Source organism: Primulina eburnea, chromosome 3 (assembly GCF_022965805.1).
Source record: "Primulina eburnea isolate SZY01 chromosome 3, ASM2296580v1, whole genome shotgun sequence".
In the NCBI taxonomy this organism is placed as follows: Eukaryota; Viridiplantae; Streptophyta; class Magnoliopsida; order Lamiales; family Gesneriaceae; genus Primulina; species Primulina eburnea.
The window spans coordinates 20367827-20439915 of NC_133103.1; the positions used below are offsets into that span (position 1 = coordinate 20367827).

Sequence of the window (72089 nt, forward strand, 5' to 3'; positions counted from 1 at the left end):
TGGCAGCTGCGAATCGATGATTAAGAGGCTAAAGACGGTGTGGAATGGGGATTTTTTCGCTGTTTTGTATGGTTATAATTTCAAATTTTATCGGAAAGATAAGGATAATTAGAAGGGATTGGAATCTTTGTTGTGGGGGGGGCCTCTTCTGAGTCTATGTTCAAACAGTTTTGTGCATGCTGTGGATTGCGGATCGGTAATTTATTTATGAACCTATCTTTTTTTTTTGTCTTTGATCACGTAAGAATCCGTAATGACTTCCTTTCTGTGTGATTGGGTAAATATTCGGACTAAGGCTGAAACGTCTATTATTAAAAATATTGCTAAAATCTTTTTTTTTTTTTAAGGCTGAAACATCTATTACTAAAAATATTGCTAAAATCTAATATCGAAATACACATTTACGTTTCAAAATTATAATTCTATAGACATGCATGCAATATCTACCTTCAATCACATGATTTAAAAATAATAGGTATTCAACTACTGGGAAAAGTATTGCAATTTAAAGGCTCAAATAAACGACATACAAGTCCAGTCAAGCCATACGCATCTAAATAATAAAGTGTAAGAAAATATCTATGACCTCTCCTATCTCATAAACATGATGTGCGGAAAAGTATAGTCCTCGGGTTAGCGTGCGCACGTCCAGCCCCGCCTCCTCAGTCTTCGGCGCCTCCAATCTCCTCATTAATATGTTCACCTACATCATTTACGCCTATTGAGTCTGAAGACTCAACACACCACAAGCGTTATAACAAGTACATATACATAACATGCAACAGTGAAAAGTACTGTACTTAAAATAAATTTCATGATCTTAAAAGCGTGAAAATAAACCTAAACGTGTTCATATCGCATTATATCAACATATACGTGATCAATTTTCTTTAATTGAATTTCGTTCTTTGGTTGTGACTTTCGTATCATCGTATTAGTCGATGGATCTATCTACGTATACAGCGGTATCCGACGGCGGAGACATCACCAACAGTATTATCCATCCACTGAGCATTGGTCTTACATGTCATCGTATCATTGTATTTAGTCACAACCAACTCTCTTCCTTCAAAACAGGTCATCATATTCATCACTTATAAAACCATGCATATACGTAAATTTCTCTTATTCAAGCATGCAACGTAATTTTCATCTTACCATAAAAAGGTCATGTTCATGATAGCATATGCATAAAAACGTTTGATTTTGTGATCAGGGCGCTACCAGGAATGTTAACTCGACACGATCATTTTTCCTCTAGAATCCTTAATTGTTCATTTTACTCTGGACCTCAAAATTTCGGCTCGAGGCCCACAAAACTTCTCAAAGAATATTTATAATCATTTCTTAGACATAAACTCTATCCCATTTCATAACTTATATGATTCGTTTTAAAACTTGGATCGGAGTCGTGGTTTTAACACGAATCAACCCAACACTTAACCAAACTTCTCCAAACTTAAACCACGACTCGAACCTACATATCCAGCCCCTAAACCTCTTGTTCCAGACCCCTTATGACCTACGAACAATGCCTGAATGTTGCTGGAATTTTTATGTGCACCTACCAAGAAACCCTAGTATCACCCTAGCCTCGATTTCTCGACTCTAGCCCAAACCGAAGAGGACCAGACCCGAGCCAATCCTTCCTAGCCCACCTCTGGACTCTCTTGGACCGACATAACCCTAGCCCTCATCCCATGAACTCGGCTAAGTGCGACCACCCGTGATCCATCCGAAACAAGCCCTAACCGACACCATTCCCACCTATCCCTCTCGATCGGCTCTATGACAAGGACCAGCAGCATTCGAGCCATCCTAGGCCACGAATCAGACCTACCAGGGTCTGGTCCAAGGCTTGGAAAAGCCCTTGCACCACTGGCTCACTCAATTCATCTGATCTAAGCACACCCGAACCATCCACCAAGGGAACTAGCGCTCGGCCTTCACAAATCCTTGACTACCTTACGACTCCAGCCCCTTGAATCCATGACTCCCAACGTGTACAACCCTTAGACCCTTAGCCGTGGCAATCCCTTACAAAAAAGCCATGAAAACCGTGAGTTACAAACAAGGGCATGCATATTTCATGACAAACGAATGCATAAACGATACAACAACAAAATTTAGGCATTCCTCATGCAAACAACACGTATCAGCATATATTAGCGTGAATGATGAGAAAAATAAATATTTATGGCGTGCCTTTGCGAATAAACTCTCAAAACTGTGGATATCTACGCGTAGGACGAACACCGAAGAGACAGGGAAGGAACTTTCTTGAAAACCTTGAAGAATTTTCGAGTGGCTGCTGAAGAAACTTTCAAAATGGTGCTGCTAATGTGAGGGAGGGGGCGGCCGAACCAATGGGGAGTAGGGTTAGGGTTTTGAGTGTATGTTTATATAAAATACGTAGTGCATAATAAGCCATAGTTAAAATAATTACGTTTAAAAGGATTTTAGGCCCATTATGCAATAAAATAAATCCATCAAGCCCAACAACACTCCTGAAAAATATTTCATTTAGGTACATTTTTGAAAATATTGTCCGAACCCTCTTAAAGTCCTCCAACTCGCTGTAATTTGCGTATCGGTTAAAGATATGATCCGACGAGTAAAAATACTCCACCAAGACCCATTTTCGAAAATTACACTTAATTATACCATATATTAAATAATTAAATATAATTTTTAATAAAAAAAAATTTCCTAAATATCTCTGGTTTCCGTTCCTCGTTCGAGCGCGAAATACGACTTAAAGCCCTAATACATGAAACTTTAAATTAAACATGAACCAACGCACATATCATGCAATAAACATGCATTAAATACATAAATATAATTAAACACATATTTTAAATAAAAACCCTAGATTGAATACAGTCAGGTTATATAGTTCGAATTTCCTAGACATTACTAAGGCAATATTTTACAAACTATACTAAGCAAATCATGTGGGACAAACTCACTTGAAAAGGTATTGGCAGTGGCGGAGCCAGGAATATAGCTCTACACAGTCTATAATTTTAAACTGCAAACTCTTTTAATATTTTAAATTGATCTACCCGAACTAATATCATAATAATCCAAAATTTATATATAATTTTTTTTAAAAAAATAATTGAGTTACCCGCGCTACCATGTGGCTCCGCCACTGATTGATAAGGAAAATCAAACTCTTAATCATTGTCCAAACACTCATTTATTCCAACAATTCGAACACCTCAGAAACAGAGCTAACATGTTTTGGCTAGGGGGCATATAGGTGTAGTGTGAATCAATCCGAATGTTTCTAATTTTTTATATCTGAATTTAAACTCAATGTTTTAAATATATTATTCAAATCTAAAAAATAACAAGTTTGATTGTGTATGCAATATCAATAATTCCGAATATCAGTATGATTTATTTTACACACCTACCTATCGAAAGTTAAGTCTCTAAAACTTTCGTACCATTGGCTAATATATATTATTGGATTTTTAAACTGTTTCACGGAGAAAATCAATTTTTTTTAGTTTCACCCTTTTTTTTCCCGATCGATATATGGGTAAAAATGACCAATTATTTAGTTAATATTATGATAGTTGTAACGTATGTATTCTAAATTTTCACATAAAAGTAGGTCTCTCGTGAGACGGTCTCACGAATATTTATCTGTGAGACAAGTCAACCCTACCGATATTCACAATAAAAAGTAATGCTCTTAAAATAAAAAGTAATATTTTTTCATTAATGATCCAAACAAAAGATCTGTCTCACAAAATACGACACATGAGACAATCTCATACAAATTTTTACCTTCATATAATTAGATCTGATTATAAAAAATTCTAAGCAACTATGGCAACATAATTGCATAAATCTTTGTTATATGTACGATGGAGGATAAGTTGAACTAGTTGACTCTACGTACGATGAGCAAATCCTTTTCCGATCTCATTTTAAATGTGAAAGGAAATATTAGTCTAAGTCTAAATTTTGACTAGTGAACAAACTGATACATCAACTGTCTAGTTTGGTTAGAATAATCGGATTTTAATGTCCTTGTACATATATAGTAATCATATATATTTTATTTATTCTAATTTATTCAATGATTTATATGATGCAATCTCTACATATATCTCATGCACCAAACATATATTGCTATTTTAATAAGTTTTTTGTGAGACGATCTCACATATCTTTATCCGTGAAACAGGACAACTCTACATATATTTATGATAAGCAATACTGTTAGCACAAAAAATAATATTTTTTCATTGTTGATCCAAATAAGAGATTCGTCTTACAAAAATTTTTGTGTTGCTATATCGGGAGAAGGTGTAAGTAATCTCATCCATTAAATGGGATGAGATTTCCTATTTTCTGGGTGGAAACTCAAATAGGCCGCACTAATAAGCATAAGTTATTGACAAAAACTAGTGTGAGACGGTCTCACATGTCGTATTTTATGAGACGAGTCTCTTATTTGGGTCATCCATGAAAAATTATTACTTTTTATGCTAGGAGTATTACTTTTTATTGTGAATATCAATGGGACAGACCATTCTCACAGATAAAGATTCGTGAGACCGTCTCACAAGAGACCTACTATAAGTTATTTAGTAGTCGTCTTAGGACTCACAAGAGACCTACTCTAAGTTATTTGACGCAGTACAAAGTGCTGCGACACATCTCTTTTATTTTTTTTAATTTTTTTATTTGTTTTTAAATAATTATAAATATTTAATATTTTATTATATATTAATTATATAATTAATATTTTTATTTTTTAAAATTTTAAAATAATTTCCTCTTGAAACTTAAATCTTAATTTAAATTTTTTAAAACTTTTTTTTAAAATTAAATAGATATTAAATTAATTTAATAAACAACCAAATTATATTACTAATATATTAAAATGATACATTTTATAACATAATACGAAATAATTTTAAAAACAACAACAAAATTACGATACAAACAATAAAATTTATTAAATGATATTTAGTAATCTGGTAAACCAGATCCTGATCCTCCAATATCACCAAAATAAGATCCAAAGTTGTCTCGATTTTCAGCTTGTAGTCTCTTTTGCAAAATCTTTTCTTGTTGAGTTCCAGTGTATTCACGCAAATTTGGATCAATGATTTTGCTCAAATCTTTGTATAAAATTCTATCCTCCATTTTTCTTTCCTCTTGTTGAAGTCTCATCCTTTGGTGTTCTTCAATCTCGATTTGCAATCGTGGCAAATCCAGCACGTTCGTGGCGTAAAAACAATTTGCATGATATAATTACAGCATGCATTATCATGCACAACATGATTATTGAAGATGAACGTGATCTCAGTGCACCTATTAAAGATGCAAGGGAAGCACCGCTTGCCGATGTGGAAATGGTGGTCAATGACGAAAGTACAAGATTCGAAGAATTTCTCTCTCGGTATAAGAAAATAAAAAACAGAGATGCTCACTATGAACTACGAAATGCGTTAATTGAGCACTTATGGAAGAATATAGTAATTCTAATATTTAATATTGTGCTTGTATCGTATTTATTTCTTAAAATAAATATTTGTATCATTTTCAATGTTTTTATCTTATATATAATGTTATGCTTGTATTGTATTTCATTCTTGAAATAAATATTTATATCGTTTTCAATGATTATATTGAAATAAAATATTTGTATCATTAAATAATTATTTTATTTATATAAAATAATTAATCGATTTTCTAATAAATAATGAAATAATATAATTAGATTTATTATGTATAATTGTGTAATGGAATTATAAATAGTTATTATTGAATTAAAATTAATATTATAAGAATATTCTGAGAATATTCTTTCTTAGTGTAGAATGTAGTGTAGATAGGTTGGAGATGAATTTAGTGTTACACTATTGTAGTACAGAATGTAGTACAGTGGGTTGGAGATAGTCTTAGTAGTCGTCTTAGGAGAACCACCTAATTTAATATTTAGATTTTTTTTTATTTCTTTTTCAAAAAAGATTCTTGAAATTTTTTCAATTAATTTATATGAGTCTTGTATTTGACTAATGACAAGAGGATTGGGCCACACACACGTAAACATGATAGTGCTTGGCTTGAAAAAACTTGGCTTGGCAAGTAAAATCTCAATCATAGAAGCAATTATTAGATCGATCTTCTCCACAGAATTGAACCACAAAAAGAATCCGTGGTAAGATAAGCGTAAGGAAAAGGGATATTGCAAAGTTCTTGTCTTATGTCACGTTGCTTGCTTGCTGGCTGGCTGACTGTCCTGTCTTCCTAACACTTTTTTTGTCTTCAAGAATATAACAACGACAATTCAAGTGCCTAAGGGGAAAATTAGCAGGAAACCCAAAAGGATTTCCTACCGAGGAATTATCGTACCGTAAACAATATATATGTATGTTGTGCCAATAATAACTTTATAAGAATATATACGTAGATATAGTGCTGAAACTTCTGTATGGTATCGATATATGACGTTGTATATCGAAAAAACACTTTATATATTTTTAAATTTATAACTTTAGTATTTAAAAATATTATGAATTTTTTAATTTATATATATTGTTTCGATATTTCATTGTATATCGAAATTTTTCATTTCGTAACGTTATCATATCGAAAATTTCGAAAATTAAGAATTTTTCGATAAGATAACATCAGTATTAAAAAAAAATTCGATATTTTTCGTGCCTCTAGAAGCTACACCTTTCTCAATGATGTTTGGAGTTAAAAAAAAAAAAAAGACATCATGCGGAAAAATATTTAATTTTTTTAAATAATTCAGATAAAAGATGTGTCGGTACATCCTATGTCGATTTGCTTCTTTTAATTAGCGGCCTCCATTGCCAAACGGAAAATAATTAAAGAAAATATATACGAGGTCCGATGTGCACGTGCAGAAATGCACACGTGTTCACGCATTCACTCGGGGTAGAAAAGTGGGCACAGGGGGTTAGCTAGCTAGCTAGCTACGAGAATTTTCATATGGCTGTCCAGTTTGAAGTTTCCAGCGTGTTTGGTTGAGTGGATTAAATAAGGATAGATTAATAATCAAATATTTATCGTTAAAATTTTAAGTTGTTTTAATAATCATTTTGACCCGATTTAAGATCTAACTTTATGGATAACTATTTGATTAATAAAATTGGATCTTAAACCGGGTCAAAATAATTATTAAAACAACTTAAAATTTTAACGACAAATATTTGACTATTAATCTATCCTTATTTAATCCACTCAACCAAACACATCATTACGTGTATTATCAATCAAAACACTAATTACAAATATTCTAAACATTGAGATCCAACAAAAGAATGTATTTGATTTTAAATCTTATATTAGAGAGATAAGATAATTTAACTCAATGGTTACTACTATAAATTAAATTTAAAAGATAACGTCAGGATCGTTTCTTCTGTTGAACGCGATCATAAAATGACACTTAAGTTGTTATATGCTTAAACTGTTAGATCTTTTCTGACAAATTACTTTATTTTACAGCGGCAACATTGACTTCTTGAAATATTTCTACACCAAGCACAAACACATCTACTTTCAAAAAGAACATTCCCTGAAGATTTCTTATTATTTCATTGATAACACTTATTCTATTTCATGTCATATTTATTTGTAAGTTTATTGGTACAAATACAACATAACTAAACACTTGAAATATTTTACATGGAATATGTTGGTAGCCGACATGCAATAAATGCATGTCGGGTGAAATAATCAAAGTTGGCTAGCTGAGTTTTAAACGTGGGTTGTCATTCAAACATGCAGACGGAAATTTCGTGGAGGGCGGAAGACGTGTTTTATACGCGTCTTCACACGGTCAGAGAGCTCTATAAATAGAGCTCCCCCCTTCATTCTGAAATCATCCCTTCTTCGATTTTTCTATCATCTTATAAGCATTTGAGTGCTTAGTTCTATAATATTTGTGAGGTATTTTGTTCTCCTGTATTAAGAGAGTGTGTGTTCTCTTTGGAAACAAAGTGAGTGAGTTGTACACCACAAAATATTATAGTGAGAATTCTTTTCATCTTGCCCGTGGTTTTTACCCTAATAATTTTTAGGGGTTTTCCACGTAAATCTCGGTGTCCAGTTTATTCTTTATTTTCGGGTTTTACTATCTCAAATTCCGCACATGGAACCAACAAGTGGTATCAGAGCCTTGGTTCAAAATTTCTTAAAATTTTGAGTATGCTATGTGGTTGCAGCCTAGACTGATCTTCCACATCAGAAAAGATTTTTTGAGACTTTTTATTTAAGGCGGGTTTATTTTGTCCGGTCTACTAAAATTGTTGTAGACATAATGGCGGGAAGGTATGAGATAGCAAAGTTCAATGGAAGCAATTTTATGCTGTGGAAAATAAAGATACAAGCAGTTTTAAGAAAAGAAAATTTCTTGGCGGCTATTGGAGGTAGACCGGTGGAGATTATAGATGATGGAAAGTGGAATTAGATGAATGATAACGCTGTTGCCAATTTACACTTGGCTATAGCAGACGAAGTTTTGTCAAGTATCTCTGAGATAAAAACAGCCAAAGTTATCTGGGATACTCTAACAAAGATGTACGAGGTCAAGTCGCTACACAATATGATTTTCCTAAAGAGAAGGCTTTATACTCTTCGGATGGCGGAATCCTCATCGATGACCTACCATATCAATACACGAAATACTCTATTTGCCCAACTCACTTCCATGGGGCATAAAATAAGGGAAAATGAACGTGCAGAGCTTCTACTTCAAAGTCTACCAGATTCATACGATCAACTTATCATCAACATTACCAACAATATTCTGATGGGCTTTCTAAGATTCGACGATGTCTTAACTGCGGTTCTCGGAGAAGAAAGCTGGCGCAAGAATAAGGAAGATAGGTTGGTATCCTCGAAGCAGGCAGAGGCGTTACCGATGATAAGAGGAAGATTTATGGACCGTGACTCCAGTGGGAGCCAAAAGCGAGGTAAATCAAAGTCGAGAAGTAGGAAGAAAAATATTTACTGATTTAAATGTGGCGGTAAAGGGCACTTCAAGAGAGAGTGTACGAGTATCGAGAAGAGTTCTCAAGGAAATGTGGCCAGTACTTCAGGCGGTGGTGAAATATTATTCAGCGAAGTGGCAACTGTTGCAGAAGGCATGCACAAATTTTGTGACACATGGATAATGGATTCAGGAGCGACGTGGCACATGACGTCTCGGAGAGAATGGTTTGATCATTATGAACCAGTCTCAGGAGGATCTGTATTCATGGGAAATGATCATGCCTTGGAAATCGCTGGGGTCGGTACTATCAAAATTAAAATGTTTCATGGCACCATTCGCACCATACATGAGGTACGACATGTGAAAGGACTGACAAAAAAATCTTTTGTCCTTGGGGCAATTGGATGACATCGGGTGCAAAACTCGGATCGAGAACGGGATCATGAAAATTGTGAAGGGCGCACTTGTGGTTATGAAGGCGGAAAAAGTTGCTGCAAATCTGTATGTACTTTTGGGAGAAACACACAAAGAGGCAGAACTAGCTGTTGCATCAATTGGTTCAGGAGAAGAATTAACAGTGTTATGGCATAGAAAGCTCGGGCATATGTCAGAACGAGGGTTGAAAATTCTCTCAGAACAAAAGCTGCTGCCGGGACTTACAAAAGTGTCACTACCCTTTTGTGAGCACTGTGTTACCAGTAAACAACACAGATTAAAGTTTGGCACTTCTACTGCCAGGAGCAAAAGCATATTGGACCTGATTCATTCGGATGTTTGGCAAGCACCGGTTGTATCCCTAGGAGGAGCGAGATACTTTGTCTCGTTCATTGATGATTTCTCTAGGAGATGTTGGGTGTTTTCAATCAAGAAGAAATCAGATGTTTTCCAGATCTTCAAAGATTTCAAAGCGCGGGTTGAACTTGATTCTGAAAAGAAAATCAAGTGTCTGAGGACTGACAATGGAGGAGAATATACCAGTGACGAGTTTGATGCATTTTGTCAACATGAGCGCATCAAAAGACAATTCACGACGGCTTACACACCTCAACAGAATGGAGTGGCGGAGCGGATGAACAGGACCTTGTTGGACAGAACAAGAGCTATGTTGCGGACTGGAGGTCTAGAAAAGTCATTTTGGGCAGAAGCAGTCAAAACCGCTTGTTATATTATCAATCGTTCTCCTTCACTGGCGATTGATCTTAAAACTCCGATGGAGATGTGGACCGGGAAACCGACAGATTATTCTCATTTGCATACATTTGGAAGTCCTGTGTACGTTCTGTACAATGAGCAAGAAAGATCGAAGTTGGATTCGAAATCCAGAAAATGTATTTTTTGGGTTATGCTGATGGAGTAAAGGGGTTTCGCTTGACCGTGTGAAGACGCGTATAAAACGCGTCTTCCGCCCTCCACGAAATTTCCGTCTGAATGGCAACCCACGTTTAAAACTCAGCTAGCCAACTTTGATTATTTCACCCGACATGCATTTATTGCATGTCGGCTACCAACATTTCTCCCACTTGGAGATTTGATTGAGAATCAAACATATCTCCACACATCCTTTCAATCTTGCCATTACCTGCTGCTTACGTCTCTGCTAGGCCACTTGAGAATCTACACCACTCAACCTTATCAGTATTCATTGGCTTGGTCAGAAAATCAGCTTTGTTATCCTTCGTATGGATCTTCTGCATATCCACGCTTCCTTTTTCTACTACTTCTCGCACAAAGTGAAATTGTACTTCAATGTGTTTCGTCCTGGAATGAAAGGCTGGATTCCTTGCGATGTGCAAGGCACTCTGATAAGTGGTGTTTTTACGTGTTTATTGCATTAGTTTTAGTTGTGTTTACATTGTGCATGCATGCATTTCATTTACATTTTGTTCATTTTATAGTAATTATTTGCATTTTATCATGTCTCACTTGTGTGTGATGAATCTGCAGGAAAAATCATCGGAAAACGGAAAATATAGCAAAGTGAATAAACTGAAGAAGTTGGACAGAAACTTGGCGCCCGAGCGGTACATTTCTACCGCCCGGGCGCGAGAAGACGAAGTGCCGAGACAGAGATTTGGCGCTCGGGCGGTGATTTTCTACCGCCCGAGCGCGAATGCCGCACCAGCCGAGCAACATTACAGAAACTTGGCGCTCGAGCGGTACTTCTCTACCGCCCGAGCGCCGCTTATTTTTGGAAAGTTTCATTCGCGATTTCTTACCTTAATTTGGATGGTGGTTGCTATGGAAAGGGGATGGCACGAATTTTGGGCATTGATTCAGACAGATTTTCAGAGCCACAAAGGATTTTGGGAGAGCTTTTGCACTTGGATTGAAGATTCGACGGTTTCCGGGCATCGTTCTTCGCAGATTTCGTCACGCCTAGTATTTCTAGTTTATTTTCCTTTGTTTAAACATTGTTTTGCTTATTTTAATTATGAATTCTAGTAGCTAACTTTCATATTTGTTCGGATTAAAGGGGAACCTATCCCAAACTTTTAGTTGATTAATTTATATTTTGAGTTGTGCTTTATTCTTGATTGTACTAAGATTTTTATTGTGTCGTTTGAGCGTAGCTAACTTTTACGACAATTTTGTATCACGAGTGAGTTCGAGAGAATAACTAGTGATAGGATCGAGTAGTATAATCTGTGGATCTACAATTTGCATAGACATATGAAATTGGATACTTGCCGATAGTCATAGTCCTTAGGGTCGAAAACTAGGGGATTTCATCAATCGAAATGCGGTTCATTCTTGATAAATAATTAAAGACATTTAATTACTTCATTGAGTGAATTAGTTTGGCATAGCTCGAGAGAGTGTGTTCAATTAAATAGGAAATCCTGTCGGAAGCGTAGAACACAATCGAACGAATTAATTAATTAATAAGGGGTAGGTGAACCAGAATTCCCAACAAATTCTTTTATCATTTGAAATTTAATCCATTGATTTAGCATTCATATTTCATCATTTAATCTTTGAGCTTGTTTATTTAAATTTTCTTGAATTTTATTAGTCATAAAACAAACAATCAAATTTCGTCGCTAAAGTTTTAATAACTAAAATAATAATTGTTAAAGACAGTCTCCAGTGGAACGATACTCGTATTCATATACACTATACTATTACTTGACATCGTGCACTTGCGATTACATTTTGAGCATACAAAATCATATTTTCTTGGGGAATTCATAGTGCAAGTTTTGCTCGATCAAGTTTTTGGCGCCGTTGCCGGGGACTGTTAATCTACAATTATATTTTTAGTTATTTCTTTAGTGTATTTTATTTTTATTGAGCTAACACTCCATATTTTATTCCAGGTATCTTGTCTAGTGCATGCCAAATTCACTTGACGTGGAGCTTGAGTTCGACCCTGAAATTGAAATAACTTTTCGCAGGAGAAGACAGCAGCAAAGACTGAAGGAACTGATGGAGAGACACGAGCAAGAGCATGAGGAGGAGCGCCGTGAAGAGAGACATATTGAGATGCCACGCCGCATACCAATGTTAGAGTATGCCCAACCTTCTTTGGATGGTGCACGCCCTAGCATTGTGAGACCTATTGTGCGGGCAAATCACTTTGAAATCAAGCCAGCTATAATCCAGATGATTCAGAACACAGTCCAATTCGGAGGAACTGCTGTGGACGATCCAAACACACACATCGTGGATTTTCTTGAGATTTGCGATACTTTTAAATTTAATGGAGTTTCTGATGATGCTGTTAGACTGCGTTTATTTCCTTTCTCTTTGCGTGATAAGGCTAAAGCTTGGTTGAATTGTTTACCTGTAGGTTCGATCACTACATGGGAGGACATGGCGAAAGCGTTTCTTATCAAATACTTTCCTCCATCGAAGACCATGAAGCTGCGGGCAGACATCACAACATTTGCTCAGTTCGATCAAGAGTCACTATATGAGGCATGGGAGCGTTTCAAAGATCTATTACGAAGATGCCCACATCACGAGTTGCCACTTGGGTTAGTCGTTCAAACCTTCTATTATGGCTTGCTTACTCCTAATCGTACTATGATAGATGCTGCTGTTTGTGGAAATCTATTGAGAAAAACTGCTGAGGAAGGGTATGAGCTACTGGAGGAGATGGCTGCTAGCAGTTATCACCCTCAATCTGACAGGAACAATCAGCGGAAAAGTGCATGGATTCACCAGGTAACTGATTTATCTGCTATTACTGCACAACTTGATGTTTTAAACAGGAAACTGGATGGCTTGAACATGGGTGGCACGGCTATGCGTTTGCAAGAGGTATTCTGTGAGAAATGTGGGGGTGAGCACTATGTGAAAGACTGTCAAGATGACAATCCATTCTATGTGCCCGAAGGAGCACCTGTGCATCAAGTGGGAGTCCAAAACCGCCCAAGGCATGACCCTTATTCGAACACATACAATCCTGGGTGGAGGCAACATCCTAACCTCTCATGGGGCGGTCAAAACAGTCAAACTAGACCGCAAGGAGGACAACAATATGGCAAACAACCAATGTACAGATCCGATCCTCCTAGAGAAGAAAAGTCCAACTTGGAGCAAATGATGTCTAAGTTTATTTCATCCACTGAAACTAAACTTCAAAATCAAGATGCGTCGATTAAGGGGCTCGAAACTCAGATTGGGCAATTGGCCAAGATGATAGCAAATCGAGAGCCGGGCACCTTGCCAAGCAACACCGAAACTAATCCAAAAGAGCAAGTGAAGGCCATTGAGTTGAAGAGTGGAAAGATTTTGGAGCCTAGAGAGAAAGAGAAAAGCCAAGTATCGGATGAGCATGCTGAGGCGTCAAAAGGTAAGTCATCTAACTCTACACCAGCACCCACGGCACATCCTAAGATTGTTATCCCCCCGCCTTTCCCTGCAGCATTGAAAAAGGCAAAACTAGATGCACAATTCGGTAAATTTCTTGAGGTGTTTAAAAAATTGCATATCAATATTCCCTTTGCCGATGCTTTAATGCAAATGCCTAGTTATGCCAAATTCTTGAAGGACATCTTAGCTAACAAGCGAAAATTGGAGGATCACATGACAGTGAACTTGACTGAGAGTTGCTCTGCTTTGGTGCAAAACAAAATCCCACCGAAACTAAAAGACCCAGGGAGTTTTTCTATCCCTTGCATGATTGGTGATGTTGTTTTTCGTAAAGCGTTGTGTGATCTTGGTGCAAGTATTAATCTGATGCCCTTATCTGTTTTCAGGAAACTCGGATTAGGAGAGCCTAAGCCGACGAGGATGTCTTTACAACTGGCTGACAGGTCTGTCAAGTACCCCCGTGGAGTGATTGAGGATGTGCTAGTGAAAGTGGAAAAATTCATTTTCCCTGCGGACTTCGTGGTGCTTGATATGGAGGAGGATGCGGAGATGCCTCTGATTTTGGGTAGACCGTTCCTTGCAACTGGCAAGGCACTGATTGATGTGCAAGATGGGAAGTTGAAACTGAGAGTGGGCGAGGATGAGATTACTTTCGATGTTTTTCATGCACTTAAGCACACACTGCATTCTGATAGTTGTTTTAGAATTGATGCTATGGACTCTCTTGTGTCTCATTATGTGCAGGATACTTTTAGGGACCCGGTGGAGGCCACTATCACCACTGAATTGGGAGAAGAGGAATTCGATGAAGAGAAAGCTGAAATCGTGGCACACTTGAATGCCAACCTTCCATGGAGAAAGTCGATGAGGATGCGACTGGAGGATCTAGGAGAACGAAGAGATTTGACCCCTCAAAGGTCAAGCATCGAGGAGCCACCCACACTTGAGCTAAAGCCGTTGCCTCCACACCTCAAGTACGTTTACTTAGGTGAGAATACCACATTACCTGTCATTATTTCTGCCGCTTTGACAGATGTGATGGAAGCCAAACTAGTGGAGGTTCTAAAAGCGCACAAGGGCGCATTTGCATGGAAGGTGGCGGATATCAAAGGGATCAATCCCTCAGTCTGCATGCACAAGATATTGATGGAAGACAAGTACTCACCTCTTGTGCAACCTCAGCGAAGATTGAATCCTAAGATGCAAGAGGTAATGAAAGCTGAGACGATTAAGCTTCTCGATGCAGGTATTATCTATCCTATATCTGATAGTGCATGGGTAAGTCCTGTTCAATGTGTGCCAAAGAAGGGTGGTATTACTGTGATTACAAATGATAAGAATGAACTAATACCCACCAGGACTGTCACGGGATGGCGTGTATGCATTGACTATAGGAAATTGAATGATGCCACCCGAAAAGACCACTTTCCCTTCCCTTTTATTGATCAAATGCTTGAGAGGTTAGCGGGTCATGAGTTTTATTGTTTTCTAGATGGGTATTCTGGGTATAACCAAATCATGATTGCGCCCGAGGACCAAGAGAAAACCACTTTCACTTGTCCTTATGGCACTTTTGCTTTTAGAAGAATGCCCTTTGGTTTGTGTAATGCACCCGCCACCTTTCAACGTTGCATGACCGCTATATTCCATGATATGATAGAAACTTTTCTTGAAATATTTATGGATGACTTCTCTATTTTCGGACCGTCTTTTGATGACTGTTTGCAGAACTTGCAGGTGGTGTTGATGAGATGCGAGGAAACCAACTTGGTGCTCAATTGGGAAAAGTGCCATTTCATGGTACAAGAGGGCATTGTCCTAGGGCACAAGATTTCGGAGCACGGGATAGAGGTGGACAAGGCGAAAGTGGAAGTCATCAAGAAGTTACCACCTCCGGCGTCCATAAAGGGAGTTAGAAGTTTTCTAGGCCACACCGGTTTTTATCGGCGTTTCATAAAAGATTTTTCAAAAATTGCAAAACCTCTCTCTTCTTTACTTATGAAAGATGTGCCATTTGATTTCACTTCTGACTGTTTACAGGCATATGAGAATCTGAAGGAGCGCTTGGTGACGGCTCCTGTCTTGGTGGCACCGGATTGGGATCTACCTTTCGAGATAATGTGCGACGCCAGCGACACTGCAGTGGGGGCCATGCTTGGCCAGCGACAAAACAAGGTATTTCATACAATCTACTATGCAAGTAAGACCTTAGATGAGGCTCAATTAAATTATGCAACAACTGAGAAGGAATTACTAGCCGTAGTGTTTGCACTTGACAAATTTCATTCATACCCTTTTTTGTCCAAAATAATTGTTTTCACTGATCATTCGGCCCTCAAATATTTACTTGCTAAAAAAGATGCAAAGCCACACTTACTTCGGTGGATATTATTGTTGCAAGAGTTTGATTTAGAGATCAAGGACAAGAAGGGTGTTGAGAATGTGGTAGCAGATCATTTGTCTAGATTAGAATGTATTTGTAATGATTCTGTTGAGCATGCTATCAATGATTGGTTCCCGGATGAGCAACTATTTGAGGTGAGAAATTGTCCATGGTATGCAAATTTCGCTAACTATCTTGTCACAGGCACACCTCCACCAAACCTATCTTTTCACCAACGAAAGAAATTCTTTTCTGACGTGAAATACTATTTTTGGGAGGAACCGTTCTTGTTTAAGATTTGTGCAGATTCCATGATAAGACGGTGTGTTGCGGAGGAAGAGTTTTATAAGATTCTCAACCATTGCCATGATCGTGAGGTAGGTGGTCACTTTGGACCAACGAGGACGGCATCTAAGGTGAACAGCGGTTGCTTCAATTGGACCAGTTGGAGGAATTTCGAAATTTGGCCTATGATCTTGCACTGTCTTACAAGGAGAAAACCAAAAAGGCTCATGACAAGAGAATCATCGAGAGAGAATTTAAAGTGGGTGAAAGTGTTCTGCTCTACAACTCCCGGTTGCGCTTGTTTCCCGGTAAATTGAAGTCGCGATGGTCCGGTCCATTCGTGATCTCGAAAGTTTATCCATCGGGAGCTGTCGAATTGAAAGATGGGAAGGACGGGACATTCACGGTCAATGCCCAGCGCCTCAAGCACTACATGGGTGGCACAGTTGAGCCACAACTTGGAATCACACGGTTCCAAGATAATCCGAACTGAGACGGACCGACAGTCAAGCTCTCGACTATAAGAGAACTATTCTTTTTCTCTTATCTTGCATTTAATTCAATTTTAATTATTTTCATCTTTATTCGTATTTATTGTTCATCTCGTTTCTTGTTCTTCATTTTTGTTTCTAAAAAAAAATGTGATTCTGGACAGAAAGTTGGCGCTCGGGCGGTATTTTGGTACCGCTCGAGCGCAAAACCCAACTCGGCTTACAGAAAGTTGGCGCTCGGGCGGTGATTTCCTACCGCTCGAGCGCGCCCGAATACCTCTGACTTTTAAGACCAGAGTGGTTGGCGCTCGAGCGGTAACTTCTCTACCGCTCGAGCGCGATGCCTTTTAAACGCGAGATCCCCTTTTCTTTCTTCATTCTGCACGAAATCTCCCCCCAAATTTTCTCTCAATCCCTAACCCTCTTCCCTCTCCTCTCATCTTCTTGCAGGGAATCACTCCAACCATCAAGAATCAAGCTTCGTGGGCACGCTCCTCCTTCGGATTTCACGCGTCATCTTCTCCGATTCCCCCACAATCTCTCTCCTCCACTCCTATGGCTCCAAAGAAGAAACAAAGAGGTACTTCCGCTTCTTCAACTTTTGATAGGCATCGCTTTGTTAGTGAGGAAGCTCGGGCTAGGTATGAGCATGCTAAGATAAATAAAAATCCGATAGTGGAGAGGGGATTCCGAAAACAACATGAAGATAGGCACGTAGAAACTCGGATAGAATTGGAACGGCGTGGATGGGAAACTTTTTCCAATCATCCTAAGGCGGCGGTAGTTTCGGTGGTGCGTGAATTTTACGCAAATGCTATGGAGGGGAGAAATGGGACGGTGTTTGTTCGGGGTGTTCATGTCCCGTATGACTCGGCAACTATCAATGCACTTTTGGAAACGGCGGAGGTCGACAATTCTCATTTTGAGGCTTTAGCCGCTGACCCGAACTATGACTTGATCATCACAGCGCTATGCCATCCGGGTGCGGGTGCTATGTGGAAACCATTGGGCGGACCGCCGAGCTGCTTCGACGATAAATTCTTAACCGCTGACATTGCCATGTGGTACTTATTTGTGGCCCGACGGATGATGCCGGTCTCGCATAAGAGCGAGGTCCAAAAGGAACGAGCGGTTCTCCTTTTTGCGTTAACTCACGGCTACGACGTGAATGTAGGCACACTGATCAACTCTCAAATCATGTTGTGTGCTCGCAACAGTCACGTCGGTCTGTTCTTCCCGACGATTATATCCGAGTTGTGTGCCCGTGCGGGAGTTCTATTCCGGGACGACGAGGAATGGATTCAACCCATGAAGCCGATCTGTATCGACGACTGGAAAAGGAAGAATGCCAAGCGCCAAATCGACTTCCCCTCTCCCGAGGAAGATGTAGGTGGTTCTAGCACCGCCGCTGCACGTCCCCGTCCACCACCACCCCGCCGGAGAACTCAAACCGATATGATGGCTGAGAATCTCGCCTTCCAAACGTATCAGGGTCAATTCAACTCATATGTCACCGACCATCTATCGCACATTGACTCCATGATGCCCTCGCTACTTGTGCAAGGAGGCACTGAACCAGGGACCGTGCCGCCATCTCCGCTACCTCCTCCCCCATTCCAGTTCCAGTATGATTATTACCAGCACGGGGGTGCCGCCGGAGTGCAACCGCCGGAACATGACGAGGATGAGCCTTGATCAGGGGAGTTTACTGTTTCCCCTTTCTTTTTATTTTTGCATATTCCATCTTGCATTTGCATTCATGAGTTCTTTTTGTTCTTATTGTGTGTTTCGTTTTGTGCTATGAGGGCATTGCACAACTCAAGTATGAGGGGGTGGGTAGTTTGTTTTGTTTGTCTAGTTAATTGGCTTAGTTTCGTTGCATTTCTTTTGTTTGGTGTCGTTTATGGTGAGAAGACATGTTTATGAGCCAATGATGATGGTGAATTGATAGTTTAAAAAAATATTGATTGGGTCACTTCGTGAAGGATACTCGTGATTGTTAAAGCATGAATTATGGTATAAATTTTGAACTTTTTAAGCACATATGTGTGGGGGCTAGAATTTTGTAGGAATAATGGTGAAATTTGAAAGTTTTGTGTAGTTAACTTGAAAGACATCATTTACAAGTTGATTTAGCATGTAAACCCGTGGAAATAAGTCACTGATTGGGATCGTGAATGAGAGCAATTGATGTGCCTTGAACTTTACATATACCTCCTTCCCGATGCACTGAATTTACATATTATACTCTTGACCAGCTATTATCCAAAAGTTATATATTCTTAGCCTAGGGAGTACATTTGTGAAAATTGTGCATCAACATGTTGAAATAACAAAGTTTCTTGCAAAAAGATCTTTGAAAAAAAAAAAAGGAGATGTAAGGTGAGGGGGAAGCCGAAATAAAGGGAATGAAATTCTATTCCTAGGCTAAAAGTTGGAGATGTAAGGAGACGAGGAAAGTCAGACGAAAAATCTTGACAATTGCACAATGAAAATGATCGGTGTACTCCCAACTTTTAGCCACTTGAGCTTATTTTCCTTCTTTTCGACACCCTTATCTGCACTTAAAAATTTAATAAAGTTCAAATGATGGTTAGTGATGAATGGACACGGGGGTGCATGCTAGTGAGACTTGTATTGAAGTGTTAATTGAGTGACTCGCATGATTTGATGATTGATCTATTTGAAGTACGAATGACTAGACCCATCATGACACACACACACGTTCAAATTAGTGTCAAGATTTATGTGTAGATGAGAATGAGTATTCGTTTGCGATTTGACTTGACTATGATTGGTAGTGGGAAAGTAAACTGAGGCATGATCATAAACGTGTCAACTCACCATCGACATTTAATGGTGTTGGTTAGTTCTTGTTGGAGTCTTTTATTTATTTTTGTTGTGTTTATTTAGAGTCTCGTGCTTTAACATGTTTTGCTTGAGGGCAAGCAAGAGGTTAGTATGAGGGGGTTGATAAGTGGTGTTTTTACGTGTTTATTGCATTAGTTTTAGTTGTGTTTACATTGTGCTTGCATGCATTTCATTTACATTTTGTTCATTTTATAGTAATTATTTGCATTTTATCATGTCTCACTTGTGTGTGATGAATCTGCAGGAAAAATGGTCGGAAAACGGAAAATATAGCAAAGTGAATAAACTGAAGAAGTTGGACAGAAACTTGGCGCCCGAGCGGTACATTTCTACCGCCCGGGCGCGAGAAGTGAAAAAACTGAAAGACATTACAGTAGGTTGGCGCCCGAGCAGTATATTTCTACCGCCCGGGCGCGAGAAGACGAAGTGCCGAGACAGAGATTTGGCGCTCGGGCGGTGATTTTCTACCGCCCGAGCGCGAATGCCGCACCAGCCGAGCAACATTACAGAAACTTGGCGCTCGAGCGGTACTTCTCTACCGCCCGAGCGCCGCTTATTTTTGGAAAGTTTCATTCGCGATTTCTTACCTTAATTTGGATGGAGGTTGCTATGGAAAGGGGATGGCACGAATTTTGGGCATTGATTCAGACAGATTTTCAGAGCCACAAAGGATTTTCGGAGAGCTTTTGCACTTGGATTGAAGATTCGACGGTTTCCGGGCATCGTTCTTCGCAGATTTCGTCACGCCTAGTATTTCTAGTTTATTTTCCTTTGTTTAAACATTGTTTTGCTTATTTTAATTATGAATTCTAGTAGCTAACTTTCATATTTGTTGGGATTAAAGGGGATCCTACCCCAAACTTTTAGTTGATTAATTTATATTTTGAGTTGTGCTTTATTCTTGATTGTACTACGATTTTTATTGTGTCGTTTGAGCATAGCTAACTTTTACGACAATTTTATATCACGAGTGAGTTCGAGAGAATAACTAGTGATAGGATCGAGTAGTATAATCTGTGGATCTACAATTTGCATAGACATATGAAATTAGATACGTGCCGATAGTCATAGTCCTTAGGGTCGAAAACTAGGGGATTTCATCAATCGAAATGCGGTTCATTCTTGATAAATAAGTAAAGACATTTAATTACTTCATTGAGTGAATTAGTTTGGCATAGCTCGAGAGAGTGTGTTCAATTAATAGGAAATCCTGTCGGAAGCGTAGAACACAATCGAACGAATTAATTAATCAATAAGGGGTAGGGGAACCAGAATTCCCAACAAATTCTTTTATCATTTGAAATTTAATCCATTGATTTAGCATTCATATTTCATCATTTAATCTTTGAGCTTGTTTATTTAAATTTTCTTGAATTTTATTAGTCATAAAACAAACAATCAAATTTCGTCGCTAAAGTTTTAATAACTAAAATAATAATTGTTAAAGACAGTCTCCAGTGGAACGATACTGGTATTCATATACACTATACTATTACTTGACATCGTGCACTTGCGATTACATTTTGAGCATACAAAATCATATTTTCTTGGGGAATTCATAGTGCAAGTTTTGCTCGATCACACTCTGACTGTCACAAAACAAAGGAACATTCTCTTGTTTGTGCCCGATCTCCTCCAATAACCTTTTAATCCATATTGCCTCCTTGCACGCTTGAGTAGCTGCCATGTATTCTGCCTCTGTTGTAGATAACGCCACAACTGTCTGCAGTTTTGAAACCCAACTTACTGCTCCTCCAGCAAGCGTAAACACATAACCAGTAGTAGATTTCCTCTTATCAGGATCACCTGCATAATCTTAATCGACATAGCCCCTGAGTGTAAAATCTGATCCTCCATAACATAATGCAGCATTCGAGGTACCCTTAATGTATCTAAGGATCCTCTTAACAGTGCTCCAATGCTCTCGTCCAGGATTCGCCATATACCGACTAACTGCTCCCACTGCTTGAGCAATGTCCGGTCTTGTACAGATCATGGCGAACATCAAACTTCCCACTGCTGATGCATATGGTACTCGAGACATCTCCATCCTCTCTGCTTCACTGCTAGGACACATCTTGGAGGATAATTTGAAGTTAACAGGAAGAGGGGTCGATATTGGCTTACTATCTTGCATGTTGAAGCGTTGCAAGACTTTCTTCAAATAATTTTTCTGGGAAAGCCAAATCTTTCTGTTACTTCTGTCTCGGTGAACTTGCATCCCTAGAATCTTGTTTGCTGGTCCCAAGTCCTTCATATCAAATTCCCTAGCCAACTGTGCCTTCAATTCTTGGACCTGATCTTTGTTGGGCTATGCTACCAACATATCGTCCACATACAACAGCAAAATAATATAATCATCACCAGACCTCTTGAAATACGTACAAGGGTCTGCACTCAATCTGTTGTATCCAAGGCTCATGATATAGGAATCAAATCTCTTGTACCAACACCTCGGCGCCTGTTTGAGACCGTACAGAGATTTCTTCAACCTGCAAACCAAGTTTTCTTTGCCTTTTCCCGCAAAACCTTCTGGATGGAGCATATAGATTTCTTCTTCAAGATCTCCATGAAGAAACGCCGTTTTCACATCTAGCTGTTCTAGATGTAGGTCAAACACCGCACACAATGCCAGCACCACTTTGACTGTTGTAAGCCGAACCACAGGAGAAAATATCTCATTGAAGTCAATGCCTTCTTTCTGAGCATATCCTTTTACCACCAATCTAGCACGATACCACTCCACTTGGTTATTGCCATCACGTTTGATCTTATAGACCCATCTGTTTCCAATGGCTTTCCTTCCTCGTGGTAGTGTAACAAGATCCCAAGTTTTATTTCTGTCTAATGCCTCCAACTCTTCTTGCATTGCTATCATCCACAAGGATACATCCGAGCTTTGAGTAGCCTCGTGGAAACTCAATGGCTCACCATCCTCTGATAATAGACAATATGCAATGTTGCTTTCAGTGACATAATCTGAAAGCCAACCTGGTGGTATTCTGTCTCGAGTTGACTGCCTCACATTGGAAACCTCAGACTCAACATGATCTTGTTCTTCGTGCTCTGGTACGGCTTCACAAGAAACTTGACCTTCGTCCGTCTTATTTTCCACCTGAAATATAGTAGTTTCTGAATTCAATGTGCCTTTGTCTCCCTTTACTTTATCTTCCTCGAAGATAACATCCCTGCTGATGACAAGCTTGTGAACAGTAGGATCCCACAAGGGGGCTCTATAAATAGAGCTCCCCCCTTCATTCTGAAATCATTCCTTCTTCGAGTTTTCTCTCATCTTATAAGCATTTGAGTGCATAGTTCTATAATATTTGTGAGGTATTTTGTTCTCCTGTATTAAGAGAGTGTGTGTTCTCTTTGGAAACACAGTGAGTGAGTTGTACACCACAAAATATTATAGTGGAAATTCTTTTCATCTTGCCCGTGGTTTTTACCCTAATAATTTTTAGGGGTTTTCCACGTAAATCTCGGTGTCCAGTTTATTCTTTATTTTCGGGTTTTACTATCTCAAATTCCGCACATGGGACCAACAGAATATTGATTCAGATTTCAGTCTGTATTCCTTATTTATTACCTTGCTCTGTGAAAAGCCAAAACAAACGTTACCGATATGTTAGGTTAGCCTTTTAGGTGGTTGATCCTAGCAAACTCATTGATTGACCTATAATCGTTAGTGAAGTTGATGTGGGGCATAATAATTGTTCATCTCAATCAATGGTATGTTCTCTTTAGAATAATATCATCGTCGTAGATCTGAACATTTTTTTTTTAATTTTACCATGTAAGAACCATATTTTGGATATAGATCTATTCCTAATAGTAGATTGAACGAAAATAGATTTTCCATTAATATGTTGATATTCCATATATTCATGTTGTTGGATCCAGGGTTTTCTCGTGCCCAAACACAGAGGAAGTTTTCGAAAAAATTTCTTTTAATGTTCAAAATATTGTTTGGATACTCGTATGGTTTCAATAAAATAAACATACAAATTATGTTTAGTAAAATACATTTGGTGAATTAATTCACTCTGCTCCAACTATTCCGGTGTTAGCGGATATAGCTCTTGTTGAATTTCCCTACGAACTTTAATTTCTTCGATCTCCGAATCAGCTCCACGACTGGAATATTTATTCCTTTTCTAAATGGCACTAGAAAAATAAAATATATTTTTCGTAGAGATAGATCACTAAAAACCGGCAGAAATCTCAAACTTGGAGTAACTAAATTTTTCTTGTTTTTGAGAAGAGAATTTTCGAGAGCTTTTTGGAATTAGGGAGAGCCGAAATATTGAAATCTCTCTAAAAGCTTTCAGATGTAGGGGTGTCAAAATTAGACACGACCCACCAACCTGACACGATTCAACCCGAAAAAAATCAGGTTTGGGTTTGGGGTTTTCGGGTTCGGGTCAGATCAGGTTGGACCCGATAACTGACCCGAAAAAAATGATCGGTTTGGGTTAGGTTCGAGCCAACTCGGGTTGACACGAGTTGACCCGAAAATTTTAATTTTTTTTAAAAAATATAATTAGTAAATATTGCCGACATTTTTATATATTATATGTCTGAAAAAATATTTATTGTATATTTATATCATAATTTAATATTTATTTTGAATATTTTTTATTTTTAATACAATTGTTCATTTAATTTAGTAAATATACTTTATTTTATATAATCAAATTTAAATCATATATATGACGGAGATTTTGTTACTATACGTGTTTAAATTAAAATATTATTTTTTAAATTTTATTTTTTAAAAAATTAAACACCGGGTTAATCGGGTTGATTCGGATTTGGGTTTGGGTTCGGGTTGGCTCGGGTTCAGGTTGGGCAATTTTTGAATAGTACTATTGCTCAACCCGACTCAACCCACCCGAATTGACACCCCTATTCGGATGGCAACTAACGTAAATTTGGAATCAAAATCCTCATTTTAATTTTGTAATCCTTAATTTACTTAATTAATCTCATTAATTAAGTTAATTAAAGATTCTAAATATATGTCATATCATAGCCAATCTTGATTTTAATACATATTTTTTTTTCAAGAATATCATGCATTAATCTATTTTTCTTTGTCTGGAAGTTACTAAAATTATGGTATCATAAATATTTTTCCATATTACATAAATCAATACCATATTTTATAAAAACTTAATGGGCTATATTTTAACTCAATTAAGATATAATTTAATTATTAAAGCTCATTTGAACTTTAATAAATTAGCACGATGAGCTTATACTATAAGCTCATTATTTGCTCTCATTACATTAATCTCATCATAATCTCGATTGGTGATAAAATATCATCGATGTGATAATTTCAACTTGTTTGTTATTATGATGAACACTTTAATTTCGAAATCACCAATGTCTAAATAAGGTAAGTGCACTCCCTTTGACTTTTTTAGCATTCATGCTCTCCAAAATTCTATAACATTTTATAAACTTTATTTATAAGCTTATCGATTGATCATATCAAACTTATTTCTTATAAATTCAACTCATTGAATTTATTATCTAAACGAGAACAAGTAAACCAGTGCTTGTATAGCCCTCAATAGTTCAGGGATAAAGCTAGTCGTGGGTTCACAATTCTTTGTGATTCAGAACAAATTTCTTTATTCAGGCTTACTCTAATTTGCCCCATTTTATGTATCAATAATTGATCATGAAAATTTCAGAAATTATATTTTTGATTAAACCCATCGAATCATGGTAATAGCGTCTAGTAGCTCGCCCCATGATTCCCTATGTATCACTGATAGTGCTTGCAAGAATCAGTCGGTTACGATTAACGTACAGTACGATCCCTTCATCTCATATATCCCAATCGAATCTGCAACCATTGGTTCATCGAGGGTTGCATAAAAATTCGATAACTATGTGACACATCTTTGAGAATAGATAGTCGCATCGCATGTACAATTGGAGAACTCCTTCTCTAACTTACATCTCATACTCTGCCCAGAGATTCCATGCACTATTATTTCATTTTTTTAGGCAACCAAGGAACAAGCAGATGGCGCAAATCATTTCTTGTATCAGGAAATTTATGAAGAGAGGCCGCCAAGCATTTCTGGCGAGTAATGTGTCAGTATCTAAGACAGCCGGTCAGAGACTAGAGGATGCCGAGATTGTCCTAGCGTCTTTCCTGAATACGTTTTTGGCATTCCACCAGACAGAGAGGTGGATTTTTCTATTGACCTGATGCCGGCTACAGTGTCAATTTCTAAGGCACCCTATCATTTAGCACTTGCATATATGAAAGAGTTGAAAGATCAAATTCAGGACTTGCTGGAAAAGGGTTTTATCTGCTAGATCTTTTCTCCATGGGGCGCACCGGTACTGTTTGTGAAGAAGAAGAACGGCTGTATAAGACTCTGCAACGATTAAAGAGAGTTGAACAGAGTCACCGTCAAGAATAAGTATCCTTTTCCTAGAATCGTTGACTTATTTGATCAGCTGCAGGGAGCATCAGTGTTCTCGAAGATAGATATTCGTTTGAAATATCACCAGCTGAAGGTATGAAAGTCTGACGTGCACAAGACGGATTTTAGGACTCGATACGGGCACTACGAGTTTATGGTGATACCGTTCAGTTTGACTAATGCACCATCGTTCATTATGGATCACGTATTTCAGGCATATTTGGATCAGTTCATCATAGTCTTTATAGATGACATACTGATCCATTCAAAGAGCATGGAGGAACACATTCAGCATTTGAGGATTCGATTGTATGTGGGTGGGAACCCCAATATGATATGTTTATGACCCTTACACGGTGGGATTATAACCGTTATATGGTCTCGCCCCCTTAGAGGATTAAAAATTAGGGACTGATATCAGTAAACCATAGAAAGTAGAGGAATCTCAGTGCCTAGTCAATGATATACATGTGATAGGAGTCTTGTTGTACATGAATTATGTTTTGAAATTCTATGCATGTTGTTATGTTGTGCTCGATATGACCCCCCACTTGTTGAGTGACAACCATATCACTCACCCCTTACAATCATTTCCCAGATAAACCCGAGGAACAACTCGAGGAAAAGCAGTCGAACCAGTTTTGGGGCTGGTGAAGATTTCGAGATTTAAGATTTAAGCTTAAGCTTTTATTTTAGTTGTAACGTTTCCACATTAAATTCTGTCGTTTTTCGGTTATTAGATTGTAAAGACATTGTTATTCTTTGAAATTTATGATATAAACTGGTTTTGGTTTATATTGTGATATGAGGTTGATTGTTTTAAATTGTGTTATTGTTAAATAACGCCGGTGTCGACTAACCCCGGTCTCGGGGCGTGACAGATCTAGCCTCGACTGTATATGATAAAATTGAGGTTTTCTTATTGCTGAACAAAAATATCGGCCTATCTCCAAGAAATTTATATGATTTGATGTTACTTTTTCTGTAAATCTGACAACCTGCATAACCTGCATCTGAATATGCAATCATGTTAAATTTTGAGTCTTTGGGGTATCGAAGACCCACACAAGTAATGCCTTTCAAATGCTTAGTATTTCTTTTATCTGCTATGTAATGTTATTGTTTAGTATTAGCTTGAAATCTAACACATAAACATATCAAACATAATGTCTAGCCGAATATCAATCAATATAATAGTGATCTGATTAAGTTTTGATACATTGTTACCTCGACTGAGATTCTCTCTTCATCTTTGTTTATTTTGATTGATGAGCTTATGGGAGTAGAGACAACAACACAATTTTTCATTCCAAACTTCTTATCAGTTTTTGTTTTTTTGCACTCTTCCTAGTTCATGAATGTGTCATTGTCTAGCTTTTGACGTTCAATCCAAGAAAGAAAGTTAATATTTCCATCATGCTCATTTCGAACTTATCTTGCATTATGTTGGAGAATTTCTCACATAACTTTGGGTTTGTAGAACCAAAGACAACATCATCAACATAAATTTGAGAAAGTAAAGTATGATCACATTTGGTAAACTTAAGTAAATTTTCATATACAGTCTCAATAACAAAATCATGATCAGGCTCAAAACTATGTGATTACATAAATTAGACAATGTATCATACCAAACTCAAGGAGCTTGCTTTAAACCATATAAATTTTTATCTAGTTAAAACATAATCATGATGCACATGACTAATAAGTCTAGGTGGTTGTTCAACATATACTTCATCATTTAATAAACCATTATGGAAGGAAGATTTCATATCCATTTGATATACTTTTAAATCATTAAAGGAGACAAATTCTAGAAAGATTTTAATAGCATCAAATCTAGCCAGAAGAAAAAATTATTCATCAAAATCTATATTATCTTCATGTCTATAGTTTTTGATCTACTAATCTAGCTTTATTTCTTACTTCAGAGTCACCTTTATCCAGTTTTTTTTCTAAATACTCATATAGTTCCAATTATATGTTGATTAGTAGGTCTCGGAATTGTGTGATAAACTTTGTTTCTCTCAAACTGGTTAAGTTCATTTTACATAGCATCTATCCTGTTTGAGTCTGCTAGAGCATCATCAATATTTTTAGATTCGAGTTTTTATATGAATGCAACATGTATAAACTCATTTAACATTTGTCTTCTAGTTCTAAGAGGAGTTCTAGAGTTAAAAATGACAAGCTCGAGTTGATGATTCTTATTCCATCAGAGACCAGGTCCAAAAGGATTTGGATCTTGTGAGGTTGATCATTATTGGTATCAGCAAGATTTTATTCTTGAATTATTTCCGTCTAATTATCATCTACCAGCTCAACTTCTTTTGGAATTGGATTGGTTGGAGTATCCTCACGTGCATCTGGACTAGTCTCAAGCCAGGTGCTTTTTCAAATATATCTCATAGTTACTATTATAATCAATATTTTTAGCATCCAATCTATTACTTAGATCATGCATTTTGTCATTTTTTCCATCTTGACATACCGAAGATTCATCAAATAAAATGTGCACATAATATTCAATATATAAAGTTCTATTACTATAAACCCTTTTATGTTTTACTAACATGTGAATATCCTAGAAACACACCAACATCAAATTTAGCAGCAAATGAGGTCAAGTGGTTTTACCATTGTCGTGAATATATCACATGCAGACAATATGATATATCGTGTATAGTGTCATTCTAGATCTCATGTGGAGTCTTATTATACTTTTTATTTATCATTGATCGATTCTGAGAGTGTTTTGTTTGTAAATTTAGTGTTTGTATCACTTCTTATTCTATATATCACAATGAATTTCTCATTTTGAAGATATCTTAAAATATTGACCAGCTCGACACTTGTCTGTTTTTTGTATGACAAAAATATCATTCAAGTAAACCTAGAATAATCATCTACCATCACTAGAATATATCACATTCCCCTAAACTCTTTATTGATATAGGACCAAATAGATTCATATGTAGTGAATCCAAGCATTTGGTTGAAGTTTATACCCTTTATTTTTAAAAGTAGATATTATTTTCTTACCAAGCTGGCATGTGGTACATATCTTATCTTCGGTAACATTTGTTATATGAAATCAAGTATCATTTTTTGTTTACACAGATTGGCAATAGACTTGAAGTTTAGGTAATTCAATCGTATTTACCACAACAAGTTCTTATTACATTTAAAGCAATAAAACATGTAGGATCGTGTTTTTTTATCTTAATATACTCAACAAGATATTACCATTAACATATTTGACAGTGCATGTGTGTTTTTGAAACTCAACAGAATATCAATTATCACATAACTGACTAATATTAATCAAGTTTTAGCAAAGAATTTCAACTAGAAGCACATCTCTGATGATAAATTTGTCACTGACAGTTTTAGTCTTACCCAAAAATTTACTCTTGTAGAATCATCTCCAAAAGTGATTCTTGGTCCTTTGGATCCAGTGACTGCTAAAAGAAGCTTGACATTTCCAATCATTTTTCCAGAATATCCGCTGTCTAGATAATAGATGGATTCTTTAACTAGATTCTTCTTTAGTACCTGCAATAATTGAAATAAACATTTGGTACCCAAATCTAGTTGGGTCCTGGTCAGATTAACCTTTTTGAGAGCCACATTTGAATTAGCCTTTGGCCTACTCGAGTGTGTATCAAAAGAATGTGAGCCTGTGCATAATCATGTGTAGTAGAATTATGTGTTCTCTGTATCTCCATATGTTTTTTTTATCATGTTCATATATCTTGTTGGACCTAACAAAGTGTATCATTTTAGAGTTGCCTTTATCTAGACAAGATTGAGTAATTGCTTAAGAGGAATTGCATTTATTATTGCTAAAACCCAAGACAGTTCTATCACCATTTGGTTTTTGCATCTCACGCATTTTCCCAATGTAAGCAGGAGACTTGTTCCAAGAATTTTCTAGTTGATTCAATTGTTTATTTTCAATAATAGTTGTTTGGAACTCTCTTCTCAAGTCATTATTCTCAGTAACTAGCAGATTGTGTTTACCCTAAGACTATCAAGTTCATTTGCTTCATACAGCTAGAGTCACTAGACTTGTATGATAGGCTTTAACTCATATACAATGCCATACAATGCAGTGATAAAGATATTCTCGTGTAAATTCACTAAATCTGAAATCAAATACCATGTCATCGGCAGTATCTCGCTCAACATTTCAATTTCCAACTCAACATCAGACATCAAGCACTGAACTTGCTCTTCCTCACTCTTGCTGGATGAGGTATCCGAACTGGATGGATCTAAATATGGATTTTCCACTTTCTTTTCTTTCCTCAGCAACAAGTACCTTCTAGTCCTTCTTCTTGAGCGATCGCTTGTCATCCCCGGACCTTCTCTTCTCAAAGGAGTTCTTTTCATCTTTCTTTAGCCTGTTAAAATTTGCAATGAAAGGACCCTATTTCCCATTTTTTAAAAAATCTTTACTATCATCATCTTGATCCATTTTAAGATAAGAATCAAACTTAAGGTTGATTTGTTCTCATAAATATGCTGAATTTCTTAACAAAAAAAGATATAGCCTCATAGCTTATATGGTCAACATATTTCCTTGTAAATGACTCTTCACTAGCAGTTGATGTGGGGACAGTAGCAACCAAAGCTTTGGTTGGTTGAGGGGTCGAAGGTTCTTCTTCTGTCTGGATCCTAGCTCAAATTCATAGGTTTTTACGTCTACAAATAGATCATGCAGCTCGAGCTTGTTGAGGTTTTTAGACTCTCTCATTGCCATGGTCTTCACATCTCATTTCATGGGCAAGGCCCTCGTAACCTTTAAATCAAATTTACAGTTAGAATATTATTTGTCAAGATAAGCAAGTTCGATAACAATGCTACTGAAACATTATTCAAATTTATTTAATTTTTCGTCGGTTTTCACATTAGCTTTCTTAAATTTTTTAATTGCAACAGTGAGCTTATTTTTCTCATTCTAGTTATTTATTTCGCACAATTGAGTTGATTGTTTGCATATCAACATATTTTTATCAAGATTTTTATAAAAAATTCTAATCGTATAGAACATATTTTATCAAGATTTTACACATATTTCGCACAATTGAGTTGATTGTACACATTCTAATCTTATAGAACATATTTTTATCAAGATTTTTATAAAAAATATCCTTAGCCACATTTTCAAGGTTGGCTTTCTTCTTATCTGTAGTGATCCATTCTGACTGGTGTTTTTCAACCATTCTATAGAAATACTGGATTTCAAGATTTTCATTTGACCCTCAATGACGACCTACTATATATCATCATCTTAGGCAACCCAATGTGCTTGCATACGAATTTTTCAATCATCATAATCTTATATATATAGAGTTTAGAGGGGGATGAATAAAATCTTAAAAATTTCTTATAAATTAGAGTTGATCGTAATAGTTGTCTACTGAAAATAGTTTTTCGAGTGCGAAAAGATCTGGTTGGACTAGTCATTCAATATAAAACACATATATCTGATCTCCTTCAACATTCAGATCTTCAACAAATGGATACTTATACTGATAGCCGAAAAGAAGCTTCTTTTGTCTTCTTGTCTTTCATAGTACGCCACGATTGATGCACTTTGATATGTGTCTAAAAATTGCAATAAAGGGCTTTTGAAAAATTGATACATGAGAGAAAATTTTGCACATATCCTTGTTTTATCAACAGATAATCTAATACAACTAGAGATATCGGCAGCTTGATCTAATAGAAATAAATGCAGCATGAGCTCTGTTGTGCAGTCCGATTTGATTTTTGTAAGCAGCTTGATCTAATAGATAAGAATGTAACATAACTTAATCACAAGTCTTGAATAGAGAGTCGTCCGACTTGATCTATAATATCTATGTAAAAACGTGTAAACATAAAAACAACTCGATAATATTTGTTATCATCGAAATTAACTGAGACATTTTCAATCTAACACACAATCTAAGACATTTTCAAGCATATTTTACGTATTGGATAATTAATTTAAAATTTTATTTTGCAATTTGTAAACAGGGAAATTCAAATGAATTATTTTCTACCAGCCCCTTAGGGCCACCATTTAAGTTTATAATAATTTTTTTTAAAAAAGAGAGCATTTTTTCCCCAAAAGAAAGTATTTTGTATTTTTTTTAGGAAAAAAGGTTATGTAATTTCCGGCAACTGTTTCACACAACTCACCCGAGTCAGCTCCTTTGCTACACTTCGATCGTCGTTTTTCTCAAAGGTTCTTTTTTCGCTCTTTTAGATTTCAATCGCTTAAGCTGCAATTAGTTAAATAATCTAGTGCAATCAGTGGAATGTTAAGTGATTTAATTTGTAATTTGCATTCACCCAATTTGATCTCTTAATTGTTGATACTTAGAATTTTACACCAGCTCGAAAACACACGTTGTTTTTCATTCGCGTATCTGGAAACAAAGATAAATTCATCGCAAGGACCTGATTTGTCTGGTTATTTTTGACGGGTTTTGTTTTTGGATTTCAAGATTCAAGTCGCCTGATATAATTGGGGAAATCTAGTTTCTTGCTTATGTGTTTTAGCTATTGATTTGCTTATTCTCTGTTACTTGCCATGAATGAAAATATTTACTGTCTCCTTACTCTGTACCAGAAGGAAATTTATTTTTAAATGCTAAGATTAAAATTGAGATTCCATTTTCCATGTAAAATGCTCAAGTCCCATACCTTTGCTTATTGGTTGTATGTTCTCATTTGTTTACTTGTTCTCTTCACAAGATTCCTTACTTGAAGATTATGTTTCTTCATGTATAAAGGAGTGTTTGCAATTATTTTTAAAAAGTGATTACTGGCTTTTGGTTTAAAAAATCAGTTATGGGGTTTTCTTAAACTCGGATTTTGTGTTAGTTTATGCATGATTTAATAGAAATTCAGAAGTTGGTGGAATTCTAATTGTGCTTTACAAAAAATGATTCTTGTAAATTGTTAGTATTAGAATCACTTATATATCAAACACTAAACACTTATATTTTCAGTTTTTCAATTTTGTTTTCAAATACTAGCCACTTATGATTTTTGTTTATTTATTATTCTCTAAATTTAATCACTTCTTTAAAAATAGAAATTGTTGCAAACACTCCCTCGGTACTTTTGCAGTATTCGAAATGGTAGAAAAAAAAAGCATGGCTTATTGCAACTTTGTAAGCTTGGTGAGAAAGAGGTGTTTCATTTCTTGGAGACTGGCACTTGGTTCTTCACATCAATTAACATGAGCCTACCAGTAACGCAGTTCTGCGAGTTTATTTCTTCTCAGTGGTAACATATTGTAAATTAAGTGTGTGAATAGTTAGAAAAATAAATTGTTTGGGAATCTACTAGATTTTGCATGGATGTTGGCCGCAACGAATTCTTGACTGCTCATTTGGGAATTGGTTAATTAGAAAAAGCAGTATAAAGCATGAAAATGGGTTGTCGAGAGGAGAAGTCGCATTGGAGTGTATTTGATGGCGTGAAATCCATTTCCACATCTCCGGAGGCACTGATGGCTGATATCAATTCTGCAATCACATCTCTCGAGCATGCCCGTGCTAGTGCGTCTTTACAGTCACCTGAACCGGTTTCAAAAGACAAAAGCATTAACAAGAGATTGAATTCTCAGTATGATGCTCGAATGGCTGATGAAGCATACAAGGCAGGTTTGGCATCCATGGCTGCAGGGAAGCTGGACGATGCTGTCAACTCCTTGAACAATGCCCTCTCCAAGTGCCCCCCAGACAAGACTTCGGCTGTTGCTAAGCTTCAGTCTCTTATTTCTCTTACATCACAGCAGCTCCAAAAGTCTTCTGATTGATCCAAGTGGTACACATACTACTCGGTTTATATTGATATCACAATGATATGTTGTCGTACTTCTTCACAGAAATATTCTCTCCTTTTTCATCAAGAACTTTGTGAATATTTCCTGTTAAGTGGATCACTTTTTTTCATTCCCAATATGTCGGAGTAAGTCGACATCCGATCGTTGTTTCACGATCACAAAATCATAAAACAACAAGTTTCGTAGTACAGTTTACAACCAAACCAGTCTTTTCATGAATAATAAACATTTTCTTTAAAATGATACAGAAATTAATACAAACGGTACGGAAGCGAATTGCAATCGAAATAAAGTAAATTAAAACAGAATTTCAGTATTTATCACAATCTCCAAAACATCTCTTGTCCCACATCGTCAAGTTTCTCATCGTTCTTATCCGGGGGGTGAGTAAGGGATAATATTTTGGGAAATACTAAGTAGATGAGGGTCAATCGATCATAATAATAACAACAAAGAAATATATATTTATACTATTCGAATAATAACAAGTTAAAATCAATGTTGAACAAAATGACACTGAAAATCATATCATTTTTCATGTTTTACTGATCAATCCTCCCTAATTTTTAACCTTCAAAGAGGTGAGGTCATGCTATCAGTTATTATATCACACCGCATCGGAGCTATAACAATTCAAATATCAAAGGTCAGAAATTCATTTACCATTTCAAATGCAAATCAAAACGACGTCTTCAAATAATTTCATACATGCTTCGAATATAACTATTATATTGAAGTAAATGAAGCGAAGAAATCATCTATCAATTTAAATGAATATATTATATCGATCGAATGTTCAAAATGTATATATATTTTAAAGCATAAGTTCATTTACAGTAAATGTTCAAACGTGAAAGAACACTTGATGTTGGTTGCTCGAAAATAGCTGGAACTTGGACAAAATGTTATTCGAATATGTTAAGATGTTCTAAGAAATTTTTTCGGTGATTTAATTAGAAATGAAGGTCGTGAATTTGTTGACGGAAAAGGAGTCTAATTACGTTGCCTTATCCCATTATTTAAATATTGTTTCATCTCATTTAAAGCAGACTATCTTGATAATATAAATATATTATCACCTTTAACCTTTTCGATTTAACACGTTTGCATTACCTGATTTAAATTATTAATGACAAATAATGTTGCAGTCTCTGAATTCTCATGTCTTAAACGAGTCTTCATCAAATGCAAAGTGTCTGTATTAGTGTATATCCTCATTTATTACAATTCAGTGTATGAATTTATGACTTAAAAATTGGTCAATGTCCTTCTCCAAAATTAAAGTGGCTTTAATTTTTCATGTAACAGGCTTTAATGCTAACTATGAAAATGTTGCATAGTTCTTTTGGTCTTCACATTCCTCTCTCTTTCTTGGAAGTTTCATTCTCGAAACTTAGTTTTACTTTATCATCAAATATTTATGGATATTACTTGCACATCTTTTCTTCGAGTTCCCACATAGCTTATCTTTCAGCGTGGTTAGATCATTGTACTTTGACATATGTAAATATGCATCATCTCAATACTTGGTATTTGATATCCAAATTCGACTTGGAACTTCTTCATACCATATCTCTTCATTCTAGTTACTTTCTATCAAGAGCGGTCATGTTTCAAGAACATGGATTGTATAAGAAATTTAATTTCTCAATTGAGATACGTGAAATATGTTATGAATTCTTGACCTATCTATTGGCAAGGCTAGTTGGTATGCTAGTGTTCTCAATCTTCGTAAGATTTTGAAAATTCCTATGTATAGAGGATTTAATTTTCAAGTTTTATTGAATCGGAGTTGAGGAAATTTTTACGTAAGCATTTTCTCTAACTATGAACCCTATTGGTCTCCTCTTTAGGTCACCCGTTTTTTCTGTTGACCCTGAGTGGCCTTGAGTCTTTCTTTGATGATTGCTACTTTGTCCACCGTTTCCAATGATGATTTTATCTCCTAAGTCATCCCAGTATAGAGGCAATCGGTACTTTCGTCCATACAGGACTTCGTATGGAGCAATTCAAATGATGTTATGATAGTTTTTATTGTATGAGTATTCAAATAAAGGTATATGCTCATTCGAATTACCACTTAATATTAACACACATGCTGACAATATATCTCCAAGGGTTTGTATTGTTCTTTCTTTTTGGCAATTAGTTTGAAGGTGATAAGAAGTACTGAGAGTAACATTATGTCGCATAGCTTGTTGAAAACTTTTCCAAAAATGTTATACAAATCTTTGGATCCCTATGAGACAAAATAATTACTGAAACTTCATGTAACCTCTCATCCCAGTATAGAGGCAATTGATACTTTCGTCCGTACAGGACTTCGTATGGAGTAATTCAAATGCTGGTATGATAGGAGTTCAAGTAAAGGTATATGTTCATTCCAATTACCACTTAATATAAAGACACATTCTCACAACACATATCCAAGCGTTTGTATTGTCCTTTTTGTGTGACCATCAATTTGAGGGTGATAAGCAGTACTGAGAGTAACCTTAGTTCTCATAGCTTGTTGAAAAATTTTCCAAAAATATTATACAAATCTTTGGATCCCTATCAGGCAAGATAATTACTGAAAAAACTTCATGTAACCGCACAACATTGTCCATGTACAGAATATTCAGCTTGTCAAAATTTTAGTTCATGCAGACGAATAGAAAGTGCGTAAATTTTGTGAGTCTATCAAGGATTACCCATAATCCATCATGACTTTGTCTAAAATTTGGTAAAAACACTACGAAATCCATAGAGATATGCTCTCATTTCCATTTCGGAATTTCTACAGGTTTAAGAAGTCCTCTGGGTCGTTGGTGTTTTGCTTTGAGTTGCTGACATATTTGTCACAGAGACGAATATTGCAACATCTTTCTCCATTCCACTCTACCAGAATTTTTTTTAAGTCTATGTACATCTAGTGTACTGCCAGGATGGACTAAAAATTTTGGCTTATGTTCTTCATAAATTACTTCTTGTTGAAGGTTATCAATGTCTGGTATCATAATCATTCCTTTATCCATAAAACTCATTTTCCATCTATTTGAAGGTCTTGCGACTTTCCTTATTCGACTTTATATTTTAGTTTGTCAAAGTGGAGTCTTGGTTCTGACTTATTTTGATTGTTTCTCAAAAGCATGGTTGTGAAGAGAGTGAAACTAGGATCATCTTGCTCATATTTTTCCGACTTAATGAATCAACTACCTTATTTGTCTAACAGGGTGATAACTTATTATTTAGTCATAGTATTTTAAAGTTCAATCAGTCATCTTTGTCTAATGTTTAACTCATTCTATATGAACAGATACTTGAGGTTTTGATGGTCTGTGAAGATATCACACTTAGAGCCGTAAAAATAATGCTTCTAATTTTTAAGGCAAAAACTACCACAGCTAACTCAAGGTCGTGAGTAGGATAATTTTTCTCATACTACTTTAGTTTCTTGATGCATACGCGACCCCTCTTCTTCTTGCATGAATACATATCATAAACATTCTTTTGATGTGTCACTGTAAATGGTAAATCTTTTATCTTCAGTGGGTAGAAGTAGTACATGTTTAGAGGCAAGCTTCTCCTGTAGTGTTTGGAATCTCTTCTCTTAGTTTTTTGCTCTAGTTGAATTTGGATTTCTTTTGTGTGAGTTTTATAAGAGGTGTGGCTATTTAAGAGAAGCTTCAAAAAATTTCGATGGTAACCTGCCAGCTCTAAAATGCTTTGGATCTCGGTTAATTTCTTTGGCCTCAACCAGTCATGTATTGGTTCCACTTTCTTGGGGTCCACAGATATTCGTGCTTCTGAAATGATATGGCCCAAGAAATTCACGCTCGTCAGCCAGAATTCACATTTCTTGAATTTGGCATATAAGTATTCTCTCTTAATGTTTGGAGATTGAGTCGGATGTGTTATTTGTGGTCTTATATACTTAGTGAGTATATAAGGATATCATCAATAAACATTACCACAAATTTTTTTAAAAATAGATTGAATACAATGTTCATGAGATCCATGAATTCCATTGGAATATTTGTCAATCCAAAAGGCATTACCGTGAACTCATAATGTCCATATCTTGTCGAGGAGACTATCTTTGGAATGTCTTTATCTTTGACCTTTAGTTGAGGATAACTTGTTCTCAAATTAAGTTTGGAAAATATTGTAGCTCATTTGAGTTGACCGAAAAGATTTCTATCCTTGGAAGATAATATTTGTTCTTGATTATGGTGTTATTGAGTTCTCTATAATCGATACACAATCTTATACTTTCATCATTCTTCTTTACAAATAAAACTGAAGTTCTCCATGGAGAGACACTAAAGGGTTGAACTAATATCTCATGTGTAATCACTAGCTTCTTAGTGAGATATAAACTAATGAGCGGCATCACAATCAAACAATACATAAGCTGACAATTGGTTTATTAGAATGCTATCTGCCTCGACATCATTTTTTTCGTCTGCCTCTTTTTGAATTATGGAAAACATATGATCATTTGGTTTATTCTCCTTTGGCTTGTTGTTGGTAGCGTCAAAGCTTTGATCATGTCTTTTTCTTTAACGGCTCAAGACAATCAGCAACACAATGTCCTAACTTTTCACAACTAAAGCATGCTCTAGTCTTCCTATGACATTCTCTATTGTGACATGGGTGAAAAGTAGGGCATGGTTTTATTTTCGGGTAGATCAAGGCGGATTCTCTGGATCGTCCTCTTGACTGATTTAGTCACTTGAATTTTGTCCACCTTGAGAAATTTGGCCATTTAAGGGGCGTTTGTTCTTGTTCTCCTCGTCTCGTCAATGGATATCAGTCTCGAATGGATTCTCCCCTAAGGTATTTGAATTTTGTCGGTTTGTACATAGCCAGGACCAATTGAATTCTACTGCTCAGAACTTTCTTGTAGCGATAGATTTTCATGGTGTTATCTGATATGATAATCGGCGCATAAGTTCCTAGATCTTTGAATTTTGAATTGTACTTCACCACCGACATGTTTGGAGTTTGAGTAAAGTTTTAAAACTCACTTAACTTATGGATTTGAAACTTAGATGGATAATACTGCTTTAACAAGTTTTTTAGGAATCGTGGCCATGTAATTGTTCCAGCTTCTTCGATGGTTGGTGAATTTTCTCTCACCATTTTCTTGCTTTATCCTCCAAGAATGACGTCACCACATCTATCTTATGTGCTTTTGGAGCTTCAAGTAGTCAGAGTTGTGTTTCAATAATCTTGAGCAGTTTTGACCAACTTATGGGTCAGTATTTCCGTCAAGTTTTTGGACTTTGTTCCTCCGAATGGATCATAATGACATTTGGATTTGTTCGATGGGAGAGGTGGTGGTGGTGGCTGATTGGTATTAGGATTCACCAATCCTTGCAATTTTATTGCCACTATATGGCTATGACCATTAGATCTACTCGGTTAAAGCTGAAACCTGGTGGTGGTGACGATGGTCCATCAATGTCGTTTTCATTGTTGTCGTTGCAGTTAGCATAACGCGAGTTGCGGTTATTATGGTGAGGTCTCTCAGCCATTTCCTACACATATGAGAATTTTTAAGATATTTGAATGGATAACCCCAAATATATAAAACAATAATAGCTTGAATATGAAATAAATCAATGGATAGATCAAACAAAACGTTATTGATTTCAAATAGAAAGGAAGACATACAAATAAAATTTGGACAATGTTGACAGAAAAATATGGATTGTAAATCTTTATTACAAGAGTCATGATGCTAGATATCTAATCTAGTCGTCTAAAACTTCTCCATCTCTTACTACTTCTTCTGTAGGCTCTACTTCATGTTGTTCCTCGGTATCCTCTTCCACGTTGATAAGACCTTGTTGGAACATTTCATGTTTGCAATCTTGATTTTAATGTTAACAAAACTTGTTGTTGTATTTATAACATATTTACTCATGTGTGAAGTTGCAAACACAAGAAGCAAACTGAAACCGAATTCTGCACAAATTGAATTTTGACAAGATTCGGTGTTTCAATGATATCTCTAAACTGGATGATTAAAATTACATTTCGCCAATCTAGACTGATCAGAAAACTTAATTTGGAACAAGTTATATTTCACGTCAGTTGGGCAAATTCGGATTTTATCATGGTCTAACTGATCGTTGAATTACCGAACTGATTGCACGAAAATAGCAATCAGTTGGATTTGAGCAGTTGCGGTATTTTGGTCATATCTCTCAGTCGATTATTGGAATGAAGCGATTAAATATGCGTTGGAAAGATAAGACGATGATCTACAAAGCATCTTCAGAAGTCAAAGTTTGAATCGAAGATAAGATGCTGATAAAAGACGATGAAGCTACTGGTTTTGCACAAACTGAAATCAGCTAGGCTGATTTCAGCACACCAGCTGAACTGAACCAGCAGTTGACCAACTGAACTGAACCAACTGCTGACCAGCTGAACTGAACTGAACTGAACTGAACCAGTTGCTGACCAGTTGAACTAAACGACCAGTTTCGTTGACCAAAGTTGACCATTCAGGAAAATTTCCAGCAAGGCGAATTTGACCGTTGCAATTGCAGAAACAGTACATAAACTTTCCAAACGGATGTATTCTTGTGTCTAACATATATATCATTGCTGGAGCTTATAGATACAACATCTTGAATATCAAACAAGAGCTTTCGAAGTGGATTCAAAGCATGGGCAGTTAGCATAACGAAATCAGTTAGTTGAGAGAACAAGCCCTTGTGTGAGGATACAATTGAGATGTACATTGTAAAGGAAAAATTTCTCACACACCATCACTCACACATATACAAGAGAGTTGAACTTCAAATATTAGTTGAGTGAGTCTTTACACAAAGACATAAAACATTGTGTTTGTAGTCTTTGCATATGAGACATTAAATAATATGTTGATTGTGTGGTGCTGCCTGCAATCTTGAGTGCTAGGAGTTCATTTTAGGCAGTAGTGTAAGTCCTAAGCTGAGTGGATTTGTACAAAGAGTTGTATAAATCAAAGTCTTCTATTGAATCCTTCCCAAAGGGAAGAAGGGGTGATGTAGGAGCATTTGAAGTCTCCAAACATCCATAAACAAATTCGTATCTATTTGTTTATTGCATTTACTTATTCTTTCCACTGTTTTAAAGATGCATTGTTGAAGTATTTTATGTTTTCTTCAAATACCAAAATATTGGATACCAAGTGTTTTATAAAATGCTTCAACCAAAAATATTTTTACTCATTCAACTTGCATATATTTTAAATGCTTTACAAAATATTTATTCGGTTTCTACGAAGGATATTTCGAGTGTATTCCGCTTGGTTTGAGAACCAAATTCGATTTAATTTATCGGTGTTCAATATTTCAAGAACCGAGCTATTGTAGCTCAACGATTATCCCCCTATCGATCCCAACACAACCATCATTTGATGGTGCTCTATATGATCTTTTTTGCGTATTTTCTGCTCGCAAGCACACGGTTGTCAAGTTTTAATATAAGAGTAAAGTATCATTTCCACGAAGAGTGTATATATAAAATTATATCAGTGCTTTTAACTAAAATAGTCACGACCTTATTTAGAAGAATCATGAAGGATCGTTTGCTGGGCACCTTGAGGTGCTTCAAACAAAATATTCTCCAAGAGCTGCAATAGCTCGTGTTCTAAGAATGTTAATACCGATGAATTAAATCAATACAAAGCGGAAAAAACTCGACATAATCCTTCGTGAAGAAAGCTGTTATATTTGGAAGCATTTTAACTTATGTAAACTGAATAACTGAAAGGCAGGAATAAATTGTGATATGTATATCAATTCAGTTATGGTGAAAAACTGAACCGACGGACGCTCTTACTGATCAAATCAGTTTGAAAACAACAGTTAATCAGTTAAGTACACAATATATATTTATGGATGTTCGGAGACTTCAGCTGCTTCTACGTCATCTCTTCTACCACCTCGGGTAGGATTCACTAGAAGACTTTGATCTATACAACTCTTTGTACAAACCCACTCAGCTTAAAACTTACACTACTACCTAATCTGTACTCCTAGCGTAGACTGAAGGCAGCACCTTCCAATCAACGCTTCTTTAATGTCTGTGTGTCAAAGACTACATACACAAGTTTAATGTCTTTGTGCAAGACTGTATTTGAGTGGTGGTGTGTGTGCGTGTGTGAGAACTGAATAAAGAATGCACCACGAAAGTGTTCTCACACACTGAGTGAAGTAGGCTTCTAAACTAAGCTGATATGACTTGAGTATTCCCTCTCGGTTGATAGTTTCTTGAAAGCTGATAAGCAAATAAGCGTGCTCTTTTCTTTGTATCTTCACACACTCTTGTATGTTCATGTTTTTCCTAATGTTCTTGAGCTTGTATTTATAGAGGCATTGAGACCGTATTCCAAGACTCATCACATGTGATCGTTGCAGCTTGAATGTGTTCCTTGATATATGTGTCTCGACTTTTCTAACATGCCTCTAGGAATCTCTCGGCTTTAATCTTTGTTGCAACGTCTATTATTGTACCTTTGATCATACAGATGCTTTTGTATCTTTGTGCATAGCTGGAATCCATTTAGATAAGCTTGTCTTGATCTGCAACTGATTGATTCCTAACTGATCATTTGAACTGAACTTCAGTTGGACTGGTGAAATCAGTTGACTCGTCAGTTGAACTTATTCACTCTTTCAATTGAACTAGTCAGCTAGATTATTCATCAGTTTAACTCTGCATCAGCTGGTCGGGCTTCTGAAGGTCTTCTGCTGAACCACCTATCAGCTGGACAATCAGTTGAAATGTTCTTTGAAAAATCAGTTGAGCTGATTCAGTTTGGTCGATCAGTTGGTGTTTTCAGTTTTCGTCTTGATAGCTTCAGTTTTGTCTCGTTTAACTGATTAGTTCGAAGTTTGATCAGTTCCAGCTTCCTGCGCACTTAGGTAAATTATTATAAACAAAGTAACAAGTTTTGTTAACATCAAAATCAAGATTGTGAACATGAAATGTTTCAACAAATCAATAAAAGGTCTGGTCTATTTAGCACAAATTAGTTGCAAATAAATAGTAATCGAATCACTGAATGAGGGAAAATATCTAGAAGAGTGACTTCACTTAGTTTCCTTGATAACTATTCCCGGTTGCCTTTATATTCATGAATTTCAGTCGTTTAATGGCCAAGAACACTTAATTATTTATTTTCTCCTTTCCCAAGTGATGAATAAAATCTATCATTCATACTTCGATTCAAACATTCCTAATAAAATCTAAGTTCATATGATATATGCAAACGATGATCTTACCTAATGCTCGCTAAACTTATACACCTTTCGAACAATATAAACATTTAATGATGTGTCCCTAAAGATCCATAATTCTAGTCCCTTTCCAAAGTTGTAGAATTAATTAGATAACAAACAATTTATGACCACATCAAATTGAAAGCGATAAGAATTAAAAAAAAACATAATTAAACCAAAAAGGAATTCAATCATATAAACAACTTAGTCAAAATTATCGTATCAACAAAGCTACATCATAATCTAGAATGGAAAAATAAGTTCATGATGAAATCTAAACAAAAACAATATTTATACGAAATGAAAAAGTTAGTTCATCAGGGAAGAAATGAAAGAAATATATATATTTTTACGCGATTCGAAGAATAGCATGTAAAAATCAAAGCTGAACAAAACAATGACACTGGAAGTCATATTATTTTTCATTGTTTGCCGATCAGTCTCTAATTTTTAATCTACTAAGGGACGAGGTCATGTTATTGACTATTATATCTCACCGCATCGGGGTCATAACAAATCAAACATCAAAAGTTAGAAATTCATTTACCATTTCAAATGCAATCATAACATCGACTTTAAATAATTTCAAGCACTTTATTATATAACTGATTATATTGAACCAAACGAAATAGAAAAATCATATATCAATTTGAATGAATATATCATGTTCATTGAATTTTCAAAAACTAAGCTCACTTCCAGTAAATGTTCAAACGTGAAAGAAAACTTGATGTTGATTGCTCGAAAATAGCTGAAAACTTGGACATAATGTTATTCAAATTTGTTGAGAGGTTTTGAGAATTTTCTTCAATAATTTCATTAGAAAAAGAAAGTGAAAATTTAGAGTGAAAAATAATCTAAATTATGCTTCCTTATCCCATAATTTACACTGAAATGCTCTGTCGTCTCATTTAAAACTGACTAACATGATAATATAAATATATTATCACCTTTGACTTTTTCAATTTAACACGTTTGTATTATCTGCTTTTAAATATTAAGACAAATCATGTTGTGGTCTGAATTATTTTGTCTTAAACGAGCCGCGTCATCATAACAAAGTGTTTGTATTATTGTATATCCTAATTTATTACAATTCAGTATATGAATTCATGACTTAAAAATTAAAATAACTTTAATTTCTGAGCTAACAGGCTTTAATGATAACGGTGAAATTGTTGGGTGGTTCTTCTGGATCTTCACACGACACGAAGCCTTTTTTCCCCGAGTTTATAGATTGTCGTGTATCCCAAGAATTGTCTTGGATCAAGGAGATGTTTTGTAAAACGAAAGATGTTATCAAGTACAAAAGGTCACGTCATTCAAGTTATGTACAAAATTAGGATTGCTATGTAATAATATTACCTTTCTTGGTATGGGAACCTGGAAAATACTAATAAACTGCATGGAATTCAATATTTTCAGCTTGCTTCACAATTTTTTTATCTGCATTGCCCTAGTATGATTCTTGTTTTATTGTGGTCGAGTGAATTCGTTTCTCATAGCGTTTCCTTTTCTTTTCTTCTGATAACAAATCATTTTATTACCAAATTGTGAGGGAAAGGCTAATGAATCGTGATAAGTTTAAAACAAAAACAAAAAATAAACAAGAAACAATAATTTAGTCTGGTTTGGAGCTGCATTTTGTTAAAGAGGAATTGAATGGAATCATGGTGTTTGCACAATATTTGAGATTTGCGGGCAGTGCCAGGTGCGAAGATACACCAATTTATGTGAAAATGATAACAATCTAACTTCTAAAACAAGCGAAAGTGAATCCTAAATTTGACCGTCGGTTCTAATCTCCTAAAACAACTATAACGCCAAAATGAAGAAAACTATTGGAATTTGATAAATAAACCCCTGACATTGTTTATATTTTCAATAAACTATAGGAATTTACAAGATATAAAAATATAACATATAAAGTTGCTGAAATCTAAAACAACAAGACCTAGAATACTAGAAATATGCTAGAATGCTTGAAAACTAGTGCTTGGAGATTGAATTTTTAGCGGAGAGTATTTGCAGATTTGTCTGTGTAGAGAGTTGTGTGTGGAGTTGTCTGTAGCCGATTCCTTCATTTTCTTTAATGTGTGGTTCAGTTTCTTCTCCACTCCCCCATGATCTCTTCCTATACGTTCCACGATATCCTCCTATACGCACGCACTTTGACTTACTCAAATCAATTTAAATTATTATGGGTCTTGTTTTTTACTTTTGGGCTTGGGTTTGTTTATTCATGGGCGTAATTAAAATATTGCACCAACAAAGGCCCCCGCAAGCATTGGCCCATTGGGCCAAAATCCTTGTATATGAGCCCAATTTTAATCCACTTCTTAACAGCCCCAATTGATTTTTGTGAATTGGGCCACTTGTTATGGACAAAGAATGTACGCAACCCATTTCCCCACTATTTTATTTCAAATTTCAAGTGCCCCGCTGTTTCTCATCACTCCTGAACATTCTCCTTTCTATGTCGTCATCCTCATTAGATCCCTTTTTCAGAGAACAATGGGTATGTCATTTAGAGTGCTGTTAAATTTCTCCAAGATGCATTTTTCTCTTTTACCAGTATCTTCATTTCCTCTTCAGGGTCAATCTTTGATTGAGCAAGGCGACGTTCTCATGGATTCAATCCAACTGTTGTTTCTCATCCCAAGCTGTAATGGCCATATCTCTTCTCTGGCACAATGTTTTTCTCTTCTTCCTAAGCCACTACATCCATGCTTGAGATGACTCCATCGGGTTCACACATTTATCAGTAACATATTGCCTAATTTCTAATCATCAACGAGAAGTTCATACATAGCCTGGATCTTTATAAATCAGTGGACTCCCCCAGTACTGTAGGCTTACTCCATTGGCAGCCTTTTACAGTTCCAGTAAATATAACGGCTCTAAGAATATGTATGGATTTGTTGATTCATATGCTTTAAGATCGAAAACAAATTGATTCTTTCCAAAGTTAACAGTTATCTCTTCACTCTGTCTTTGAATAGAAACCATGGGAAACTAAGGGACCCTTGACATCTTTATGAGTAGTTCTTACTACAACACTTGTTTCTTGTGTATCACATTTTATACCATCTCCCATTGTATCACCAGCTGAGAAAGTTGGGCCACCCCCATGATATCCATAACTAATTGTTTCCCATCTAGGCTGGTGACAGAGTTTGAAAGCAGAAGTGGTGAATCCGATGGCAATTTGCCTCTTAAACCTGCATTCTTCACTAAGATCTCAAAATAATAAACCAGTTGCTTCCTTGGTGCGGCGCGATTCACTGCACCACTTTGACGTCATGTCCATGTAAATTAATACTTGGATACACTACTGAAAGCTTTTCGGGTCCTACCAATGAAAACCCACTAGAGCTATTTACCGTATCTAGCACAGTAGGAGCCTCTCCACCATCCTCGTCAAATTTGGATTTACTTTCCGGGGGTTAAGGAAGTGTTGCAGCAAACCTGGAGGGAGTAGGATCCAGTAAAATCATTGGGCGATGACAATTGATTATGTGAAGTTGTTTCAGACATTTTATGAAGGACGAGTTAAGATTTACATTGAGGAAATTTGGGAATCTCGATGGAGAAATCAAGAATAAAACTTAATGCGAGGTACCTTGAAAATTAGGGCGAGAATAACTTTCATTGTTCCTATGTTTTGTATATGTCGTTGGCATGTTTGCTCCTAACAGGTATCACTGGATTGAGATTTGCCATGGGTTGGCCTTAGCTCCCTGGTGCACTTGACACTTAAGCATTGGTGTCATTTGGGGTATCTTTCAACACAGGTAACTCTCAACTCATATGTGCTTTTACATGCTTCATCCACTCAAGATGACTCCCTCGTCCCTTACATTATGCATTGCACTTCAGTCGGACCCCTTTCCCACATACACGTATATGCATTTGCAATTCAGTCGGACCCCTTTCCCGCATACACATATATGCATTTGCACTTCAGTCGGGCTCATTTCTCGCGTACACGTTTACTTTCTATTCTTGCATGCTGTGACTCTGCTTTATATTTGTTAACTGTTGGTTTGGTGTTGTGGTTGTTGGGTGATGGATGGAATGAGGAGGGGTTTGTGTGTGATGTTTTGTATTGGATGTTGGGAAGGGATTTCTATTTGTTCTTAATCCATTTAACCCAACTCACTTCAATAGCTTCAAGAAAAACCATAGATTGGCTTAAAACTTTCGATCGCGATTATTTCCTCCCCTGATTCCCTATCGAAACAAAATTAATCCAATATGATAAAAGTGGCCTACTCCAACTTTAATGGATCGTTTTCGTTTTTGAATCATAACCAACAAATATTGACATTAGTGACCCTAAGACCTACTTCAAATAAAATCTTACAACATCAAGCTAAAAAACATACAAAACTGGCTAGATAGCCTATTTTTATACCAAAGTCAACTTCTAGGTCTTCTTGTAAATTGCATAGCGCCCTTGTTCTATTATGTTCTCCCTTTATTATTCGTTGTTCCGCTCGGTGAGCTCAACTCCCCGCTCGATGTGTTTCTTTCTTGCCATATTCGAAGTGGCCTGAAGGCCTACTTCATGTGTCTGTCATTGCACATGCAAACAACCAATTTGTATCATGGCAGTACGGTCTACTTCACCATGATTTCTCGTACCATAAGAACATTAGAAGTATCGACCGAATACATATATAATAAGTGACCATAAGGCCGACTCCCTAATGAAACAAAGTACCTCCAAAATGATGGAAGTGGCTTATGTCCCACTTTCTCTGATCAATATCATTGTTGAATCATAAACAACAGATATTCACCTCAGTGGCCCTAAGGCCTACATCATTATGACGTCTCGAAATAAAGAACTAAACATATACAAAAGTTGCCAATAGTCTACTCGTATATCAAAACCAAACTTCCATGCCCTTTTGAACTTTTTCCAGCCATGTCTCGGTGGCCTAAAATCCCATCCCATGTAGCTTCCTTTCGAGTTGCTCGAAGGATACAATGGACTCGGATTTTCATTATTCAAGCCCACACAAAAGTGTCCCCAGAGGCCAACTCCCCACTGGATAAAAGTTCATCTGATCTATTTACTAACTCCCTCAACAAGCTGGTAACATCTTGTTTAATCCCTTTTTCCAGCAATGTGCTCACATATACCAGCTTAGGATCATCAAGCTCCCCTAAGTTGATCTCTTTTAATGGGTCTTGTACCTCATTTGGTCGTCTTCTAGTTGAGATGGCGTCATTAATAACTCGTCAACTTGAAGCTCATCTTCGTCATACTCCTCTTCGAACTCATCTTCATAAATGACTTTTGTCTCATGGGTATTCCATTGTTCCTCAATGCATACTCCATCCAGAATGTGCTGCACACAGACTTTCCACACTGAGGCTGCAGCCACCTCTTTCTCTTTTGGTTGCATTCAATCATCGATCTCCTCGATCGTTAGCTGAATTATCGGCCTATATGGCCCGATGACAGTAGGTTTAAGTATTTGGTTCAACACTAAACTTGGGGTTAGGGACTGCATGTAAACTAGACTCCTTTTTCTATCCTTTCCATTGACTTTGATGGGCCGGAAATCTCCGTTATAGTATGGCATCCACTGTTTGGCATGAGCTTGGAAAGGTTGTGCATCGGCTTCCACAATATCCACGTCATCTCCTTTCCAAATTAAAAGGAACCAGTGCATTGAGGATGAGATGCACCGATTTTCATGGATCCAATCTCTGCCTAACAAAGCTTGGAAGTTGGCAGACGCGTTCATAACGAAAAATGTGCATATAGACGACATATTTCCCACAGTGACATCAGCTGGGAAAACCTCAATGGTCTTGGTGGTTTCTCCTGTAAACGTAGCAACAGAAGCTTCTGTGGGGATTAGTTCCTCTTCACTTTTGCCCAAAAATTTCAACATCCTCACTGGCAAGACATTCACTACCGAGCCATTGTCGATTAACACTTTGGACATTGGCTTGCCATTCACATGAGCCTTGATGTATAAAGGCCTTATGTGATAAGTCATAGTTACTATTGGCTTTACCAAAATCATTTGCTTAGGCTTGTTAGGGTGATCTTCTCTGATGATAACTCCTGAAACTCCTTCGGGGAATTCGCTGTCAACCTTTACCTCTTCAACTGCTACTTCTTACACCGACTCCCCGCACTCTTCCTCGACAAGTTTTAACATTTATGGTAGTATCGCCACTCCTGTGGCATAGTCTGCTGAGATTTGGAACTTCCCTACACAGAAACCTAGTGTTTTCTTATCTTGATTCTCATCATCAATCAGCAAATCATCGTCTTCGTCTACCAATTTATCTTCAGTGGCAAACCTACCAAACTTTGACCTACTTCTTGCTTGTGATTCGATGACGGGCATATCACGTATGAGTTCATTGTCCACCTTAGAAATTTCTTCCTTTTTTGCAGCGGCTATTTCCCTCAATAGCCTTCTTTTCTGGGTTCGAGTTGATGGCCTAGGGAGTTTTCTGTGTTGGGCCACTCTCTATTCGTCGGTGAATTCTTTTCTGACAGGACGTACAAATCTGGGTCGAACTTCCCTGACCTCTACGGTCTTTCTCACTGAAGCTTGATTCACACGGCGACTTTTATCATGATAGAGTGACTTCTTCCTGATTTCTATCTTTCGTGGTTTGACTCCGATACACGCTTCTCCTGTTCGAGTATCCCTGGTGCTTATTGTGAGATGACTCCCATCTAAACCATTGATTCTCAAGCACTGGTTTCTCGAATAGATGTTGGTTCCTCGGCCTAGAGGCCGCGGATTCACCAAACCTTCTTGGGAAATGCTGCTGAACTGTTCTTACTCGATCAGCACTATGAATTCCATGAGCTTCAAACAATTGACCTTTTGGGATCCAGCATTTCTTGATTATTCGGTCTTTCACTGCAAAATATCGGCTTCTTTTTTCATTGAGAAGGTCCCTCAAATCTATCACATTCACATTAACCAAAGCTACTGGGGGAAAAGGATCATCATCCACCGTCATAGACTCTTGTTTGTTAGGGAATTTCATGATTCCCTTGTTAATTTTGTCCTGAAAAATGTTTTGAATGCCCAACAAGATTTAGTAGCATTGTAACGCCCCAGATTCGACGACTGTCCTCACTGTATCAAGACGAGTCTTTCCAGCGTGCTTATTTCCTCACTCACACGCACCCTAGGAAACTTCCCAGGAGGTCACCCATCCCAAAATTGCTCCAAGTCAAGCACGCTTAACTTTGGAGTTCTTATGTGATGAGCTACCGAAAAGAAGATGCACCTTCGTGATATGAGTAGTACAAATCAAATCTTTTAATCCCTCTTCAACTGTACAGTCCATTACATTGAACAGTCTCGGAATCCCTCTCCTTCCGGTGTACGAACGGTTCATTCATGTTCCCTCCACCTAGAATCCTGCCAGGAGCCGCTCATTGTCCCTGCCACCTCATGGCACCGGCGATCACCCCCCGCCCTCTTCGGCCCCGGGTCTCACATGCCCACCAGCTTCCGCTTGGTTCGTCCTCGAACCACACCGTACTCGGAGAGGTTGGCTCTGATACCACTTGTAACGCCCCAGATTCGACGACTGTCCTCACTGTATCAAGACGAATCTTTCCAGCGTGCTTATGTCCTCACTCACACGCACCCTAGGAAACTTCCCAGGAGGTCACCCATCCCAAAATTGCTCCAAGTCAAGCACGCTTAACTTTGGAGTTCTTATGTGATGAGCTACCGAAAAGAAGAGTCACCTTCGTGATATGAGTAGTACAAATCAAATCTTTTAATCCCTCTTCAACTGTACAGTCCATTACATTGAACAGTCTCGGAATCCCTCTCCTTCCGGTGTACGATTGGTTCATTCATGTTACCTCCACCTAGAAGCCTGCCAGGAGCCGCTCATTGTCCGTGCCACCTCATGGCACCGGCGATCACCCCCCGCCATCTTCGGCCCCGGGCCTCACAAGCATGATTGTAGGAGTTGTGATACTTACAATACTCTCGACCTTTTGGCTCTTCTTTGGGTGGCATCATGTGATCAGGTGGAAAGGTGATGGATTTTTCTTTTACCAAGAAATCGAAAACTTACTCGGTCTTTGACACATCAAATGTATACTGCATATCTTTGGGGAGTTGGGAGTTGTTCTTCTTTTCAAGTTATGTCGGCTTCTTCTTTAGTGGGGGAACTGTGCAAAAACCAGATGATTGAATTTCTGTCAATACCACATCTTTTACCTCCTGATAATAAGACCCCATAACAGTTCTCTTTTTGTATGATTCTTCCCGCAAAAATTATTCGTATTCAGCAACTTTGGCATCAAGCTTAAAGAAATTCCTGAACACCATACCTTGGAACTTCTTCCTTAATTCAAAATCCAGCCCCTTTGTGCCATCTTCACGAACTCGGTCTCAGGTAGGAACACTTTGCACCTATTCTTCATCTTTTTGAACCTGTCGATAAAAGACTCTACAAATTCTCCTTTCTTTTGGGTGACTCTGGATAAATCGGCAATACACACTTCTAGCTTTGTTCTATAGAATTGAATGTGAAATTGTCTCTCCATCTCTTGCCAACTCATCACTGAATTTCTGGGGAATGAGGCATACCAAGAAAATGCAGTCCCAGTGAGAGAATTCGGGAATAGCCGCAACTTTAAATTGTTGAAGTTCTGCAAGTTGGCTACTTCCCCGCACTGGATGGTGAATCTGGCTATATGTTCCATGCTCGACTGGCCGTCCTCCCCCAGAGAATAGGCTGAAATCATGAACTCTATAACCCCTTGGATATGGGTTATTCATGTCTATATAGTCTGGATATGGTTTGTGGAACTCAGGGCGGCCTATCTGTCTCAAAGCCGGCCCATACAGCTCTTGAACAGTTTCCCTCACCACATCATGGCCGATCATTGTTGCATTTATGTTGGGGAGCAGATGGTGAAAATGGTTTGCCTTCCGAGTCTGAGCCCCTGTACTGTAACCAGCATTCCATCCTTAGAAACTTCCATCAATTCCCTGATAACCCGAGTGTGGTATATCATCATATATTCCTAGTTGATACAAAGGATTAGTGGTTGCATGGACTTGGTTGACAGGTTGTTTCGAACTCCCTGCCCCCTCTGTACGATATGGTCGAAGTCTCCCACCTAAGGTTTCCTCCCTTTTATGTGGTGGTGTGTACCTTCCTTCCTGTTGGTTTGGGAGTGCGAACTCTGGGCGGAGATGATCGCCAGCCTTTGAATGTCCCACTCCCTGGTCGAATTCATGGACTTGGTTATTTCCCTGGACTTGGTTGCTTCCCTTGTTCCCTTCTTTTTCACTCACATTCTGGTCTTTGTTGGTTGACTGGTTCGGTTTACCCAATACTGTCTTCAAGCAATCAGACACAGCCTTGGACAGTGCTTGTGATATTTCTTCAATTTTTCATCGCAGTCAACTCTTCAACCAAACGGTTTGAAATATGAGCATACACCTCTAGAACATTACTTGGATGCAAATCCAACTCCCTGGTTGGCTCTTCAGCAGACGGCTACTCTGTCGGAGCGTGAACCTCTTCCTTGCTAGGTTGAGACTCTCTCCATCCCCTTGATTGACGTTTTCTTTCCTTCTTGGCGGCATAATGGTGTCCCACCGGGCGTGCCAAAAACTGTTTGCACAATATTTGAGATTTGAGGGCGTGTCAGGTGCGAAGATGCACCGATTTGTGTGAAAATGATAAAAATCTAACTTCTAAACAAGCGAAATTGAATCCTAAATTTGACCGTCGGTTCTAATCTCCTAAAACAACTATAACGCCAAAACAAAAAAAACTATTGGAATTTGAGGAATAAACCCCTGACATTGTTTATATTTTCAATAAACTGTAGAAATTTACAAGACATAAAAATATAACATATAAAGTTGCTGAAATCTAAAACAACAAGACCTAGAATACTAGAAATATGATAGAATGCTTGAAAACTAATGCTTGGAGATTGAATTTTTAGCGGAGAGAATTTGCAGATTTGTTAGTGTAGAGAGTTGTGTGTGGAGTTGTCTGTAGCCGATTCCTTCATTTTCTTCAATGTGTGGTGCAGTTTCTGCTCCACTCCCCCATGATCTCCTTCTATATGTTCCACGATATACTCCTATACGCGCGCCTTTGACTTACTCAAATCAATTTAAATTACTAATGGGTTTTGTTTTTTTACTTTTGGGCTTGGGTTTGTTAAATCTTAGGCCTAACTAAAATGTTGCCCCCAACAAGTGGCAATCCTTGTGATACTTGTTTATGATTCTGATTTCAAATTGTTCTACAAAGATATACCTCTATTATCCATTGTTTATTCATGAATTCAGTCAAAGTCTTAGGATTATGGAATATCTATCTGGGTAATAGATTTTTTCTTCACGCGAACTTGTTCAAGACATAAATGTTTATTTCAATCTTCACAGATTTCTCATGGATCTTGGCGTCAAATCTCGACAGATTTCTCAAGGAATTTTCAGTTCTTGCTCAATTTGTCATCAACCATACCTTTTCGGAAATTTAATTTGCTAAGCCAACGAGTTTCGTTACATGCTATCAAATACAGCTCAAAATTCAATTATCAGTGATACTAGATATGTCAAGTTGGATCGGAGTAGATATTTGCTCCGGAATTCCTTATATTTTCGATCGTCTGCTTGCATTTTGGATCGCGGAAGGATGAAGGGCGTGTGCAGAACTCGATTTCCACATCGACGACACTACATGATAGGTTTATTCAACATTGGATTCGAATCAATTACCCCCACCGTCCATCTTGTATAAGAACTTCTTAAACAAATGTTGTGATTGTGTCTTTTGAGATTGGATATACATGGATGGAATTCATCAATACAAAGTGATACAAATACGCACGGAAAAATACACTGTTTCAATAATTTCAAGTCCCTTTATTCCTTAAAAAGGTTGTTTCTTGATTGTAAAGTTGTGCTATCACGGATTATAGCCATGGTTTACTTCAAGGCAGGGGCAATCAATATATGCATACCACACACAATCCCCCCCCCCCCCCCCCCCCCCCACCCCCCGGGTATGTTTTGACAGTATTTTTCTAGTTAGGTACCATATCCTTTTTACCCTTATTTTCCGGATTAAGGTTGGAAATTAAAGCCCCTAAGTTGTGTAGTAATAATGTAAAATGTGACATAAATATTTATTATCTCTCGTGGGCAGCAATAACTTAGTTGTAAATATATATTTTTTAAAAATATGTATTGTGAAATATGGCAGTCATAAGTGAAATCAACAAATTTACCCTTTTTGTTTTATTGTATTTTTGGATTGGTTTATTAATTTAACAGCAAGATTTTGACATATAATGCCTCAAGTAATATAAATGCTAAAATATAATATCATCTGGTAAACCTTTATGTCTACTTTTACCTTTGTCTTCACCCCAAAGAATTGCAAAGAACGTGGAATAGGATGAGAGGCCACTGTCACAAAAGGGGATTTAAATTAGAGCAAAACTCATAATATTACATTAACACAGTTGCCTTGTTCTCCACACCATATATATTTCTTTATCATTCAAACAAGAAAATTTCTCCAAAGTTTCCTTTCCCATGATGAGCATATTTTATCAAGAGGAAGAGACTTCAAATCCCTCCAACAAATGTAAATGCATTGCTTCTGCACTCAAGGATGCATTTGCCAAATGCCATTCTTCTCGAGGGAAGCTCTCTGTTTCGAGCTTCGAAACAGACCGAACGACTGGTGATTTCGATGAAGAAGATGAAGTAAATCATTTCATCCATCTCTTTAACATTAACTTTTAGCCAAAGTTGCTCTCTTTTGATTTGGCCCGTAATTACTTTTATTGCTCTGTGTCATATAAGTACTAGTCTGTCAATAAACAGATATTCCTCATTTTTTTTTATTCAAGTGGGATCACCCCCCATATAAAGTAGTAATGAACAAAATTATTCATGTATTTTATATTTGAAACAGAAACTCTCTGAATTAATGTAAAATAATATTAGTTATATGTTTCTTTTCTTGATGGAGTTAAAATACACTTACCATTTATTTTCTTGAAATGATTTGACAAATTCTAAGCAGGTATTTGTTTCAGCGATCATAAGTAAATACATGGAGTCAAAATGCAAGAGAAAGTCTGCAGTTGGATTGGACAACATTTACTGGGCTGTGTCCCCAAGAACACTGCAGATACATGGCAATAACAACGGTGGTGTTGGCGGTGGTGAAGACACGGTTGACGAATTTTACTCGATCGAAAGTAGGCTATCCCCGTGTTCAAGTGCGACAAGCTTTGAGACCTTTGTTTCTGTCAGGAAATGGCTTTCAAGAAGCTCTAGTTTAAATCAGACCAATTTATGTGATTTTGGTGACAGGTCCATGATTATGGAGTTTTGTCACTACGAGGGTTGGCCGTTTGGACTTTGCCGGAAAGCAATGTTGCTACCTCCACTGCCAAAATCTCCGGCAGATTCTTGGTCGTGGAGGAAGAGTGGAAGAACTGTGAGGATACATGGATGTGTTTAGAAGTTCTGAGGTTATTTCTAAGGAAGAAGAAAATATGATTAAATAAATATTAAATACAGAATCATTCGTAGATGTATATTTTGAATGAATTGGAAAAGGATGCTTAAGAGTGTTTGGAACCTTAAAAAATACTGCTAATGGATTTTTTCATCACAGATGTTGCAAACAATCCTTAATATTCTAGAAATTCTCTTTTGTTTCCTTTTTTTTCCCCAAACCCTCTCAGCAAATTACTGATTTTAAACCATACAACAAAGTTGCCACCATATCTTTTATTATTTTATTAGAAAAACAACCATACAGGACAGTAAAAGAAATTATCACTCCTCAATAATTACCACCGTATAATTGCACCAAGTTGCAACTCATGAAAACTAAATACATGTTCTAGGTTTTTGTATGATCATATCAATTGAACGACCAAATACTTGATGCAAAAACAATAACTAAAGGTAATGTCACAACTCTGATTTTTGAACCATATACCAGTCTCATTGTTTAAATATTTGTGTCACACATAGATAGCTAAATATGATAAGCGCGCAATTATTGCTCCCAGATAATCCTGTTTCAAATTAAAGATCGACAAAAAAAGCTTTTCACATTCCTGCCACAGAAAAGTAAGAAGAGTACCAATATCCAAAAACCCAGCCTCTCCAATTATGCCATTATTTTATTATAGTGACTCTGTTTCATGAAAATTGCAACAACAAAATATCACAAGCAGGGCATGATAAGAAGCTTCCTTGGAACAGAAATTTTGTAGACAATGTCCTGCAGCAAGTCACGCAAGACTTTACGGCTATTTTTCCAAATTTATGCTCTGTGCTCTATATAAGATCCCGAGATTCCCGAAGTCCCGAGTACGGTAACCTGCAACAACAGAACACAATACACTTAAAGAAGATGCAAAATTTTGAACAGTAACAACAGTAGCTGCATGGAAGTACAAGCCAAGGATACTAAAAATCTCGGAGAAAATATTCCATTAAACAGAGAGTAATTATGAAATACTACGAGGTTTTACTATAATAATTAAACTGATAAAGATAAAAATCAAAGCAATAAGCGATTCTAAACAAGTAAAATCAAATTACATGTGCATCAATTATACACAATTGTCAAAGTTTAGCCATCACATTTGCAGTGGTGAACATTGGATTTGAACAAAAAACCATACCTTTCCCCAGTCAGCATCAAGACCGCTGCACCTCATTTTCAAGTATATCATCTTTGTTCCCAACTCGGTCTCAACTTTCTTCTTCAAATAGTTCTCCTCTGGTTCAAACGAGGCTAAATATGCAGTATATCTATCAAAAAGTATTTGCATTGCCTTTGCATGTTCTTCTGGCAGGGGTTTCACATTCTATCAAATACACTAATCGTCAGACAGCCACAATACAAAATCTGGTGAAACATATACCACTAAAATCCCATCCACATTTTCATTACCTCGCCACTCGTACCAATTATGTCATCCATTTCCATTTTCAGTGACATGACAATTCCAGTAAACTCCTCAACTGCCTCAGCAGATCGGAAAACATTTTTTAGAAACTCTTGGGAAGCCTTATCCTCGGTATTCTTTGACAACGCCCTCTGTACATCCTCAACCACTGCAGGAGGAAGCTCATCCCAGTCCGTTGCCATTAAGTCTTTGAATGCACATTTGATATCAGAGTCTTCTATAACTGGTATATCAGTAGCATGTTCACTAAAATAACGTATACCCCCAAAGCGAAAAGCAAATGGCCGCAAGAAATCTACAAGGTAATATAAAGACGTAAGATTTCAAAGGTTAACCATGGAGTGAGCATTTGCCATTATACTAAAAGTTGTCACTTGGGGTAAACACGCAATAGAAAATGTTAAACTGCATATTAGCCAGAGCATTACTTCCATGTTTCTGTAGTTGTCATTCCTAACGTTAACAATATGCACAAGCGAAAGAAAGCTTCCAATATAGATAAGAGGCCACCAAGGTAGACAGTAAACCAGCACATAAAGAAAGATACATTTTATCACACAAAATAATAACGCCAACTTAACTAGCAATTGCACCAACAGGTATTCTCAGATAAATTTATAACAATAAACATCAGACAGCTATAATCGCCTCATTTCGGAGACTCAAAAGGACAAACAGTAATCAGCTTACATTCATCCAAATCAACCAGTATTCAAAAGGAATAGATTGTTATGTACCATCAACAAGCGCATTATCAAAAAAAATTAGTGCTAAAGTTAAAGATAAGAAAAACAATCTCTTTTTGACACAATTAACTTGGTACAGAAATTCTCACTTGTTTGGTGAAAACAGAAATTGAAGGAGCAATCTGAGCTCCTCTAAGAGAAGAAATGACTAAATTTCTAATAACCGAATACGAACGTGAAGATAATCATTTTCCGTCAATTCAAGGGAATTTTCTATCCAAAGTTCAGATTATTTATACACACGCGCATCATATCGCATTCCTAAAATATTTGTGATTTAAATCTTGTCAAAAGTTTATTTAGCCAACGACCATCTGAAAAGTCCAAGGTAAAGCTAATTAAACAACACAACAATATCCATATAATAAATATTCTGCTTTGGAGAACAAGATACACAATTTCAATACAGAAAAATAATTTACCGAAAGGGAGGGTTTTGGGAGAAGAGGCCGGGAACGAAGAAGAAGAGAAATGGAGGTGGCGGATATGGTTTTCGACGGCGGCGGAGGAGGAGAAAGCTTGAGATCTGCGGGAAATTGTACGACAAAGCGATCTTAGCATCATCGCTTTCACCATTTTTCTCGATAATTTTCAGATGTTTGTGCCCAAGTGAATCGGAATTACACTGAGCTTCTTGTGAGTGGGGATATATATTTTCAACTATTCCTGTGATTTCTTATTTATATTATTTTATTATATTATTAAAATGGTCTATTGTATTGTGAAATTGGCGTACTGAAAATCATTCACTTTTCCTTTTATTTTTAGTTATTTTTTAATTTATAATTCCGATTGTACTTTTTTACGTAGACATAATAAAAAGGGAAGGAAGGAGTGCATATCAGAACTAGATAATTTGCAAAATAATTTTGATATTTAAAAAAAAAAAAAAAACTAACTCTCTCAAATGTATACTGAATTTTCTGAAATCGAATTAACCTAAATTTTTCCCGACAAACCGAACCGACTGAAATTTATTACGAAAACCTAACAAACCAAATCGAAAAACCCGATTATTTCAACAGTACACAATGAACCAAAATTTTAGATTTTTTTTAAATAATCATGTTTTAAATTTAAAAAAAAGTACAATATAAAAAAATAGATTAAATTAATTTAAATTTCATTTATTAAAAAAATATTTTTAAGTATAATATTATTGTATAATATATTTTATTAGAAATTGTATTATTTATATCTTTATAAACTTTTTTAGAAAATGCAGTAATATTAATTTTATTTATAAAAGTTTAGTTTGTTAGGTTAACCAAAGTTTTATATTAAAAACTGAAATCATACTGAATTAAACTATATTTTAAAATTTTCAAATCGAACTTTCGAATAAATCGAATGTAGGACCAAACGTTTGTCGTTTTACCAAAAGCTATAGTTGATAGTAATGGTGCAACTAAAATATTTTAAATCGCACAGCAGCCTAAGCGTCATGGTTCGATCGTTCTACCTAGTAGGAATAATTACTGTACTTCAACACTGAATCTAATTTTCAAATTAATTCACTTCGGTCTGTTATTTTGGTTGAAATCAATATTTTGTTCACTCATAGATTATAAATGATGTTTGTCTTTTATTTGTTGATATATGCTTTTTTTGTTTAAAAATAACTTGACTATTTTTATTTTCTTCATTCCATGAGCTACTTAACTAGAAAATTCTATATTCCCAAAAATTTACAACAAAGAATTAATTTTCAAATTTCATACTTATTCAATTTTTGGTTATTATAAATAGATAATTCACGAAACAAGCTCAATAATAATTGCACGTCAATACCATCAAACATTCCAATCAATTGATTATTATTCCAAAAAAAAATATGCAACAATAGATTTTTAGGGTAAAAATACAGGCGCAAAATTCATATACATCATAAGACAATATTATTGCAACTCGAATAATCACAATTAAATATTCGACATAATTTTAGAATCGTCGAATTTTTATCTCAAAGTTGCATAATTTCAGAATATACGACAATAAACTAACCAATACACAATAATGAATTATGATTTTTGGGAGTTGTTTTATTTTTAATTTTTAAACATAAGACTAAAAAAATATTAAAAAGTCGAACAGATAAAAAATTTGTTCTATTTTTAATATGGACTGAAAAAATTTAAAATTTAAAATTTAAAAATACTAATTTTTTTTAAAAAAAAATTAGGTGAGACTGAAATCCCTACATTTAGAAAAGATTGACTTTCAAAAACATAGTTTGACTAATGTTGTTTTTAAATATTTTCCTATAAAAAGCTATGTGCATGAACGGGTATTTTTATTAAGATACTTATAAATAGATTTTCACATTTTCATCATACTTACATATAGAGAACAAAATGACGATGAAAAATGACTTAAAATCATGTTTGAATAATAGACAGAGGAGAAATATTGTCCTATAAAACATCATTTATTGTGAACATAACTTGTGCAGTGCCGTTATAAGAGATCGATCATCTTCTGATATGACTTGATGTATACTCAAAATTATCGAACTTGAATTGATTCCAATCATTTAAAATATTTATTATAGCCAAATACGAGCTCAAATAATTTTGCTCGATAGGCAGATATGAGTTTACTTAACATTAAATGAATAAGTTAATGAAACGTTCATTACTTTTAATTTTGAAATTTAAATAAATATTAGGAATTTTTTTTTTAATATATAACATTTTCTTGAAATTTGAAACCATCACCATCTAATTACTTTAACTTTTAAAATATAAAATGCATAAAAATCCGTAAATCATTAATCATAAAATACAAGTCAATTTAAAATAATCTAAAAATTTCAGCTTCAAAATCAAACACAAAATTTCCACAAAATAATTCTCAAAATTTTATTAAACTTTAAATACTAAGCTAATGTGAAAATTAGATATTTGTCTCTCGGGAGTGTACTGTCAGACCCGATCCATTTAAACTTCAGTGCCTCCGTCAATATCATCATCAACTGCAACAATTCAAATCTAGTGAGTCTAATGATTCAGCACGTCCAAACCGTAAATGTCACACCCCGAGCCCGGAACCGAGCCTGCGTGACTGCACAATGATCCCCTATAGCAACTACTTCGTATTCGTCATCGCTTTACGAAAATAATTAACCAAAATTGTTATAGAAGTCCATTATAGCCCATTTAATTTTTAAGATGTGGGACAAGATGTATCACAATCACCCCTCCTTCAGAACATGACGTCCTTTTCACGGCCTGACCACTCGATCTACCTACAGGTTAAAGAGGTGGCTCCCGTCATATAGTACTTTACCCCACATGTTCAAGAGGTGGCTCTCGTCATATAGTACTTTCACCCACAAGTTCAAGAGATGGCTCCCATGAACATAGCACTTTACCCCGCAAAGTACTTATTTCTCGGTATTCCTTACCGGTAACCGGCTCTGATACCATTATGTCACGCCCCAGATTCGACGACTGTCCTCACTGTATCAAGACGAGTCTTTCCAGAATTGCCCCAAGTCAAGCACGCTTAACTTTGGAGTTCTTATGTGATGAGCTACAGAAAAGAAGATGCACCTTCTTGATATGAGTAGTATCAATCAAATCTTTTAAGCCATCCTCAACTGCACAGTCTCATACCTGAACAGTTTCAGAATCCCTCTCCTTCCGGTGTAAGATCTGTTCATTCATGTTCCTTCCACCTAGAAGCCTGTCCGGAGCCGCTCATTGTCCGTGCAACCTCATGGCACCGGCGATCACCTCCTGTCCTCTTCGGCCTCGGGCCTCACATGCCCACCAGCTTCCGCTTGGTTCGTCTCCGAACCACACCGTACTAGGAGAGGTCGGCTCTGATACCAACTTGTCACACTCCGAGCCCGGGCCCGAGCTTGCATGATTGCACAATGAGCCTCTATAGCAACTACTTCGTATTCGTCCTCGATTTACGAAAATGATTAACCCAAGTTGTTATAGAAGTCCATTGTAGCTCATTATAAACTCATTTTAATCTTTAATTTTTAAGATGTGGGAGAAGAGGTATCACAGTAAATAACAAATAATACATCTACATGCATATGCATTTAAAAATCATACTATTTAAATAAGCTGGCATAAAACTTGTAAGGATCTTATTTTTTATATATAAAAATCATACTTTTATTTAAGATAAACACGTCCAAACAGTTAATAACAAGTAGTAGCCAGAGCTTTGACTGGTTGAGGTGCATAAGGATCTCTTTTTTTATGCCTAGATCAACTCGTAGGCTTTAATATCAGCAAACAAATCATCTATCTCGAGATTGTTGAGGTCATTGGACTCCCTCATGGCTACTGTATTGACATCACATTTCTTGGTCAACGCTTTCATGACCTTTAAAGCAAGTTCACGGTTAGAATATTATTTGCCAAGAGCAGCAAGTTCAATAACAGTGCTTGTAAACTTTTCGTCAAATTCATTAAATGTTTTCCCATGTTTCATTTTAGGATTATCAAATTTTTGTATGGCAAGAGTGAATTTGTTTTCCTTAGTTTGGTCATTTTAATTTTTCTTATATTTATGTAGATGTGGAACACAACTTAATCATGCTAAGCATATTCTTATTAATAGTTTTGTAAAGAAAATGTCCTTAGCAACATTGTTGAGATTGAATTTATTTTTTATTCAGTGGTCCACTCGAACTGAAGTTTCACCATTTGAGATGCAAATTTAGATACAACTATAGCGGAATTCTCTTTCATGATCTTTATTGGGCCATCAGTCCTTGGCAGTTAAATATTCTTGTATACGAATTTTTGGGCCATCATAATATTATTGGAATCTTGTTAAAGAATGTCATTTAGTATATGTTTATAAGAGGTCGAGAAAACCAACTCTAATACCACTTATTAGGATTATAAAATAGTTTAAAATTTGGGTTTAAATAAATTCTTTAAAATTTTCTTCTAAACTTGATCTGACAAAAGATTTGTTAGCTATTAGTATGTGTTTCTCAATCATATAGAGACAACTTGACTACTGAAGAAGAATCTTTCAAGTGCTGAAGGTTCTGACTATACTAATGAATCAATGTATGCTCATTTAAACAAAATTTTAACAAGATAACCAGACAAATAACAAAAACAAATAGAAGGTAAGCCATTGAAGTAAATAACACAAGATACATACAAATTCGTAGCCAGTATCCTTCTATGTCTCCTCTTCTTCCATTCAAGGAAGAACTCATTAAAAGACTTTGATTTTGTTGGAATTTTGAAGCTTAATGAATGAAAATTAAGCAAGTAAATCAATGTGTTTGATTTGGAAAAATTCGAAAAGAAAAACGAAGCTTAATGAATGAATATTAAGTTCGATTGTTCTGAATAAAACTCGAAAAAGTTCATCATATGTTGAAAGAACATAAATCGAGTAGTCGGAACGTGTAAGGGACGGAAAAAGAAAAAAAAAACTCGGTGAACAGTGCCATGCACGCGGCCGCGCGGGCATGCGCGCAGTCGCGTGCGCGCCTGCCGAGACAGTGGCAGGCGCGTGTCTGCGCGCAGCCGCGCGCGCCTGCCGAGAGCTCTCGGCAGGCGCTGCCGAGCGCTGCTGAGAGCGCTCGGCAGGCACTGCCGAGTGCTGCGCCTGCCGAGTTCTGCCGAGCGCTGCTCGGCAGCGTGCGCACGGACGCGTCCCTTCGAAATTTTCAGACGTTTTTTTATTTCTTTGGCATTGTTTGATGTGTGTGATCAGTTACAATGGCCAAGAGACATCCCTATGAATGAAAGATCATGTCTTTTCATTTGAAAATCATTAAATGCATGATTATTCAAAATCAAAAATTTTTTTTTTTCATAACATCATATGCATATTGTCTTCTTCCTTTCTTCTTCAAGAGAGAGTTCATCCATTTCTTTGTGAAAGAACTTGAATATTTGAGTGCTCATTATTCAAGTGTTGTAGTTGTATCTTGGGAGAAGATTGCCACAAAACTCTAGCACATTGTGAGGGCAAATTCTTCTTAAGGAGAAAGTGTTCAACACTTGCCTCTACAAAGCCATTTTCATTGTTTTCTTCTTGTTTTCCCGCATTTTTGAATACCCCAAACAACAATCTTAAGAAGAGTTTTGGTATTTTGATCATTTGCAAGAAGAATTTCAATGGCATCAACATCTACTACAACTCCACATGCAACCATTGCATAAGGAGAGAAACCGGAGAAATTTTCTGGTGCGGATTTCAAAAGATGGCAACAAAATATGCTTTTCTATCTCACAACCTTGAGTTTGTCAAGGTTCTTGAAGGAGGATCCTCCCACCATTGCTGAAAACAAGATTCATGCGGAAGGGATGAGTTTAAGCGAATCTTTCCCAGTTGCTGCTATGATCGAGAAACTCCCTCCGTTGTGGAAGGATTTCAAGAACTATTTGAAGCATAAAAGAAAGGAGATGAGATTGGAGAATCTCATTGTGAGATTGAGGATAGAAGAGGACAACAAGAGCACCGAGACCAAGGCAAGTGGAATGGCAACAAGGGTGAATGTTGTTGAAACAAGTTTCAAAGGGAAGAAAAGGAAGTTTGAGAAGCAACCACAACAAGGCCAACAACCACCAAACAAGAAGAAGTTTAAAGGCACTTGTTATAACTGCGGAAAACCGAATCACATGGCGAAGGATTGTAGGAAGCCAAAGAAGGGAAATCCTCAAGCCAACGTAGTTCAAGAAAGGTCGGTACCATTTGATTTTTCTGAACTTAATCTATCTGCAATTATTTTGGAAGCCAATTTGGTGGAAAAATCCAATGAGTGGTGGGTTGATACGGGAGCAACTCGGCACATATGCTCCAACAAAAGGATGTTCTCCACATACACTCCATCGACCGGGAGAAAACTTTACATGGGGAACTCCCCTACATCTGAGGTGGTGGGCACCGGCAATGTCGTACTGAAGATGACATCGGGTTTGCAAGTAACCCTTGTTGATGTACTTTATGTACCGGACATAAGAAAGAACCTCGTGTCGGGGTCTTTGTTGGTCAAACACGGGTTTAGACTAGTATTTGAGTCTAACAAGGTTGTATTGACAAAGAATGATCATTTTATTGGAAAAGGATATCTCGATGAGAACCTTTTCAAGTTAAATGTAATGGCTATAAGCCAAAATGTTGTTGAAAGTAATAAAGACAAGAGTTCTATTTACTTGCTTGAGTGTTCTCATTTATGGCATGTTCGTTTAGGACACGTAAATTTTAATACCTTGCAACGTTTAATGAAACTTGAATTATTGTCTAAACACAACGTCGGTCCAACACAAAAATACGAAATATGTGTTGAAGCAAAAATGACCAAAGCGCCTTACCACTCGATTGAAAGATGTACAACTCCTCTAGAATTAATACACACCGATCTTGGTGATTTAAAGTTTGTACAAACTAGAGGAGGGAAAAGATACTACGTGACATTCATTGATGATAATACAAGGTACTGTTACGTATATCTTTTGAGGTCGAAAGATGAAGCTCTTGAAGCATTCAAATGTTATAAGACCGAAGTTGAGAATCAACTAGGCAAACAAATAAAGAGAGTTCGAAGGGATAGAGGGGGCGAATACGGAGCACCGTTTGATGCATTCTGCACATCTGTGGGTATAATTCATGAAACGACTGCACCTTATTCACCACAATCGATGGCATTGCCGAAAGAAAGAATCGAACTCTAAAAGATATGATGAATGCTATGTTGATAAGTTCAGGACTACCCCAAAACTTGTGGGGGGAAACAATACTATCGGCTAATTACATCCTGAACAAGATACCCCACAAGAAAAATGACAAATCACCTTATGAATTGTGGAAAGGTCACAAACCTTCCTACAAGTATCTCAAAGTGTGGGGGTGTCTAGCTAAGGTAGAAATACCAAAGCCTAAACAAGAGCGAATTGGACCAAAGACGGTCGACTGCATATTCATCGGATATGCACATAACAGTAGTGCCTATAGGTTTATAGTGCACAAATCTGAAAATGCATAAATGAATATGGGCATGACAATTGAGTCAAGAAATTCAGTATTTTTTGAAAATATATTTCCTTGTAAAGAAAGGAAAGAAAATGGTTCTAGCAAGAGGAAACTTGAGACGGAAAATGAAGGTCAAGTACCTACACGTGATCCAACTCTAAATGAAAATGCTATACCATTGGAAGACTCTTCAAAAGAGCAAGAGCCAAGAAAAAGCAAAAGGGCTAGAATCTCAAAGTCCTTTGGTCCAGACTTCCATACTTTTATGTTGGAGAATGAACCAAAGAACATACAAGATGCTCTTGCTAGCCCTGACGCTCCTTATTGGAAAGAAGCCATCAACTCTTAAATGGATTCCATTTTGCAAAACCATACTTGGGAACTAGTGGATCTTCCACCAGGTACCAAGCCATTGGGATGCAAATGGATATTGAAAAAGAAAATGAGAGTTGATGGAAGTATTGAAAAATACAAAGGCAGGCTTGTGGCCAAAGGCTATAGACAAAGATAAGGTCATGATTTCTTCGACACGTATTCACCAGTTTCAAGAATAACATCCATTCGTGTGCTCATTGCTATTGCAGCTTTGCATAACCTTGAGATACATCAAATGGATGTCAAAACAGCATTCTTAAATGGTGAACTTGAAGAAGGAATATATATAGAGCAACCTGAAGGCTTCATTGTTAAAGGACAAGAAAGAAAAGTCTGTCGTTTAATTAAGTCACTATACGGACTTAAACAAGCGCCCAAGCAGTGGCACGAAAAATTTGACAAGGTGGTATTGTCAAATGGATTTAAGATTAATGAGTGTGACAAATGTGTTTACATTAAAGGCACTCGAGAATCTTATGTGATGGTATGTCTATATGTGGATGACATGCTAATAATGGGGAATAACCAAGAGTTGATTAAGGGTACAAAGAAAATGTTGACAAAACATTTTGATATGAAAGATATGGGTATTGCTGATGTAATTCTAGGGATTAAAATCTTTAGAACTCCAGAAGCAATAGTCCTATCTCAATCTCATTATGTAGAAACAGTGTTAAAGAAGTTTAACGCTTATAACTCTACCCCAGTAAAAACGCCTTTAGACGTGAATGTCCATTTGGCGAAGAATCGTGGAGAACCAGTTTCTCAACTGGAATACTCCAAAATTATTGGAAGCCTTATGTACATCACTAATTGTACTAGACCTGATATCGCTTGTGCGGTTAACAAGTTAAGTCGGTTTACAAGTAATCCTAGTGATGCACATTGGAAGGCGTTGACAAGGGTGCTTAGATATTTAAAGCACACCTCAGAATATGGACTACATTTCACAAAGTATCCAGCAGTACTTGAAGGATACTGTGATGCAAATTGGATTTCTGATACCAATGACTCCAAATCCACCAGTGGCTATGTATTTAGCATTGGTGGAGGAGCAGTCTCTTGGAGGTCATCGAAACAAACTTGCATTGCGAGGTCTACTATGGAATCGGAGTTCATAGCGCTAGATAAAGCTGCAGAAGAAGCTGAGTGGCTTCACAACTTTCTAGAGGACATTCCATGTTGGACAAGTCCAGTGCCAGCAATCATGATACATTGCGACAGTCAGTCGGCAATTGCAAGAGCACAAAACAGTATGTACAATGGCAAGTCTCGACACATACGTCGAAGCCACAATACTGTGCTACAGTTGATCTCTAATGGAGTTATATCTGTTGATTATATTAAATCAAAGGATAACTTAGCGGATCCGCTTACAAAAGCATTAAATAGAGATCAAATGTACTGTCTGTCAAGAGGAATGGGTTTAAAACCTACCAAATAAAGTTTTCATAGTGGCAACCCAACCTTGTAGATTGGAGATCCCAAGATCTTGGTTCAATGAGACAACTAAATTATGAAAACTTGAGGAATCACTCCTCATTCCTAAGACGATGAGTGAAGTTGCCTATAAAGGTAGTGAGGTTAAGTATTGTACTGTTAATGATTCCGTAGCTTGCAAAAGCGGGGTAAGTAGGATACCCTTTTACAAGGAGATCACCTATGTAAGTATGAGGACGGGCAGCCTCGATGAAACACGTATGAAGCCAAGATGTGTTCCATGGCCAAAACGGACACAACCGATAAAACAAAATGGAAATGGAAGGAAGGTTATCATGTGGGTACAGTTGTCTGGTTTTACATGAACAGCCAAGAAGTTCAAGACATCACGTTCACTTCGTGGCCTAGTAAATCCGATTGTATACCACTAGGGCAGGTTCAAAGCCAAAAGCTACCTCTCCTGATGTGATAATTTTTCGTATATACTCTCTCTTATGCATCACGAGCATTCATGCATTAATTTCATTCATGTGGGGGATTGTTGGAATTTTGAAGCTTAATGAATGAAAATTAAGCAAGTAAATCAATGTGTTTGATTTGGAAAAATTCGAAAAGAAAAACGAAGCTTAATGAACGAATATTCAGTTCGATTGTTCTGAATAAAACTCGAAAAAGTTCATCATATGTTGAAAGAACATAAATCGAGTAGTCGGAACATGTAAGGGACGGAAAAAGAAAAAAAAACTCGGTGAATAGTGCCATGCGAGCGGCCGCGCGCGCGCCTGCCGAGAGTGTGGCAGGCACGCGGCCGCGCGCGCCTGCCGAGCGCTGCAGAGAGCGCTCGGCAGGCGCTGCTGAGTGCTGCCGAGCGCTGCTCGGCAGCCTGCGCACGGACGCGTCCCTTCGAAATTTTCGGACGTTTTTTTTATTTCTTTGGCATTGTTTGATGTGTGTGATCAGTTACAATGGCCAAGAGACATCCCTATGAATGAAAGATCATGTCTTTTCATTTGAAAATCATTAAATGCATGATTATTCAAAATCAAAAATTTTTTTTTCATAACATCATATGCATATTGTCTTCTTCCTTTCTTCTTCAAGAGAGAGTTCATCCATTTCTTTGTGAAAGAACTTGAATATTTGAGTGCTCATTATTCAAGTGTTGTAGTTGTATCTTGGGAGAAGATTGCTACAAAACTCTAGCACATTGTGAGGGCAAATTCTTCTTAAGGAGAAAGTGTTCAACACTTGCCTCTACAAAGTCATTTTCATTGTTTTCTTCTTGTTTTCCCTCATTTTTGAATACCCCAAACAACAGATTTTACAATAGCTTCTACTTCAGTTAAGACTTATCCATTGTCTGTATTGAAACTCTTAATATATCTTATACACAAATACAAACAAAAACTTTCTTTTGAACCCTATGTCCATACAGATACAATCACAACTCTCTTGAAAGAAAAACTTGAATAGGTAGAGTTGGTAGAGCATCACAAATTGTTCATGAATTATCAGATTTAGAAGTAAGCGTGTGATGTGCGGAGCAACTAGATAAAAGAAAGATAGAGTGCTCAAGATCTTGACTAAGGCAGACTAAAAGTCTCAGCAGTCTCTTTGATCTTAATTCATGCTTTTATATAGTTGAACATCTTCAACGGTGAGATCTTTATCAACAATCACTTGTACTAATGTCCGATATAAAAGGCAAGTTATTTTTTGTTTTAATTCTCTTCATAGTATGTCACAATAAGTTTACCTTGATATGTATATAAATATGACAATTAACGGCTTCTGGAAAGTCGATTCATGAGATAGAAAAGTATGAACATATTTTAGTTTTTCAGAAAACATTTTTATCAACTAAAGAGATTCGCTAATGTATATTGATTGGTCAAAATATATCCTGAATTGTCTAGTCGGTATACATATTCAATTAATTCACAAGTATACCAGCTATCAATCAATATACAAATCGACTCGAGTCTTGAAAGCATTTTCATCTTACACGAATAAGTGCAGCCTGACTTGAGGATGGTCAGCTACAAGAATAAACAATCTAACTAGAGTTTTGAAGGTTGGTATGTCCGGCTTGATTTCATAGCGTCCAGTTTGTTAATAAAACAAAATAATAGTTGGATCATGAAAGAACTCGATGTTGTTTGTTATTTATTTAATTTAGTCTGTAAATAAAATCTAGTTGTTAATATTTAAGTTAGTCGATAAATAAAATCTATTATTATATAGTATCATTTACACCAAACACTTTATTATTACGGTCTATTATTTTTTAATAAAATCAAATTATTCACAACTTTTTAAATTATTATTTATTTACTTATTTATGCTCCCCGGACCTAAATATAAAAATCAATGATTGGAGGATGCCAAAATTACAAAGTCAAATTGCTTACTTTATGCTTGGTACTCCTTGGATCGACCCAATTGATTTCAGATGCTGGCTTTATAAATGACAAGCCAACTAATTCTAACGAGGCATAAATGCAATGTCATACCAACCCATTTTTGTATATAATTTTTGCTTGTTTCGTTATTTTACAAGAGAGACACAGACAAGAGACTAGGAGGTGACCGTTGGTATAACCTTATTATAATATTTCGAAATGAGTATGCGATGAACGATGAATGATTAATGAGGATTATTTTTCTATTTTTATAAGAATACACTTTTTTTTGGCTTGATTCCCGCGTTTTAGAGCTCAAATTAATTCGAACTCGAGATATTTTAACTCCAATCGTAGACTTAAATTCGATGTATTGTTAAAAAGAATCAAGTTACATAACATCGAACCAACACCTATTGATATAGATACAAAATTTTTGATGATTTGTTTCTTTGCTTTTCAATTTCATCTTTCATAAGCGAACTTCTTGTCTGTTAGTAGATTTATTTGATGCCATTGGGTTAGTTCTCTTATGTGTAGATGCGATGGCTCTAATAACATATGCATTTTCCAAGGTTCTAAAAAGCGTGAAACATCCCGAAGTGTGTATATCGAGCTCCAAACTTTTGAAGCTTAAGCGTGAAAAAGTTTTTTTATTTTTAATATAACTGTAATTATCTCAAACCAATAAATAGATAAAATAATACATAAATATGATAAATTTAAGTCTGATGATTAATTCTCATATTTATAAAAGCATAAAATCTCAAAATTACAATCTTTATTTGTTTTTGTAATCAAACCACATTAAAAAATACTAAATATTTGTCAAATCATTATCAGACATGCTTAAATTAAAACTAAAAAATAAACATCTAATTATAAACTTAATTTATTATTTTAAAAGAAAAAACATACCTTCAATTCAAAAAAAAATAAAAATAAAAATAAATATATGCGATTAATTGTACTTGAGCACACTTAATTAAACGCTTTAATTACGTTTAATTCAGTCAAACTACAGTTTAACCGCTTTTTTCCGTTTTTCTTCAAATCGGTGCGTTTTTGTCGAGCTTCAAATTTAAGCGTGCTTAAGCGGGTTTTTTAGAATACTAGTATTTTCAGGTGCATCATTATATTTCACATGAAAAAATAATGCGGTTTTTTTCGCCATCGAATCTATTCTTGGTATCCTAATAGTGGAAGAAACATGTCGAATAGGGTGCATGACGTAATATTTTTAGATGAAATATGAGACTGAAAAAATGTATAAAAAAACTGCCACCATTAATTGGGAAAAAAATCCAAGAAGAAGAAGATAATAAAAGTTCATCTCCATTCTTCATCGCCGTGAGCTTTTGGTACACGAAAATAAATAAATAAATAAAAAGTAATGAGCCCAAACTTTGACCATGGAAAATTTGGGTTCGATGCGATGCTTTGTTTATAATCGAAGCTTCATCGTATGTACAGCGACACTTTGTTTGTTGGTTCCTCTCAATTTTAAACCAATAAATCATTTAAGGAAAAAAGTTGTGTGAGACGGTCTCACGGATCATATTTGTGAGACGGATCTCTTATTTGGGTCATCCATGAAAAAATATTATTTTTTATGCTAAGAGTATTACTTTATATTGTGAATATGGGTAGGATTGACCCGTCTCATAGATTAAGATCCGTGAGACGGTCTCACATGAGACCCACTCATCATTTAATTAACCATTTGATTCCGCTGACTATCGTTTTTTG

The 72089-nt window shown here is 36.5% G+C and overlaps 3 protein-coding genes, 1 long non-coding RNA gene and 1 other non-coding gene across 7 annotated transcripts in view; 2 read left to right on the forward strand and 3 right to left on the reverse strand.

Annotated features, from left to right (window-relative positions):
- Positions 1–88, reverse strand: part of LOC140827248 (BRI1 kinase inhibitor 1-like) — a 1123-nt gene extending 1035 nt beyond the window's left edge. Inside the window, exon 1 of the mRNA XM_073189884.1 lies at positions 1–88. This exon is cut by the window's left edge and continues 1035 nt beyond it. Within this exon, the coding sequence (XP_073045985.1) occupies position 1 (1 nt within the window). The 5' untranslated portion in view covers positions 2–88.
- Positions 89–12860: 12772 nt separating this feature from the next.
- On the reverse strand, positions 12861–12966 carry LOC140828720 (small nucleolar RNA R71). Its single transcript, XR_012117288.1, has one exon. It is a non-coding gene; the product is annotated as a small nucleolar RNA R71 (small nucleolar RNA).
- Positions 12967–32376: 19410 nt separating this feature from the next.
- LOC140827251 (uncharacterized) lies at positions 32377–34256 on the forward strand. 2 transcript variants are annotated; one of them, XR_012116937.1, is made up of 2 exons: positions 32377–32536; positions 33427–34256. It is a non-coding gene; the product is annotated as an uncharacterized lncRNA (long non-coding RNA). The 2 variants fall into 2 exon arrangements; XR_012116936.1 differs by having other exon boundaries at positions 33711–34256.
- A 20593-nt stretch (positions 34257–54849) lies between these two features.
- On the forward strand, positions 54850–56103 carry LOC140828401 (uncharacterized). Its single transcript, XM_073191380.1, has 2 exons — positions 54850–55175; positions 55498–56103. Exons 1-2 carry the CDS (start codon positions 55002–55004, stop codon positions 55939–55941), a joined length of 618 nt encoding a protein of 205 aa, XP_073047481.1. The 5' UTR covers positions 54850–55001; the 3' UTR covers positions 55942–56103.
- A 413-nt stretch (positions 56104–56516) lies between these two features.
- On the reverse strand, positions 56517–58805 carry LOC140827252 (succinate dehydrogenase subunit 5, mitochondrial). Of its 2 annotated transcripts, XM_073189889.1 has the most exons (5): positions 58578–58805; positions 57394–57704; positions 57122–57307; positions 56742–56814; positions 56517–56684 (listed from the first exon to the last, which is right to left on the reverse strand). In XM_073189889.1, exons 1-4 carry the CDS (start codon positions 58729–58731, stop codon positions 56758–56760), a joined length of 708 nt encoding a protein of 235 aa, XP_073045990.1. In that variant the 5' UTR covers positions 58732–58805; the 3' UTR covers positions 56517–56684; positions 56742–56757. The 2 variants fall into 2 exon arrangements, with proteins under 2 accessions (XP_073045990.1, XP_073045989.1); XM_073189888.1 differs by having other exon boundaries at positions 56517–56814.
- Between the last annotated feature and the right edge of the window lie 13284 nt (positions 58806–72089).

What these genes read in the sequence shown, in the direction of transcription:
- LOC140827252 (XM_073189889.1), bottom strand. Translation starts at nt 58,731, where the DNA reads ATGGTGAAAGCGATGATGCTAAGATCGCTTTGTCGTACAATTTCCCGC. An exon ending in TCCCAAAACCCTCCCTTTCG is followed by an intron (nt 57,705 to 58,577) that starts GTAAATTATTTT and finishes ATTACCTTGTAG; the next exon opens with ATTTCTTGCGGCCATTTGCT. An exon ending in TAATTGGTACGAGTGGCGAG is followed by an intron (nt 57,308 to 57,393) that starts GTAATGAAAATG and finishes TGTATTTGATAG; the next exon opens with AATGTGAAACCCCTGCCAGA.
- LOC140828401 (XM_073191380.1), top strand. Translation starts at nt 55,002, where the DNA reads ATGATGAGCATATTTTATCAAGAGGAAGAGACTTCAAATCCCTCCAAC. An exon ending in ATTTCGATGAAGAAGATGAA is followed by an intron (nt 55,176 to 55,497) that starts GTAAATCATTTC and finishes AATTCTAAGCAG; the next exon opens with GTATTTGTTTCAGCGATCAT.